This window comes from Pteropus medius, unplaced genomic scaffold (assembly GCF_902729225.1).
Source record: "Pteropus medius unplaced genomic scaffold, Ma_sr-lr_union100, whole genome shotgun sequence".
NCBI lineage: Eukaryota > Metazoa > Chordata > Mammalia > Chiroptera > Pteropodidae > Pteropus > Pteropus medius.
Window position 1 is genome coordinate 2822966 of NW_024343732.1, and position 55101 is coordinate 2878066.

A 55101-nucleotide genomic window follows, 5' to 3' on the forward strand; every position below is an offset into this window, starting at 1 on the left:
TCCGAAATTTGGTGCTCTAAAACAACAATCTTCATCTATTTACTCGGGATTTCACAATTTAAGCGGGGCCCAGGGGAGCTTTCCTCAGCTGATGCCTCGCTCACAATGGCTTACAGCTGGGAGCTCGGCTGGGGTGGTGGCCAGGTTCCTCGGTCCTCCTTCCTGTGGCTGCATGGGCTTCCTCTCAGCATAGTGGCTGGTTTCAAAGAGCAAGGAAGCAAAAATTGCTAGTGTTTTAAAAGTTAAGCCCAAACCTGGCAGGATGTCATTTCTGCCCATTGTAGAGGTGACAGAGTCCAAGTACAGCTACTTATCTTATTTTTTTTAATAAAAGTGATATATATTTAGGTGTACAACATGATGTTTTTGTATATGTATATATACATAGTGAAATGATTACTATAGTTAAGCTAATTAACATATCCAGCTCCTCACGTAGTTACCATTTGTGTGGTGCAAACACCTGAAATCTACTCTCAGCAAATTTCTGGTATATGGAACAGTGTGGTTAACTCTAGTCACCATGCTGTCCATTAGATCGCTAGACTTATTCACCCTACATTACTACAACTTCGTACTCTTTAACCAACATCTCACGTCCCCCACCTCCCGGCCCCTAGTGACCATGCAGACTTCATCTTCTCAGCCAGGTGCTGTGGGATGTTTGGCACTATCTCTTAGGCTAAATATCTCTTTGTCCTAGAAGCATATATTAGCAAGCTCTTTCTCCAAGCCAGCACAAGTCCAAATAGTTAGGACATCTGGCAAAAGCACACAAAAGCTGTGAAAGTCGAGGCCAGCTGTCCCAAATGTCACTGTGTGGCTTGTTCCTTTGTGGCTAGTGCACAGGGGTTCCATGACTGGGTTTGCAGCTGAGTATGTGCGTTTTTCTGAAGTGAGGTCCATGCTTTGATTGAATTCTCTGGTGGATTTCTCATGCAGACAAGGGCACCACGATCATGATGACAGATCGAGTTGAACCCATCTCTGTAACAATGTGGCTGTGCGATGTGAACGGTTTGCCAGGCCTTTCCAGGTCTACCTCAGAGAAACCACAGTTGGTCTTGTATCCCACATACCACCTGCCGCTTAGCAAGAATCTAGTAATGCGGGAATCTAGTAATGCAGGAATCTAGTAATGCAGGAATCTAGTAATGCATGTACCTAAATTCACTTACTCTGTCGTTTTGTTTTTTAAACTTTTTCTTGTGGAACACCGTACACACAAAAGTAGACAAAACAGTATAATGATGCCCCAAGTACCCAATTTCAATAATTATCAGCTCGTCGCTAATCTAAATCACTTATGCCTCCTCTTCCTTCCTCCTTTCATATTATTTTTTCAATTTCTTTATAAAACAGCACAAGTAGTGAAAAGTGCTAGTGTCCTACCTGTGCGGCAGGGTGAGATTTCACACTGTGAGCTCACCTGGTAAAGATTCTGGTACACGATTTTGATGTGAAGAAGCTGTGGGGGCGAAGGGTGTCCCACACCAACAAGCAATTCTCAGACACCCACTGAGTGCCCTATAATTCAACTCAATTCTGACACCCCCTACCAGGAGATAGCCTCAGATCCCACAGGTTAAGGGCTCAGTCCCACAAGACTGCCCCCACTTCAGATGCCACTCACAAGTCCAGGTTGTTGCCTGTGCTTCTGAGTGACTGGCTGCAAATCAGAAGTTTCTACAATCCCCTCCTTGGGTTTCATGAATTTACTAGAGTGGCTCTCAGAATGCAAGAAACCAGCTTACTAGATTGCCCGCTCATTATAAAAAACATTAAAGAATGCAAATCAACAGCCAGATGAAGAGACACACAGTGCAAGTTCCAAAACAAAGGAGCTTCTGTCCCTGTGGAGTTTGGGGCCTGGCACTATGGCATACAGTAGTCCCAACGTGAAAGCTTCTCCAACAGTCTTCTTTTGGGTTTCTTGGAGGTTTCATTACATAGGAATGATTGATGAACCCATTGGCCATTGGTGATGGATTCAACCTCCATTGCTACCTCTCTCCCCTCCTGGAAATCAGGGGTGAGACTGAAAGGTCCAACCTTCTATTCATGATTGGTGCCCTTGATAATCATCTCTATCCTTAGGTTCTTTCAAAAAGTTGTCTTATTAACAGAAACTCAGTTGTGGTGGAAATGGGCTTATTGTGACTAACAAGAAACTCATTTCACATTTATGATCCTAGAAACTGAGGACAAGAAACCAAACATTATAACCAAAAATGCTCCCATTGCTCTCATCACTCAGGAAATCCCCAGGGTTTTGGGTGCCATGAGCCAGAAAGCACAGATGAAGACCAAATATATATAAGAACTATATTTTGGTCACCTGAATGAACTAACATCTTCAAATTATAACACTCTTATGTAAATCTGTACCAGCACAACTTCAGGAATATATACAAACTCTGTTCCTTCACAGCTCTGACCCAACCCAGGTATCGATGTCACAAAATTACATTTTTATGCATTGTGTGTCTAAAACCATACTCATTATTGTTTTTTAAAATACATTAGCCTCTTAAATCAAAGAGAAAATAAAAAATAGAGTTATGAACCAGTTACAATAGCATTAGCCTTTATCATTGTCCACGCACTGAGTTTTAGCAGAGATCTTATTTCTCCATAAGGCTTTGAGTCACTGAAGATCTTGTTCTTTTAGAAATGCCTCATTGCTATTGAAAAGATGCTAAATTAAGTCCAGGAAAAGCAGCTGCCCTGATTTGGAGACGTTTCTTGACTTGAGACAGTGCCAGATGACACCCAAGAGTCCCCACTTCACCTTCAGTATCCACTCAACTGGCGTACATATACTGAGGGGCTACTGTGTGCCAGTAAGTGAAGCAGACAGAGGTCTCCATTTTCATGAGCTGACAGCCTCGTCAAATAGACAGAGAAAGAAAATAAGTAAAATATACACAAAGTCAGGTGGCATCATGAAGAAAAATAGTCAGGAAGGATGTTTGAGCTAATTTCTGAAAGTGTTTAGGGAACAAGCGATGCAGAAGGCAGATTAGTCCAGGCTGAGAAAACAGCGAGTGCAAAGGCCCTGAGGCCTCTGCGAACTGCAGGCTGAGAGTCTTAGTTTGTAGTTTGGATTCTTAGTTTTGCCTTGAGTCTATATTTTGCTTTGACTTGTAATTCTTGGTTTCACTTTCCTAGGTAATTAATCTGAGCCTAGGTCACCAATCTGTTGAATTCAGCAAATTCTCTTTCAGTGATTCAGAGAGGAAACAGGTGGATTTGGGTTAAGTCAGCCCAGTGTTTACTGAATGGACCCCCCAGCGCCTGTTGCTCTATTAGCACCAGGGGGCTGTGAAATGAACTCCAGTTAATGAACTTCCTCGAAGTCCTCCCCTTCCACTTTGCCCTGCCCCATCTCATTGGGTCACAAGCTCTGACTCTGACCCTCTGTCACAGCAGCTCTTCCTGGATATCTGTCTTGGAGTCTCCTCAAAGTCAGTGTGTCACATTGAGGTCGTCCCTTGCCTCATGACTACTGCTTCCTCCTGAAGTTCCTTTCTCTTCTTGAGGGAAGCCACCAGTGGCCCCATCCTTGAGCCCCAAGGCATGGCCTCTGCCTCACCCCACCCTTTTCATGTGTCCCACCCCATGATCCCACCTCTTCAGGATTCCCGTCAATTTCTCCCTCACTCTTCAGCTTTGGGCTGCACAATGACCTTTTCCCCACTTCCTTTACAAAGCCCCTGGAGGCAGGTACAATTACACATGTGGACATGGAGCCACACAGACAGGTGTTGCTGGAAACAACAAGCAGTGTCCCGGAGCAGAGGACAAATGACGGCTTCCTAAGTGGTCAGAACACAGGTTCTTGTGGTGGCAAGCTGCAGCCCCTCCCCTTGTTCCCTGTGTTGGGGGGACCTCCGGAGCTGGTTTACTAAGAATACGCAGATTTTGACCTGCTGAATGAGGGGTCACAAGCCACCCACACTGGTTCAGCAGGTGGCTCCCTCAGCATCTGAACCGCAATGCTGGGGAAGTGAAAACTTTGGGATCCTTCTGATTGCAGGTACAGCCAATACACTCACACAAAGGAAGTAATGTCACAAGAGTTATTATTGCAGATCCCAGAAATGGGGTGGAAGGTGGCACAATGAGCCAGGGGAAGGGCAGTCCTCTGTCCTGGGTCACAAAGAGGAGATAGAGATCAGGGTAGCCCACCCTTATTATAAGGTGGTTGGGGAGGAGATCATCAGTTTTTTCCTGTGCTCAGCTCTAAGTGGTTATTGCGAAAGGTGTCCCAGGAACAGCAAAGTGAGAACTGGAGGTGGGAATCTAACTGTCCAGACTCTGGGTGTGAGCAGGGTGGTCATTCTGTAAGATGCTGAGGCAGCAACTAAACACAGCTGGCGTCTTATCACACTCCACAGGTGCTCTGTGTTTCCAAACTTGGTCTGGGTGGGCTGCCCTTCCTCTTAGTCTGTTAGGTGGATGCCTATTTTTTTATTCATTCACTCAATTCATCATGTATTTTATTCCTGCATGGTGCCAGGCCCTGGCTAAATAATCTTTCCCTTGGAGACCCAGCTCAGATGTCACCTCCTTCATGAAGCCCTTCTCGATCCCCGCCTCTCTCCCTGCCTCTTCTGGCCTTACCTGGGACCCCCAAGTGCCCCCAAATGCTGTGATCACACTTTGATTACCTCTCCATCTAGTGAGCCCTGTGAAGATATTGGGTCATATGCAGAAAGGGGCTCAGAAAAATGTAATGATGTATAAATGAAAGAATTAAACACAAGCCACATGTGGGTCAAGTTCACCAAAGGTCTAATTCTTTTCTCTCCTCTCTCCCTCCTTCCAGGACCACCAGCCTGAGGGACCCTCTCTTACGGTCACCTATCTAAAATAGTAACAGTCTGGATGATTTTTATTTTCAATTTTATTTTATTTTTACACTTTGAAGATATTTTATGACTGCAGCCCTCAGTATTAAGAAACTTAATCATCACTTGAAGGGTAGGAATCCTTTTGTTGATCTGAGCCAAGACAGGACATTTTTGGGGGAGGAAATGGTTGAGACCTGGGGTCAGCTGGTCCCGGCCTTGATGCCAATGGCCACACAGCCTGAGCCTGCACTGTCTCCTGGGAACTCAGGAAATACAGCTTGCCGGCTCAGCCCAAGGAGCATTGGAAGATGTGGCAAGGGAGCCTGTCCACAGAAGGCAGAGGACCCCAGGGCTCTGAATGAAGTGCATTGGTAGGTGGGGCCTGGTGGAGCAGGGCTTTGCAGTGGGGGCCATTGGGATGCCCGGCTGCTGCTACCAACGTTTAGGCCGTACTGCTTTGAAGGCAGGGATGGCTTCTGATCTCAGAAGCTAAGCAGTGTCAGGCCTAGTGAGTGCTTGGTAGAGAGACCACCAGGGAATGCCTGCGTTGGTGGACCTGTGCCAATGAAGTGACCACGGGAAGGGTGGCGGGCGCTCCGCACAGAACTGCAGGTTGGATCTCCAGGAAGTAACCGCCAGCCCCGCGCAGGGCCACCACCAGGACGATCCCATCCTCACGAGGCGTCTCAGCGTCGGGCACCGCGGCCAGATCCGCTACAGTGACCGTTTGACGCACCGGAAAAAAACTAAGGACGGTCGGCGGGCGCCGGGTAAAGCGGCGGTAGCGATGAAGATGGCCCCGGGACGGATCTGGGTCCCCGAGCCAGCGAGGGCGCACTGCCAGCTCGTGTGGGCCGGGGTCGTCGCGGTCCCCATCGGGAGGAAGACGGGGAGGCCCGGGGACGCCCTCCGCGGCCCTCCTCGCCTCCGCCATCCCGAGCGGGTTCCCAGCTCCCCAGCCGCGAACTTTAAAAAAATTTTTCAAGTTTATCGATGACTAAGATCCACGAGGGAAAGCCGAGGAGACCGTGTCGTCCTCCCCCGCCCCCTCCCCCTTACACTCGGACAGTCCTCATTTCTAGGAGGGACTCGGAAAAGCTGGGAACGCAAACTCCGAAAACCGGCGCACACAAAGGAAAGCGTCGGGACCCGGACACCCTCTCCGTCTCCCCGGGGGCCTCGGACGGTTCCCGCGGGCGGATCCACCCGCCAGACAGCCCGACCCCCGGCTTCGGAGCGCAGCGCCCGCCTGACGGCCACCACCGCGCAGACGCAGTCTCCTGCGAACGGAGGGCGCGCCGACGCCCCGGCACCCCGGGGCCGTCCTGGTCGCGCTGCAGCCGCCTGGAACTCGGCACCGCAGTCAAATCCCATCACTTGCAGATTTTGCCAAAGCTCGGGAGGGAAGAAACTATAAAAGCGGACGCCATACGGCGCCCGAAAACCCGCGCGTCCCTTGGCCTGGGGCGTCCGGCGCAGCTCCTGAGCGTCCGCCTGGGAGCTATCGATTCCGCTCGGCGCGACCCGGCAGCGAAAAAGAACTGGGAAAAAATTTCAAGAGGTCGTTGGGACCATCATTCTCCTCCTGGGATGGCTCCTGGGAAGGGAACAGCCTCCCCACGTGGCTGTCAGGCCCGCACTTGCGAGCTGGGGAGGGGACGGGAAAACGTCCAGAAGACGTTGGCCAGACGTGGCGCCTGGCCAGGCTCCTCGGAGAGGCACCAGCGGTTCCCAGGTTCCTGAGCAGACTTGGAAAATTAAGCGAAGACTAGATCCAGCGGGGACTGTACAACTGAAACCATGAAAGTACTGGTAGGAAACAAAAATGAATTTATTTGTTTTATAATGTCAGAGCAGATGTCTTTAAGCATTAGAAAAATCCCAGAAGCCATCAAGAAAACGATTGATAAACTTGACCATATTAAGTTGAAAGAACATTGATCTTTACATATAACACAGGCAAAGTCAAATGACAACAAACAGGTATGGGGAACATTTTTGCAAATATATGTGTAATAAGATATTGATATTGTTTAGTATAACAAAGTTGGGGGAAATAGTCATTAAGAGGGAAAAGGTAAAAAAAAGAATTCTGGTACATTCACACAATACAATGCTATTAATTTAGATTTATTTATATACTTAATTTTACTAATATTTGTCTCTACAGCACCTAGTCTTTCTAGGTGGTCTCCCATCCAATTACTAACCAGGCCCAATCCTGCTTAGCTTCCAAAATCAAGATGGGGCGGTAGACCGTGGACCATGGCTCCACTGGGGTGGGAAGCCAGGACTTCCTGCATGTATAGCAGACATGCTGACCGCTACACTATGGAACCGTGACCCAGATTTATTTATATTTTCATATAAGGTAGATCTATAGGTATTGACATGGAAAGTTGCTGATGGTAAATGAAAACAGCAAGTTGTAGAACTACCAGTGGTAAAAAAAAAAAAAGTATTTATCTTTTAAAAACACTTATATGAAAAGGCAAAGGAATTAGAATAGCTAAAGCAAAGTTTGAAAAACAGAATCAAGTCTTCTCTATATCTTGGTGTCAGGAGCCAGAAAGGGGAGTGTCTTTAGGACAAAGATGGGCCACACCTTCTGCTTTCCCAAGGAAAGACATTCCCTTCCCACAGCAGGGGCCAGCCAAAGGGACAACTTATCCTTCCCTCCTGGACCCATAATACACACTTGATGTGCACTCAAGGACACAAGACTGACTGAGGCCTCAGGCTCACTGGCATGGTCATGGCCGCTGCTGTCACAAAACAGAGGAGCACTCACCAAATCTGGGAGCCAGGAAGAAAGGACACACACACACACACACACACACACACACACACACTCCACCCTGGGGGCGAATTGGTGCTCCTGCCAGCGCTGGCAATGGTGAGAGCAGGAAAGAGACCTTCGTTGCCACTTCTTGGGTCCCCTGGGCTGAGATCTTCAGCTGGTTCAGACAGATTCCGGTTGTTTCATAGTTGTTACTGTGGGGAAGTGAGAGCTTGGAGCTTCTTAGTCTGTCATGTTGCTCACCAACACCCTACATTAAATTCTTTCTGCTATTCTGCTTCTCGGTACACAGTCAAAATTAAGAAAATGATGCTCTGCATACATTGAATTCAGTTTTCATGTTTGAATCAAAGTTAATAAAGGAGAGAAACTGAATTGTTGAGATCAAGTTTGGTGAAGGGAATCTTATTTATTTTTTTGAAGCTATCAAATTGTTCAAGTATAGGCTATAAAAACCTTAATATATTTAAAGTTATGAAAGTAAATAAATGATTCCTCGTTGCTCTCTCTTGTCCAGCCTCCCTTTCCCCACTTAAAGGCTGCACTGCCTTTACCCCAGCACCTGTATCACTGGGCTCGTCTGATGAAACATCTGCTTCCCACTGGTCTAGAAACTTCTGCTCTCACTCATCTCTATTGCCTGTGTTCACCATACTCCTAAGGCTGTTGCAGCTGCTAACATGATGAGGGAAATATTTCTCCACCCAGCCCATAGGTTGGAAAACAAACAAACAAACAAACAAATAAACAAACAAGCAAACAAACTTCTCCCATCTCTTCGGTGAAGACACAGCCTTAATGGAGGCTAGAACAAATGAGTGTAAATGTTGAGCTGCCATGTGCTTAACAGAATGGCAAACACGACTGGTACTAATATTTCCTGGGTGCACTTGGAAGATGCAAGTAGGCTAAAGGGAGAAATCTGACCTTCTGTCAAAGATGGATCTATTTAGGAGTGAGAGCAAATCTCTTCTTACCCGTTGTTTCATTGTCAGGGACTCAGCTACCTCTGTGTCTTCATCCAGAGACAGTCTGAAAGAGAAAGTGACCATGAAAACGCAGTCTTTTATACACTGCCAGATACACCAATCACGAGTCCCCAGACATTCACCTGGGAGTGACCACCTCCTAGCCCAACACTCACGCATGCACAGAGTGATCTAAAACAAACAGAGGAGCCCCCTCCTTTCCTGGGGTCTAAAGTAAGAAGGCTTTGACTACTCCGCACATAGGGAAAACAATATTATCATTTTATAGATAACAAAATGGCAATCATAATCTTTTATATTTTAATAAGACCCATCCAGAGTTTTTATTTAATTAATATAGAATTCCTAGGATTAACGCCAAATCCCAGGAAACCTTCACAATGGTTGGTTTGGGAGTCTTGTCTCCACTGCATGAGCACCACTCTCTAATTTCTCATTTAATGCTTCTTGGTTAAATGCACAAGCATTTATTCTCCAACACGCCCCCAGCCCTTAAGAACCTCCTACCTTCCCTGCTGAGCCCTGTCTCCACTCAGGATATGATGCAGGACAGGGCAAATCCCCCCGAATGGGCCTGCACCAAGAGAGAGTTCTTGGCTGAGCTCAAGAAAGAGTTCGAATTCGTGCCAGAGTCAGAGTCAAAAGGAGAGTTTATTAGAGAAGAGGTAATGCTCCAAAGACAGAGTGTGGTCTCTTCTCAGAGGCGGAGAGTGAGAGAGTCTGAGAGAGACTCAGAGGGAAACAGAGAGACAGAGACAGACAGTGAGAGGAGCAGAGAAAAAAACACTGAGAGGGACCGTGAGTTTTCGGGGAATTCAGTTTATATATCATTCTTAGTTATTATGAATTACAGTTTAAAGACTTTGTTTACCCATTTTCTTTTGATTGTATGGGCATACAGTAAGGAAGGATAAGAGTATGTAACAAGAAAGGGTAAGAGTATGTAGTGTGAAAGGTCTGCTGGCAATTCCCAGCCTTTAATCCACAGGTTCCCCATAGTTTTAGCCATAGGGAATGAACGATTTTATTTTGTGTAGGGAGCGACTTAAAGACTTTGTTTTCCTGTTTTCCTTCATGGTGTGGGGAAATGGGTTGTAGCAATCCCAACAAAAATCTTCCTTTGTGCCTCAGGTGTCCTCCTGGCCTGGCTGCAGGGCTGATCAGCATATTGCAGTCTTTGAATATAGCTTGATTTAACATTTTAGTTCTCTTGCCTCCTCCCTACATTAGATACGGTTGTCCTTTGTCCACCTGGCTCCTCTATATTTGGGTTTCAGACAACCCATTAAAGGTCTTGGACATGAGGCCAGGCTACTTTTGGAATCAAGATTTTTCTCAGAAAGTATCACTGATCAAGAATCAGGTTGTTCTAGATTCAGTGGTCTTTTGTCCCTGGGTGCCATCTTGAGTGTCATGTCACATGTTGGAGGGAAAGTGCACAGATTGATAATCTATTCTGGTCACATCTGAGTAACAAGGAAGGGTACGAGAAAGATCAGATCTCTCAGGCATTTCTCATCTAAAGCCAGCATCTTAGAACAGTGAATAAAACAAAGGTACACTCAGAACTGAAAGAATTAAATAAGTGCTTTGGGAACACACACGCTGGAATAAAACATATAGGAATTAAATAGTATTGTTATTTCAAAAGAAAGCATTTGGAACAAAATGTCTTATCAATAATAGGGTCTGTAGGTTGCAAATTCAGAGATTAATAATTGGATAAGAATCCAGAGTAACTTCTGTGAATTTTAGACTTTCTAAGTGGCCTGATCCTAACATCATGGAAAAGCTGTCTCATCAGGTGTCATCTGCTTCAATTTCAGAGAAATCTATAGAACAATATTTCTAATAGACATTATTGCAAAAATCCTCCACAAAATACTAGCAAATCAAATTCAAAAGTGCATTAAAGTGTTCTTACACCATGAACAAGTTGTATTTATCCCTGACATTGAAATATGATTTAAATACACAAATTAATCAATATGATAAACCACATGAACAGACTGAAGGATAAAAATTCTTTGACAGTTTTATTATAATATGTCTTGGAGAAAATCTGTTCAAGTTTATTTTGTTTTGTGATCTATGGTCTTTTTGTCCTTGTATATGCAAATCTTTCCCCTGTTTTAGGAAATCCTCAGCCATTTTTTCTTGAAGTGAGCTTTCTCCCCCCTTCTATTTTTCTTCTCATTCTGGAATTCCAATAATTTGCAGATTGGTTCTGTTGATGTTATACCATAAATCACAGTCTTTCTCTACTCATTTTCAATTTTTTTCTGTTTTTTTTTTCCAGACAGGACAATTTTTAAATTTCTGTCTTACAGTTCACAGACTCTTCCTTCTGCTGGATCCATTCAGTTATTGATACTCTCTATTGCATTTTTTTTTTTTTTTTTTCCATTTCATTCATTGTATTCTTCAGCTATAGAATTTCTGTTTGGTTCTTTTAATTATTTCCTTTTGCCTGTTAAACTTTTCATTTTGTTTGTGTATTGTTTCTGATTCAGATGAGTTGTATTTCTGTGTTTTCTTGAAAACAAAGAGGCAGTCCAGGAAAAACAAAGGGAACAAGAAAGGTGATAAAGTGACATTACATTAGGAGACTCAGAAGGAAAGAGTAATGTAATACTGTAATATCATAATGTAATAATGGAAATTATGATCTGACATAACCAAAAATTACAGAGTAAATATTTAGCATAATGAGAGTACAAAAGTAGGAAAGCTAAATATTCATTTATAAAAACATGAACTCAACAGGCAATGTCTAAAGTAAATAAATCAAGAGGCAGCTGTTAAATACTGTTTATCAAAATGACGTATAATGATTAATATAAGAAAACACAGCCAAAAAGGGGAGTCAGAGAAAGAGTGAAACTGTAGATTATGTTTTTTTTGTGTGTGTGTTATTTAATTACACTTGATTTTTTAAAACATATTCCATAGGATTTTTATTTTAAAATTTAAAATCTATAATTTTCTTTATTAAAAAGAAATTTCACAATCCTCTTTCTCAGAGAGAAAATGAAAAAGTATTATATGATCACCAGCAGGTGACGCTATTTCCTGTGTTCGTGTGAAATTTTTCTTAAATCCTGCAGCCTCTGCCTTTTCCTCACTCATCTGATTACATTAAATCGTATAACATTTTCCTCACAAGAAATGAGAAGCTCAAACTGATTCATCTTTACTGAGAAAATTGTTTCTATAGATTTTAGACAACTACAAATATTTTTACAGTGAATACACTAAACCGAAATGATCAAATCATCTCATATGGTAAATTTATCCTGATATTTTTCTTTTGCTAAGCAAAGATGAATTCACTAAGTAAGCTCTTGTCTTTTTCATGACTATTTGCTTTCAAAGAAAAACAGCAATTTTTCAGAGTCAGCTTATTTACCTCCTTAACCTGAGAGTTCATTAAAAAATGTCACATTTTGAAAGTACGAATGTTATTCGTTATGGTAATATAATTTGAAATATAAATAGGTACTGATTACAAAAAGTAAGATTAGCGACTGAATTGATTTACCTAATTCCACCTCCACTGGCTCTTCATGACACTACAAAGTAGTTCTTGAAGCACCAGAAAAGATTTATTTATTGAGCAGTAGTTCGCAAATTCTACTCACATACAATTGCCTTATCAATGCCCTCTCCTGTATGGCACCTAAATTTTGCTCACTCTCTCACCCCGCCCTCTCCTCATGCTTTCTCTTCAATCTTGGCATTCATTTCTCCTCCTCTCACCTGTCAACCTGTCACCCACCCACTACCTGACAGCTTTCTCTTAGTGTCTCCTTTGTACCCACACACATCGCTTTCTTTGCCTCACCCACTTTTTCCTTCACTTAGGAGTGTTTTTCTCACATTTTGGCTTTCTGCTGGCACTTTGCTCATGTTTGTAGTTCTAGTCCACTTTTATTCTCCATTGATAATGATGTGACTTGGTTTTTCTCTATGGGTAAAGGTCAGGGCCAAAATCAAGGTTCAGGTCAGGGTCTTCTCTATTTCTTTCTCTTTGTCATCCCTCTGAGTCATCCCTCTGCACTCTCTCTTCTGTCATGGATTCAGTAATATCTCAACTGCCTCTGAAAGATAGATAACCTGTGTGGAGTACTGTGAAAACAGTTAAAGGCTATGCAAATAAAAAAGTCACCACAATGTTTACAATAAGCATTTGGTGAGTATAGAAACCAAAGGAAACCAAAACTGTTTTTTTTTTTTATATTGAATGATTTGGTAATGGTCAAAGGCAGAGGTATTTTTGCCTCAGTTTTAAAATGAGACGTTTAAATGATGGGACTCAGGCTGAAAATGAATGAGCTGGGATCGGAATTACAATGAGCAGAGAGGTATGGGACATGTAACCTCACCATCATCTCCACTTCTCACAAATGAGGCTCTTTATTCTCAGTTTCTCAGGACTCAGTACCTCTATTTGTGAAATGACAATATACATGTCTGAAGTCATGACCCCTGGACCAGGAAAGATCTTGATTGCTTGTTTATTTTTAAGATCTGTAATTTTAACATACAACTCTCACAATTCCCTTAAACTGGCAGCCAGTAAAGAGTTTCTAGAAAGAAAGAGATTTGATAAAATATTACCCAGTGATTCACAGGTTATTGTATGAAAATAATAAGGGCATCTCTTGTACCAGTAGAGGAAATTGGGGGGATTTGGCTCTATGAGGTGGCGATAAGAGAGGGCACTTTGTATTTGCCTAGACAACGATTCTGTCATTGACTAGGATCTGCACATAAAACTTACATGCTGCCAGAAGTGGGTCTGGTTCATAGAATTATTTGGTGCTTGGGTGGGATTACTAAATCGATCTCTTAACATATATACGTATTTATTCAAAAAAACGTGTATTCCTACTATGTGCAGGTACTTTTCTCACTTCTGATAATTTCTTGAGACATAAAAAAAGACAGTATGGATTTGCTTTCCATGGGAGTAGGGACAAAAGAGAGGGATTCTAGAAACTGGCATTGAGCAAGAGCCTTAATAAATGGAAATGGGAATAGAGGGACAGTCTGGGGTTTCTACCATGAACATCTGATGCAGCACACGTTTATCATACCAGCCAGCTCTGCTCAGCCAGTATTTCTTTCTTTTTGTTTCTTTTGCTCAACAAAATTAAATGCATTTGAAAAAAACTTGTCTTGGTAATAGCAGTATTATATATTATGTGGGTTGAAACAAAGGTGACATGAAATCTTTCATTCAACATGTTTATTGAGCATCTACTATGTGTGAGGTGTTGTTCTGTATGCCAGGGATGCAGCAGAATGACTCAGCAGGAGCTTATATTCTGGTGAAGGGAGATAACCAATTAATCAATCAATCAACAAATAAGCTAAAAAATTGGAAAAATTTTAGTGGTGAGTGCAGATATCTAATGGCTGGGCACTTATGTTAGTTTAGGTGATGAAGTGGACATGTTAGGCTGAGATCTGATGACAGAATGATAATCATAATGTGATTGGAGGCAACTGCAATCCAGTCGTACTGTAGTGATGGTATAAATATTCCAAAGCACAACAGAGCCTGGAACCCAGGCTGCCCTCTGCATCTGGAGCCAGTTCATGGAAGGCGAGAGTGGTAGCAGACATTGGCAGGGAAGTCAGTGTAAACAAATTGTGTGAGATGTAGCGTTTTTGATGTTTGTGCGCGTGCAGGCAAAACCAAGTATATCATAAATATTCCTTAGTTGACCTCAAGGTAACACACATCCCAATTTCAGAGTTATTAAAACATTAAAAAAAAAAGTTGTGCCTTCAAATCAATAAAATGCAGAGCTTTAGATGTGTAGAAAGTTCTATGTAAACAGAATGTTTTAAAGCGTTTTAATGGAACTCTGAGCTATCTTTGTTCAACCTTTTGTGAACTGAACTATCACTCCCATGTTTTCATTTCTTGTAAATCTAGATGCCTAGAATTGAGTGCATTCTATAACGAGAATGTTCGTTTAGTCTGGTGAATAGATTATTTTAAGAGCAACTAGAGCATCTAAAAAACCAAGTCTAAATTTTTAAAACTGAAATTAAAATAAATTAAATTAAATGCTCAGAAAAGCTTCTTATCAAGCTCACTTTATGGTGCAAAAGTAATTCCTTATCAGTGACTCAATTGATGTGCCAATTTTCTGTTGCTCAAGATATGATGTGTTCCGTATTAGGTGAAGTAATAAAGTTATTTATTTAAAAATAGATGTAGATTAGGATGACTGGTCTGGAACAAGGAGCAAGACTTTGTCAGCAAGAAGCTTTGGCATCTGACTGCTCTGTCCATTTCTTTCCAATTTCACTCCCAGCCCAGAAGCCGTAGAGGAAAAAGAGTATGCCACAAGTCAGGAGAAGCAAAGAAGTTTCTAGATGACTTACAATGAATTTGAGAGAGTGAGAAAGTTGAAAGTATAGTAATGAGCTCGTATCATTTTTTTTTTCTAGTTACCCTGGTATTTAATTCTTTGTCAACAACACTAAGCTGGGTATAGTTTTGTTTTGTTAATACGCTATAACACTAAAACATAATTGCTGATAGAAAGCACTACACATTTAAGCGTAACATGAACTTAGAGGCTAGAAGTAACCTTGTAGTCTAGTTTGGAACATAGAAGGAGGCCCATAAGGTAGATAGGAATTCGATAAGCAGCTTAGGAATTCTTGAGTTCATGAGTTTAAGTTTGCTTCACTGGCAGAGGTGAAGCTCTAGGAGCAGTGGAGCGAGTCTGTGCTGGAGGTCAAGGTCAGAGTTCTGCCCTTGCTGTGCAGACTTGGTTCCTTTGAGAGGTTCCTTTGAGCCCTCTCTCCTCTGAGCCTCAGATCTAACTCTGTAGGATTTTTATATTTTATTTTATTTTACCTGTTATTTTATATTTTACTTTGTTAATTTAAGCACCCCTCACATATCACCTTGGCCTATCCCTGTTTTCAGCCACAGCTTTCCAGAAAATTCTGTGCAAGCTGAATCTCATTCTACACAGCTAGTCTTTCAAGTCAAGAAGCTTATGTCTTTCTGTGAGGTCTTCACCTCTTGTTAGCACTGCCTGGACGTGCAGGGGCATTAAGGTCCCCTTAACTAAGGAGAGGATGAGCTGGGCTGAGCCGTCAGGTAGATGCTGCCATCTTGTAGTTTTGATGGATAATTCTAGGTGGCATTTTGCCTACCTCTCAGGAGATCACAGGGGAATGGAGCCCCCACTGCTCCCAAGAGCAGCCTCTTATCAGGAACCCTTATAGTTGACTTTTCCTCTTTCTTTCCCTTCTTATTCTCCACTCCCTTAGTCCCATTTCTCAAAATTACATCTTGTATTAGAGTTCTACTGCTGTATAGCACATCACCACAAACAAATGACCACATTTTCTGCAGATAATAAGTGCGTCACCTATTTCGTAGCTCAGAGAGCCGGCCAGACTGCCTGGGTTTTCGTCTCACATCTCACGAGGCCGAAATGTCAGACTGGTCATGTATCTGGATTTTAGAGAAGGTTTTCTAATTGACTTGTCATTTTAATGACGAGAAACTTGTAAGAGAATTAAGTATTAAAATAAAACAACTTCTCAAGCCTCCTTAAGAATGTCTGAGCTATTCGAATCTAACTAAAACTGATAGTTCCTTGCCTTGTGATCTTCTGATTTTATAATACATCCCGCTTCGTATTTTCTATTCTTCCAATGTAGGCAATTTATTGCATATATCTCATTTGCTCTTCACTAGAAGCCTGAGAGACTTTCTTACCCTAATTTTATAAACAGACCCTGGGGCTCAGATAATTTTAGCAAATTTCTCAAGGCCACATAGCTAGTCATGGCAGAAACGGGATGAAAATCTAGGTCTGTCTGATGCCAGATGCCTACTCCTTCCACTTGACCGTGCCAGCCTCCACGATGGAGCAAATAAACAGGAAATCTGAGGGAAGGAGATTTCGTGCAGCCCCAGACAGAGCCACAATTGGTTGAGTTGGAGAAAATATTGATGTCCGACACAGATTGGCTTTATAGAAATTGAAGCACATAGTACTGATCCTACATCATAGTCCTGATTTTTTTCCCATAGGCTTCTTCCTTCTAGAAAATTTAACAAACTTTAGAGAGCTCAAACACAGACTTGTAAGAGTTTCTAGGGTTTCATTACAACAAAACAATTTATCAAGCATCAATTTATTGATGTTTAGAATAAAATAACTTTAGAATAAAAATAACTTATCATCTTCATACCTATGAACAAATATTTTATCAGGCACTCTTACAATATTTTTCCTGATATTTCTGTTTCAAGAAAATTGTACATGCTGATTCTTTCTAAAAAAATTTAGAAAGTGTTACCCATAGAAAAGTCAAAACAAAATCTTTGGAATTTTACTGACTTCTATAATGGCATGAGAACCTTAGCTAGCAGGGCACTCGTTTTTGAAAAAGTACTTCTTTAAAAAGCAAAAAACAGATTCAATTTCAAAATTAATAGTTGCTTTGGAAATTGTTTCTACTTATAAGCTTTTATTTTCTATTATAAAGCTAAGAATTATCCTATCAAAGATCAAAGTTGTCCTTGAGGAAAGTGGGTTGTTTTCTAAACCTCAAATAAATTTAAAAATAGAGAGAGAGAGAGAGAGAGAGAGAGAGAGAGAGAGAGAGAGAGAGAGAGAGAGAGAAGGAGGAGGTTGGAAAGAAGAAAATTCTTGTTTATGAATAAAGTGGATGATGAATGAGTTACTTTAAAATTTGTGGTTTTAATTTTGTCATTATTTTTATTTTGAGGATGGGACAATGATAAATATATGCAGTGCTTCCAGATGCAAAATATTATGGTAGAATGGAACATCTTGATTGATTATCCTCATTTATCCTCACAGAGAAGAAGGACATGAATGATGCGTGTGCAGTGCTGGTGCCATCTGAGATCTGACTTTAAGTTGCCTGGTGACTGTTTCAGGGTCTTGAGGTGCAGGAGTTGGAGTGTTCAGCCAAAGAATGAAGCGGAAAACAGCACAGGGAGCACAAGTCTACGTCTCCAATTTTTCTTCAGCTTAGACACTTCTTGAGTAACTTCTTTTCTCCTCCAGGCTCCCTTACATCCAGGCAAATCCATTGCACATGAACTGGGGTTGGTCCATCTCTAGCGCCTGCTGCTTTCAGTGCCTTTCCTCCTCCCTCACATTGCTCGGAAGCTCTCCTTTGTGGCCCCGACCTCTGCCAGTGTGCCTTAGCTGCCTCTATGTTTCCCAAATGAATATGTTTTAAATGTACTTGGTCAAGATAATAAAGACTTAAGTATTCAGTTTTTCAGGAGTTGCAATAAACTCAATGTTTGTGTCTCCACCCGATTCACATGTTGAAATCCAACCCCCCAATATGGTGGTATTAGAAGGTGGAGCCCTTCAAAGGTAACTAGGTCACGAGGGTGGTGCCTCCCTGAATGGGATTAATGTCCTTATACAAGGGACCCCAGAGAGCTTCCTCACCCTCTTTCTACCATGTGAACACACAGTGAGCAGGTGGCCATCTTGGAACCAGGAAGTAGATGTCTAGTGAGGACTAGACATCGAATCTACTAACACTTTGATCTCGGACTTCCCAGCCCCCAGTAACAGGAGAAATAAGTGTCTGTTGTTTAAGCTGTACAGTCTATGGTATTCTGTCATAGCAGTCTGAACTGACCAAGACAGGAGTGTTTGGAAAGAAGCCCACGCTAAGAGAGCCACTCAAAATGAAAAAGAGTGCACTGCTCATGAGAAATCAGGAGTGAAGGAAGGTGAGAGAGAGTGTCTGTCAGATTCAAGGGAGCTCCCTGCACCTTTTATAGTCACAATCTTTGACATCAGTTGGAAGAAAGGGTCAGGGCAGGATCTTCCCAACATCCTTCATTTTGATCACTTAAGGACTTCCTACTGTGCCCCCAATCCATGCAGCCAGATTTCTTTTATCCCTATCACTCATCTCTTTTCTTCCTAGTTGCTTTCCCCCCTCTGTTGACTGTACTGCATAATTTTATTCTACTTGTAAGCATTTCATGCCCTACTTTTCTCTTCAGTTTCAGCGCCCTCTCTCTTACAAGGAGCAGCTTGGTGACTGGAAGAGTCATGGTGACCAGCACTCACTAGGGAAGGGCCTTGGGGAAAGATGGTTACCTACGCCTCCATTTTTGTGATGTTCTTTAGGACTCCTTAGCACTAATATTGTGGAGTTCAGCATTTGGTTTATTTTATAGCTGTCTATTCCCTTTCATTTCAAGATTTCTAGTTAATTTAACGAGTTGAAATATTCTAAAACATTACTATTCAAAGAGTGGCCCATTGTTAGTCAGCATGGGTATCGCCAAGGAGCTTGTTCAAAATCTCAGGCCAAAAAAAACAAAACAAACGAAAACCCTCTCAAAATCTCAGGCCCGCCCCAGACACGCTGAATCAGAATCTGGATTTCAATGAGGTCCCCAAATGGTTTATATGCACATTGAAGTTTACAAGCACTTATCGAAAAATTGAGTTGAAAGTTTGGGAGCACAGTTCCTGGCAGTCCGAGGAAACAAATTTTGTCTGGGCAGTATGATGGAGGGTGTCCAGCAGATTCAAGGAAAACCATTTTTTTTTTAATGGTTACAGTTTTTACCATTGATATGAGTGACCTCAGAACTTCCTTCTGGAACAACACCCGGAATGGCACCACTGTGCAAGGTCCAGGAGCAAAGAGCCAAATATATCTCCTGGAAAACCAGTGACAAATGAACTCAAAGAAAAGTGGTCCTAGTTCTTCCTGTCTCTTGGAGATTTTATCCTCTTACAAGTGTCCTCCGTCCTTTTCCTGGCCTCCCATTTCTCAGCTTCATCACTCTAAGCAGAAATGTTGCTGGGAGAAGCCCTCTCCTCTGCTTCCTTTCTGACTTCTTTGAATCTAACATTCTTCACAGTTTTCCCTGAAACAATATTCACTAAACGAGATGATTATCAAAAGCTAGTAAAAACAGCCAAGATTTCTAGCTTAGAATCATACTCGGAACTGGCTCCTCTTTTGATACCAAAAGAACACTACTCTCCAATGATCTGTTGGGTCCTCTCTAAAGACCACATGGCATGTGCTGCTGGAGATGCAGCTGCCATTGCTAATGCTGGAGGTGAAGGTGAGAGATTGAATTTGGTTAATAATAGAGCAATGAATTCTAGATTTTACATGATCTCAAGTACCTCACAGCCTCATCTCTCCTCTTCACAATACAAGAGAGAACCAGAAGTTAATTTTTAAAGTACTCTGAGCTGCAAAGATAAACATTATATAAGTTTGTGTATTTTATACCTAGTGTCTCATAATTTATGTACCCTTGCTTGACACTTTATTCTAATAAGCTTATATATCTGATTTTCAAGCCACAATAAATTGAAAGTAGATAAATATTGCTGTAGATAAATGCTCTGTGATAGCTATTGGGGATGGAGGATGCAGTAAAATGCAGAACCTCTCCCCCCGCCGCCACACACACACAGCCCAGAAGTAGCACGAAACTATTTTATGTAGGAGCAAAAATCAATCCTTGCATTTGTCCTTTAGCCCTGAAAGCATAACTGTATTACAACTCAGTGCTCCAATTAATAGTCTTGCAAAAAATGTGAAATCGTCAGTAACCTGAAAAATAAAGACAGTGAAGCATCAATTACAGTTTAACTATAAAAATTGTAACCATAGCATAAATGGAACTTAGACGAATCCTCATTAAAAATAGTTAAAATAAAAATTTGTGGTGCTATTTAAAGATTCTGCTAGATAGAACTTTATAGCACCTTATATTTTGCATAATCTTTAAAGTTTTTCAAGAGGTTCTGATATACATTATTTTCTCTTATCTAAATGTGATTAACAAAAACTTGAGATGAATTTGAGTAAACAAGTGAAGAAAGAAACTTTATGAAAGCAGAACGATTTCTATGACTCTGAAATTACAGATAAAATGTTTTGGAGATATGGCAAAAGGAACAAGTATTTGTAGAATCATACTTTTCAGGCTAGAAGAAGCTTAGCAATTACTTGGTCCAACTGCCCATAAAATACTCAAGACCTTTCTATGACGTCTCTCATAAGTGATTCTTCAGCCAGGATTTAAACATGTTAAGGGATGGAGGAGTAATTACCTCTATTTCCACTTCTTTCACCTTTAAGTAACTCACTTAGAACATTCCTTTTTATACTTAGTCATAATCTACTTCCTTGTAGCCTCGGTCAATAATCTCTAGCTGTGTTTTGATTTTCTTTAGTAGGGAAAAGATTCAGAAGTAGAAACAAAGAGAGGTGAGGGTGCTCTCTTTAAAGACCCATGATGTGAAAGAGAAATTGGACTTGTGTTCTAAGGTCAATTGTGATCTTTGAGTAGAAGTTACAGAATGGCAAAAAGAATATTTACGCAATTATTACTATCCACCAATGTTATAAACTGCTTTGAGAAGTACTGAGTTTCCCACTGACGGAAACATATTAATTGAGGCCTGATGACTAATTGTCAAGACACTATAGAAAATGCTTCTATATTACATTGGAGATTGTGTTTTACAATATCTAATTTAGTTTTATTCACTACATTGTTGTGATTTCTGGGTTACAACTCAATGCTCAACAATTAATAATAATAATGACAACAACAATAATAATAATAATCACTAACATTTATGCTCATAATGTGCCAGGCATTGTGCTATACAGTTTATATATATTATCTTATATCTTTTAACAACCCCAGGAAATAAGTGGTATTATTAATATTTCCATTGATCAATGAGAAAACCAAAGCTCACAAAGATTGAGAATACTGTCTTTAAACTATAGGGACTGAGAAAAGATCAGTGGTTGCCAGGGGTTAGCATTGAGGGAGGTGTTGATTACAAAAGGGCACACAGGACATTTTTAGGGGTGATGAACTTGTTCTGTGTTGTGATGGTGGTTACATGGCTGAATGCATTTATCAAAACTCATAGAACTATACACTAAAAAGGGTAAATTATACAATGTAAATTATATCTCAATAAATGTGACTTTTAAAATCATGCTTTTGATCAGCTAATTATGCTTTTCTTAGAATTGAGATACTTATAAGTTTGGATTCTGAGGTTATTTGCTCATTGCTTGAGGCCTGTAATTTGGGTAAGGTGCCACATTTACAACTGTGATGCTCGGCCTAGGCCCAAAGTTTATGTGGATAGTATCTCATAAGGATATCTGTGTTACAATAATTTCTTTTCACATTGTATTGGTCACTGTATTTATCTCTGTAATTCATTCTTTTATTCATGGTTTCCAAACTTGCTTTACTCTGATTAACTCAAAACAGAAACATTTTCTTTATCTCTATAATTATCATTATCTCTACAATTCTAGTATCATTCACAGTACTTGATTCAGGCACGAGGAGTCTTTTCCTCAATAAATAACACTAGGAAAACTGAGATTTGGATTCAGCATAAAGGAACAGAGATGGACCGGGTGTCCCCTAGAATAAGGGTACCTTATATCAGAGGACAAAGTATTTCTAAAATCAACTTTAAATGAATTTATCAAAGTTCCCAAATAAAAATTGCTCAACGATTTCTCCAAAAGCATGAAAAAAGTTGACTTCCAGATTTATAAATACAGAATATTATGGGAGATAAGAGGAGAAAGCCCTGATTTGCTTCTTCTCCCACTCAGCTTTCCTTCTGGGACCGCTTTTCTTTTGTGAACATGGAGATTCCTACTGAGGGCAGCTTGAGGGCAGGATTTTGAGGCAACACATGAATGAAGCCACTATGAGTAATTCATTGTATATGGAAAGAATATGTTTTATAATTTTCATGTCTAAAGACATTTCTCATATCATTGGTTTCATTGCAACTGAAAATTGTTACAAGTGAAAATCACCTAAAATGATGTGTGTTCTTTTCTTAGTAGTTATAAGAAAAAATGGGTAAGGGGTTAAATCCACCTAAGTTGTAACTCTTTTGGAAAGCAAATAGAATAATTCCTATTTTCTTCACATATATTTCAGATGCTCAGGTCAGAGCTGTGCACACCATCCTAGTTTCTGAACTTTTTCGAGCCAAGGTGCCGATAGACTTATCCTTAGCCATGAATGCAGGATGCTGAAATTCCCACAGCATCAATTCCCCTAAGAGACAGCATGATTAGATACATACTCAAGGCTTGGGGTTCTGTTGGAATTGAGGTTGGCAGCTCTCTGCAGCAAAAGGGGTTCAGATTACTGCCAGGTAGGCAGTGTAATGGAGAAAAGTCAGGTGGGAGCTCCAAGGCTCTCTTCCCACCTAAGTTCATGACCTTAAACAAGTCAGAATGTGCTGGGCTTTTGTTTCTCTCCTGTAGCACTAGAGGTAAGCGAATGCGTACATAGATTTCAAAAAAATACCTGCTATCATATCAACAGCTGATGTGTTAAATATTTTAAACGAAATTCTAATCTGATATTAGGAGTATCTGGAAAATTCATAGTTTCCAATATCTGTATAAATTTTGAAATGCCAAGTCATTGTGAAAATGTTATACAGCTTTCCAGTGTCTGGCCAGTCAGGACAAACAAAAACCCATGAGAATTGAGTAAGATAAAGACATTTTAAAATAATAAAATCTTGCCCCATAGATCTTGTGTCACTATGAAAACTGAGAAATATCAAAAGAACAATTTCTTATAGTTGCTCAATAGTATTAGAAAAGGTTAAATAAAAGAGACAAATTGCCCAATATGTACTCTTTCTTCAAAACATAAAACAAAATTAACAGTCACGTAAAGCGACTATACAAAACCAGGAAGTCCTTGTACAGAAGAGTAAAGAAGTAAATGTCTACTGGAGTAAAATACTATAAAACATGAAAATATACAAATTCAATTCTATAAAAGACAAGGAAATCAGAGAATAGCCTAGCCTAGTGCATAGTAAGATGTGATAGCACAGACTTAATTCACACTATGAGTAGTGACAGCACAGAATCATAAGGATAAACTTACCTAACAATTTATTTAGCATTATTAATAATATGATATTCTCTATAGTGTTCTACAATTCTAAAAAAGTGTTCACACACATCGTCTTATTTGAGACTCAGCAAACTGAGGTAAATAGAGTATCTTTATCCCATTTAGACGACTGTCCCTACCTCCCGCCCTAGATGCCTATGGAAATAGTCCATATAAATCAATAAGCAAATCCTATAGGTCATGTACCCTTATGTGCATTGCGAGGCCAGCTGGTGGCCACTATTTCTACTTCAGTTCCTGGACCTGAAAGAAGTAACGCACAATCTCCAAGTCAAAAACTGTGTCACTCGCAGATAGCTAGAGGTAAATGGGAAAACCCATCTACCAGGTCCTCAGAAAGCTGCACTTCCAAGCATGGGACATAGCAGAGTCTGACCATTTAGAGGCTGTTTGCATTTATGTGACATATTGGTAATGATTATAGACCCACCAATGGTTGTGGTAAGAACTGCATCTATTCATTCAATGGACACTTATTGAGGCCAAAGTGACATCACCAAGATGGCAGCATAAGAGACTCAAGCCTCTGTCTCCCTTCAAAGATCAAGAGTTAGATATCTATTAACAAAAACAGCTCTGGGAGAGCTCTGGAGTTTATTTAAGAAACTTCAGCAACATAGTGGAATAAAAGATCTGAAGATAACTGCACGAGAAAAGAAGGAAGACAGCTTTATTTTCCCTGCATCGTCTTGTCCCCCAAACTGGCACTGTTCATTGCCAAGAGGAAACTTCCCAGACGAAAAGAATTCTCTTCACCAGGAAAGGAAGAGTGGGGAGAGTGACTAGCTTCCCTAGCCTTCTGCGGCACCACATGAAAGTCCCACTTCGATTTTACCCTACCCAGATCGGCAAAACTGAGATGTATAGAAATGGCAAGAACAATGAAGAAAAGCAGGGGCAACTGATAGTGGCCATGCATGGAAGTAATTGAGATTCACGATAACCTGCTCTACAGAAAAACCGCACTGGGTTTAGTTGAGATGAAAATATGGGCATTACAAAACTCGCTGAAAATTGGGGCATGCTGAAATGAAGACAAACTGGTTTTTATTTTTTTTCCAACACGTCACGTTCTCACAGCATTCACCACACACAATCAGACCTTTACAAATTAGTGTAGAAATCTGCAAAGAAGAAAGAAGAATAGAAGAGGAAGATCTTGCGGGTAGGACGTAAAGGCGGAAGCAGTACAACCAGAAGCTAACCCAGATCGAAGGCTGGAATGCCGGCTTCCTTCCATCACAGGGGAACTGCTACACTTCCGGATTCCAGGCCAGACCTTGAATGTGAAGCTACTGTTTTACTTGGCTGGTCACAGCATCAGGTAACTCTATAGTTCCTCCACAGCCTGCTATGATACAGCGAAAAAAGTAATAGGATAAGAATTAGCACAACACGGTCGTTACCTAGGCAAGTATGTGTCACATTTGGGCCTCATTGCCAGATCTGTAAAATGAGAAAGTTGGAGCAGGCAATTCAAGAGCCCCTCCCTCACCCGGCCATATAAGTTATGGTTTCATCAGGATGGCATAATTCAATCACCATAGACTGTTGTAATGAATAAATTTCTCCATTTTCTAATGGTGCAAACTTGGACTAGTTACTAAACTTTTCTGAGTTTCTTTAGTTTCTTCAGAGGTAAAATGTGGATAATGGTTCCTGTCAGAGTGTTGAAAGGATTAAATGAGGTAACGCATATTGTGCACCAGCATCGCACTCGTAGCATGATGGAGGATTGTTGCCTTCCCCTCACTGCGGTTCTTTGGTGGATGTCCCACAAGAGTCCTAATTCAGGTCCTATCAGGACTGGCACAGGGGGCATGGCACAGAGAAGCCACTGTGAGAGAAGATCCGGCTGCCCAGCAGGACCTCGAGCAAGTTCTAAGCATCAGTGAGCTTCACTTTCTTCTCACTTAAGATGAAGGTATGACTTCTTGTCTTGTCTCTCCTAAGGCTGCTGTGAGGGCAAAGAGGACCAAGGTGGAATGCTTTCTGAACTCTGACCTACTATCCAAATGTCAGTGTGAGAAAAGAACAGGGATGGGAATCTGCACCGACAAATGACTTCTTGCTCACTCCTGCACAGCGACTATGCAGCTCTCCTAGGTTTTCATTCGTTCCTCGGGTGGTGTTGAAACAAACTCAGGGTTCATGTGTCCTCTAATCCTCTTAAGAATTTGGATATAGAGCTTTAATGCTCAGCACGTGAGAATTCTAAGAGGGGACATTCTCTCACAGTGTTAATTGTAGGGGAAATTTACATCGATGCTGTTTTTCTTCTGTCTAGGCAAGTAGAATAGTTAAGTACGATATATTTATATCATGTCTTTAGCAGGCTGTGTCTCTATGTACAGAAATTTTAAATGGTTATTACATTATAGAAAGTAGAGGTACATATTCATACCCGTAGTATCAAAACCTAAAGATTATTTTACATTATTTTGTTTCTCTGCTCTCTTGCTTTTCTGAAAGACTAATTGGCTATGCTTCAAACATGGAAAGTGTATTCTAAGAAAACACATGGAAAGACTCCCAAGTTTGTCCCATCATAATCTCCAGACCTTAATTCTACCCATTGTTAATTTTTCTCACCCTTCTCAACTCTGTGGCTTCCTGGCAATGTGCTGATGTGTTTTCCATGCATGAGCCTTGGGAAAAGTTACTCACTACTGCTAAACAACAGATAACAAAAAAGTGTAAAAGAAGGCATCACGCGTACTTTCTATCATTAGTTCCAACTTTTAAAAATTTCTTTTAAGTACCAAGAAGGCACTTTGCAGTTAGGCAGTGAGATTATAAACAGATGATCAAAAGGCTTTTGAACCTTCAAAAAGAATGGCTGTCTCCTCATGTGTGTTTTCAGTCATATAGGGCAGGAAAATAGGCACCTGGTAAAGCATTTGGATCTCTGGGGTGGCATAAAAAGGATTACTCATAAAAATAAACCTAGAGCTCAGTCAGAATTTATTTACCTGATTGTCTTCTGGTTATTTTTAAACTTCCTCCAGATTTTCTTCCTCATCTATCTATCTATCTATCTATTCTATCTTTCTGTCTGTCTGTCGTCTGTTCATCATCCTCTTCTTCTATCTATCTATCTATCTATCTATTTATCTATCATCATCTATCATCATCATCATCATCATCATCATCATCATCATCATCATCTGTCATCTATCTATCTTTCTATTTATCTATGTCTCAGTGGCAATTATGAAATGGTGATGTAAATAGTGGCAAAGTATATAAAGAAAACATAGTATCCAGAATTAGTCACGTAAAATTTAAGATGTATGTTGACATGTCTGTGTTATGAAATGAATCACCATCAAATAGCAGGATTCTTCTATCGGGTTCATAGACAGCACTACATGTCTAGAATAAAAACTGAAAAAAAATTACCAAGCTATTAGTAGGTTTTCCAATAGCCATATGTTATGTAGATAACTGATCTGAATAACTTCTTTATACTCTTGGTGTAATGAGATGCTACACGACTGAAGAACTCCTTTAACTCCCAACTGCAAAACCAAAACAATACCGTAAAAATAATGTCTCTGCTTACTGATACCTGGGCAGTCAAATATATTATTATACAAGAGCAAGTACTCTTTCTTTCTTTCTATAGCATGTCTTTCCAAAACATGAGCTGATCCCCACTGAGACATAGCAAATTATAGAGACCTCATAAGATCATCCACCCAACCACTGTCTTAAGTCAACACATGATAGGACATCAACAGATTTTTAGACACATACACAAAAATTCAACCATTAAAAGAAATCAACCTAAATTTGTAGCATTTGGGAAAATGAATTCTATTCGATTAAATCTCCAAGGGCAAACATTTTCACAATGAATTATTTCAAAACAGAATGATTCCTTAGGCACAGCAAAAACAGTGACCAAATATAAGTGCTTTTTGAAAAATTCAAAGAATAGAAAACCAAAACCTAAACCCAAAACGACCACCAAAAAACGTTACTGCTTCTCTAAACAAATCAGCAAATCTATATTCTGCCGTGTCCTCTTTCTACCCTACTGCGTGACAAGGTCCGGAGATGGGGACAGAGGCTTCAAGGAATGTATCGTCAAGAACGAGGACGTGGCATGTGTTTAGGGATAATTGGTTTCTTAGAAATGATCCTATTAATAGGGGGAATTTGGGTAGCACAAATTCTAGTAAGTGTAAACGCTATACAAATGGATTTCCTCAAAATTGGCTCTGAGGAAAACACAGTAAATTCCCTGCGTATGGAATCAGCTCTAGTCACCCTGACGTGTCCAGAATGCGTAAACCCTTTATTTGAACAATTATTAAGGGAAATTCCTTTTGACGCGCCTCTTAAAGATATTATGAATAAATTATAACAAGCTGAATTACTAGAACCAGTTTATACTCCTGTTCCCACGCAGTTAGTAGAAAAATTTTTAAGGATAAGAAATTTACTCATAAGCCTGTGCCTACTATAGAAGGGCCTCCTTTTGTGGCCTAGTGGATAAATAGAAAACTCTGGTATCCACCTAGGGGGGTAATAGTATGAAAAGATTACCTGATCTTCCTTTGCCTTATTCAGAAGCTTATAATAAAGATAGTATACATGTAGTGAATAAAGATAGAATTCATGTGCCTTATAGTAGTTTAAGTTTCATAGAAAGGCTGGCTAGGTCAGATCTCCTTGGTGCTTAAAAACAAAGGAACAGAAACTTAGCTTATGAAAGCAGCTTTGTAAAACTGATTTTTATAAATATTTTCCTCATTACTGCACCAAGGAAACTTTTGAACAGCTATGAGAAAGGTTCAGCTTGAACTTTAGATATAGCATAAATCAAATAGCATTTAAAAGATTTCTTCAGGCAGAAAGAACAATGTCTGCCCACAAGCCAATGCTTGCTGTTATGAATACATCTATCTATCACCTTTACTTAAATCAAACTGTATCTTACGTAATAGATATAAGAATTAAAAGTTTAGATTGTTCCATCAGGTAGTTCTGTTCTAATGATTGAGAGAATAATGTACTAGTTAATCATGAACATTAATAATAATATACTCTATAAGATTTTCTGCTTCGCCTAACCACAGAAATTTAACTCCCTGCTACCTTAACCACAAAGTATAATCAAATGCCAAAATAAAAAGTATAAAAGTTGTACTCAAATCACAATAAAACGGAACAGTGTCACACCGCCTCTGAGCTGTGTAGTCGACTGTCTCCCGCGCCGACGCCTTGCCCACCTTCGGGGCCCTCTGGATCCTGTCGTGGCTGGACCGCGGCAATATTCAGTGCAAACTTTGCTTTATAAAAAACAACAACAACAACAACAACAACAACAAGAAAACTTGAGACTACATTATTTCCATTTAATACAGATATTCTTCTTTTAAAATGAAGAAAAACATTAAAAGAGAAATAATTAATGTCTTCTTCAAATATGTTCTATCTCTTGTTTAAGATGATTGAAATGTTTAGTTTTAGAAGGTATATAAGTGCCCAACAAGAATCTACAAAATAGAGAAATAAAATACTAGATTTGGGAATAGAGTGTAAGTCCTGCTCTCTAGGAAAAATCTCCCAGCTGCGTTCTCCTGGGTGAGGTCATTCGAGGAATTTAGGGTTTGGATTTTTTGTATTTACTGGTTAGTTTGCAAGGGAAAGCAACGAGGGGGAGGAGAAGCAATGTTGGGACATGTCGAGCCACCGTCTCCATGCCTACAATGTCCTGGTAAGGGATCAGTCCAGGGAATGCCACCTCTCACCTAGGTCCAGACCACTGGCCATTAGAAGTTGAGCTGCCAAAAAAAAAAAGAAAAGTCAAGCCATTCAGTGGAACGGCTGCCAAATCCTTCTGAAGTCCTCACATTCTCAAATACCATCCAAGCAGAAGCCTTCAGAACATCGTAAAGTGAATCTAAACAGGAAGCTAAGACATCAATCGGGCCTGTCTCCTGACTGGCTTCTAAGAGGACACGAAAGTATCGGAGTGCAGAGACAGCTCTCCTATAAGCCTTCAGGCTCCAGGAAATTCACAAGCACAGAAATCACTTCATTTATGGACCAGGGGGGAAGGGGTAGACGCCGAACACACACAGTGCATTTTCTCTCACGTTTTCACTGGTAAATTCCCACAGAGAGAAGTGGCCCTGGGTTCCAAGGCCACTTCCTGGTGCACTTCTTAGAACTGTGACTTTTCAAAGGGTAAAATTCTGAGCATCAGGAAAAGCTCTTACGTTGCCATAGTACAAACTGAGCCAGAACAATTATAAGTGGAATTCACTTTCTGCTCAGACATCAGCATGGTTTCAGAAACACCATCAATTTGAGTAGGCAAGATGAGCAACTTCTTTCTTGTTATTATTTTCCATTATCAGCTTTGAAAGTTTACTTCTGGTGAGCAATATAACATTTCAAAATACCATTATGTCAAACCTGAGAAGGAAGCAACGTCTAGAAGCTACAAGTAATCCCTAAACCCCAACATGTGTATAGCCCTCTTCATTTCACAAAGTCCTGTAAAAATCAACCCATTTGATTTCAAAAGATCCCAAGAGGGAGGCAGAGCAGATATTATCATCTCATTTCTACAGATGAAGAAACTGAAAAGCTCAGCCTGGTTAGGTAAATTACTAACCCCCACCCCACACTATAAACAGAAAAACAAACACTTGAACCTTACCTTCTCAGCAGCATAGAGGAGAACTGATTCACCATACCTCGTTTTATTGAACAAAAAATAAATAATAATAATAATTAAATATTTTTTCTTGATATCTAATAATTTTCCTTTTAGTTCTCATAAACCACTACTAATTTCAGAGTATACCTATATATGGGCAAATTATAATCTTTTTCTTTAATTCTCATATAATATTGTACAGAAATACTATTGCCAACAAATATTTATTGAGGGCTTGTAATGTGCTCAGTGATGGGATGGCAAGTGGTTAAGACAATAAGCTGAACATTTTTACTTACATAACCTTGAATACTCATATATATCAAACTATGTAGAGTATTCGATACATTTATACGCATCAAAATATCCAGGTAAACTATATCGGTGACTACATTTTTTACTTTCATCTAGATATTTTGGCAGCTTATCACAGAAAGAACAAAGACCAAAGGTGGGCACGGGGAAGAGGAGGAGCTGTTCTGAATCCTCTGTTCGTGTACTGGGGACATTGTACTCATGGAAAGTTCTGGGCTTCCAGACAAGAGACAGATGATAGTACAGGATTCATCCCAAGAAATGTCTTTAGGAGGTTCATTTAGTCCCTCAACCTCTGAAACAGGTAAATGTAAATATGGACTCTTACCGAGAGGACGAGTAGACTCAATCATCTTAAAAAAAGAAACTAAAATGAGGAAAGCTGTTAATGGTGAGAAATCATTTAGGAGACTGAGGGACTTTGTAAGTAAAAAATTTAAAAATAATATAAATGGGCCTTGAAAATGCCCCCACCTAAACAAGGCGACAATCCAAGCGGAAATTCGGGGTCTTACCTCGTTGCTGTGACCAGCTCCAGGCTTGGCTTTTTGGGATGACAGGCATTTTCCTTTGTTATGTCCACATAGGTTCTCAAGGTCTGGCAACTTTTGACTAAAGGATAAACTTAATCACTCTGCCTCCGCCCCAACACACACACGCACACACCACAATACACCTGATCTGTGTAAGTAAGAGAAAAATAGGAAAACTGCAGTGACAATTTACATTTGGAGAAGGGCATTGTAAGAAACATGGTTGCACCCCCTATGCACGGCATCACCGTGTACTGTTTGCAGGGCCTGCAAGGCACCCGCCCCGCCAACAGAGGGAGCTCCTCGGTCAGCCAGTCTGATGGCCGCCTCTTCAGCTCTTGTGGAAGAGTGCTCTTTCTTGTTTCTTAACAGCTTTGCTGAGATATAACTCATACACCATACAATTCACACATTTAAAATGCACACTTCAGTAGTTTTGAGTACATTCACGGATACGTGTAACCGTCACCATAGCCAATTTTAGAACATATTCATTTACCTCAAAAAGAAACCTTATGCCTGGTGAAAAAAGAGAAGGAGATAAGTACAAATTAGTAGGTACAAAATGGTCAGGAGGATGTAAAGTACAGCGTAAGGAATAATATTGTAATAGCTATGCGTGGTGTCAGATGAAAACTAGATTTATTTGGTATAACTTCATAAGTTACATAAATGTCTAATCACCATGTTGTATACCTGAAACTAATATACTATTGTATGTCAACTGTAACTGAAAAAGAAAAAAATTATTTAAAAAAACCAAACGCTGTGGCCTTTAGCTGAGACCTCCCTTAGTCTCCCTTTTTGATGCAGGTGACTTTTGAGGGATCTCTCTTATCCATTGTTCTTCTTAGACACATCTGAGGTAGATATTGGAAATGATTCTCTTCCGGGAGTCTGCCGCCAGTTTGACTGTTCACGTCCCATTGCTGCCAGTGAGGGGACTTAAGGATTACCTTAGGTTCTGAGCAATAGAGTAAGTTGTTGGCAATAAAATTCCCTGTCTCGTCTTTAACTCTACTTGCATTTGGAAGCAGTTATCCATTTAGAGATCTTTTCAAGACCTGTTTTATTTCACGTTAATTAAAAAAATTTAAAAAATGTGTTTCTGAGCTGTATTAGGTATTCCATTGGTCTATGTTACTGTTTTTATGCCAATGCCATGCTGTTTGAGTACTATAGCTTTGTAATGTAATTTGAAATCAGGAAGTGTATTTATTCCAATTTCGTTCTTTCTCAGGATTGCTTTGGCTTTTGGGTTCTTTTGTTGTTATATATGAATTTTAGGATTGTTTTTCTATATCTGTGAAATATGCCATTTGGATTTTGATAGTGATTGCATTTAATTTGTATATTGTTTTGGATTGTATGGCCATTTGATCAATATTAATGCCTCCAATCCATGAATACAAGATATCTTTTCATTTATTTATGTCTTCTTCTATTTCTTTCATCAATGTTTTATTATCATCAGTGTACAGGCTTTTTATATCTATGGCTAAATTTATTTCAAAATATTTTATTGTTTTTGATGCTATTGTAAATGGGGTAATTTTCTCGATTTCCTTTTCAGATAGATCATTGTTGGTGTAAAGAAATGCAACTGATTTTGGTATGTTGATTTTGTATTCTGCAACTTTACAGCATTACTTATTAGTTTTAACAGCTTTCTTTAAATGAACTCTTTCAAGTATTCTACACATAGGATTACATTATTTGAAAACATATTTTTACTTCTTCCTTTCTGATTTGGGTGCCTTTTATTTCTTCTTCCTATTTGACTGCTCTTGTTAGTGCTTCCAGTAGTATGTTGATAGAAATGGCGAGAATGAGCACCCTTGCCTTATACCAGATCTTATAGGAAAAGCATTAAGCTTTTCCCCATTGATTAAGATGTTAGCAGTGTACTTTCCATAAATGGTTTTTATTGTGTTGAGAGAAATTCTCCTATACCTATTTTGTTGAGAATGTTTACCACATATGGAGGCTGAACTTTGTCACAAGCTATTTCTGCCTCTCTTGAAATGATCATGTGCTTTTCAATCTGTTAATGTGGTCTATCACACTGATCGAATTGCATATGTGCAACCAACCTTGCATCACAGATATAAATCCCATTTGGTCATGGCATATACTTTTTTTTTTTGATGTGTTGTTGATTTTGGTTTGCTAATATTGAGGAGTTTTGCATCTGTGTTCATCAGAGATATTGGCCTATTCTTTTTCTCGTGGTGTCCTTGTCTGGCTTTGGATCAGGGTAACATTGGCCTCAAAGAGTGAATGTGGACATGTTACATCCTCTTTAATTTTTTAGAAGAGTTCTTTGTGGACCCAGGGGATAGCAAATGTCAGTCTCATCAGCTCTCTGAGCTAGGTGAGTTAGGACCCAGTCCCTCAGGTGGCAGCTGTAAAAGTTGGGACACAAGATATGTGGATCACCTCTTTTTAGGGAGAAGCTGGAGGTTTGATTTTATCACTGGAGTGAGCAGGGAGGAGAAGGTGCAAGAAGTGCCTACACTCCCATTCAGGCTCTTGGAGGACTACTAATTGTCTGCCCTATCAGCTCTTAGATGCAGGCTAGTTATAAACCTAATCCTTGGGCAATAGGTGGGAAAATTGGCATGTGATAAGCCAACCTCTTTCAGGGAGAAGCTGAGAGCTGGATTTTATTGCCTGCTTACTCTACACTGAGCTTGGGAGGCTGAGGGTGGTGCTCGTGCTCCCATTTAAAACCACTTCTTCTATTTCATTGATCCTGGGGCACGAGTGAATGCCAGGGCCTGTCAACTTCCAGGTGTAGATGAGCCAGAAGCCAGTCCCTTAGAGGGCAACCATAAATGTTGGGGCATCAAATGTATGGTCCAAACTTCATTCCTTAGGGAGATGTGGGGAGTTGGAGGTTCCCTCCTGATTGTAATGTGCTGTGGCAGAGTAGGGTTTGCAGCAAGAGTGAATCTGTCTTTCCCACTGATTTCAATGTGGGTATTTTCTCAGTCACCTAGTAAGAGGAATCTCTTAACTAGTTTCTGGATTTCTCTCAGAGCAAATTGATTCACGTGTAAGCTATTCATTTGGTGCATCTGTGAAAGGGTAAGTCGAAAGCTTCCTATTTTACCTCCTTGTTCATATCCCCAATTAAAAAAAAAAAAGAAACAATAACAAGCTTACAGAAAATCAATGATAGAAATATCACAGAAATGAATCTAGATCTCATTGCAGGTGACATACCATTTAAAATTTTCCCCAATACTTAATTAATCACTTAATTAGGGTTGTGGCTGTCAGCTTCTCCACTATAAACTTATTCTTTTCCTTTTATAAGTAATGTATGTTTTGTGGGAAGTTATTTTAAAACTTTGTAAATATTTTTTCCTCATCAAACTTAATTTATTCATTTATTTATATTAGTTTGGACTCGTGATTCTCATTTTATTTACTGGCTTGTAATCTGATCTTTAGTAATTTACTTTGATACTCAAATTATCCCAGGCTTGGCCAGTGGGATCCCCTTCAAGCCAGTCTTCATGTCCTCTTAACTTATCTCTCTCATTCTTTAAGCACTTTCTTACCTTCTGGTACAAGAAATTATTCTAGGCTAATCTTGTACTCTCTCTGCTGCAGCCCTAAATTAATCACCCCTTTCTCCAAGGAGCCCCCATTCCTTTTAGAAGCCATAGTCTGGGCACTGGGTACACAAATTGCTATTGTGATATCATTACTCCTGGATCCTCTCAGGGAAGAGAACTAGGAAATATATGTATATAAATATATATACACATCCATGCACATATTTTACTTATATCTATTTTCATATCTATCAATACTTATTGAAAGCCATGAGTTCGCATTGATATTGCCAATGCCCATTCGACACCACGGGGTTTATTTTAGTTTTCTTTTTCTAAACTTATACTGCCATTAATACGTATTTACTTATATAATCAATCCCCTGTGCATAACTAATATTCCCATTACCACCATTGTTCCTGTGCAGAAGCTACATCCTACACCAGGCCACTCTGTTAGTGCCACCTTTCTGTGAATGCCCTCGTCATCCTACCCATGCTCTAACAGTTACTGCTTATGAACAACCCCCCGTCACTCTGCTCACTCCCCAATACCCTGCACCAGGCCACTCTTCTGTGTGGACATTCCTCACCCTGCTTGGGCTTCAAACCTCTAGTCCAGGCTTCCTTTCTTTAGGGACTACCTCCTCACCCCGCCCGAGGCTGCTATACATCCTACTACCTCATACCTACCTTGCTCCTACTCACTTGGTCTTTGGGAAAATTTAGTTCTTGAATATAGATTACATCCTTGGGATTTTTGTTGCAGTGGTCCTCAGCCCCTTGCCCATTCTCTTAAGTTTATTTTCATCTCGTCTTCCATCCAAAACTACGAGATCCATTTTAATTTGTCCCTTGCCCCAGAATATACTTCAGTATATTTCTCTTTACAATAAGAGATACCCATTATCATAATAGGGTGAGTTTCTTGCTCCTTCTTGGACTCATTCTTATCTGTTACTTTTAACACAGCCTCCATTTTTGCTGCCACCAAAATTTAGACAAATATTCTAGCAATAAGGAATATCCATGTTTGATTGCTGACGCCATGCAAAAAATACCTCTCTTGGCAAAGCTGTATATTCATATTATCTATCTATCTATCTATCTATCTATCTATCTATCTATCTATCTATCTATCATCGATCTATCTATCTATCTATTATCTATCTATCTATCTATCTATCTATCTATCTATCTATCATCATCTGTCTATCTCTCCTTTTAAATATCCTGGCTTCAACTGTAGCTTGTCTTTATTGCAGAAATTTGCCGAAGATTGTAATGAATAGCAAATATGCCCAGACATTTTTTTTTTCTACCATGTCTCCCAAGACTTCAGACTTGGTAGAAACAGATTTCGAGTACAAAGATACATAGGCAATAGTTTAAACAACTACTTTTCTCCCACCATGATGGGAATTGCCAACTTTCCATCCCAGGGAAATAGTCACTCTCCTCCCCAATACATAGACTCAGCATGGTCTACATTTGAGATTCTATTATATGCACCTCTGCACCTCTAAGACCAATTTATGAATTAGTCAGGACTCTTTGGAATCCTCAAACTATCTTCAACAGCAAAAAAATGGAGTTGATTGACTCACGAAATTGAAATATCCAAGGCCAAATTCCAGGGATGAAGAATGAGGCCAGGACTGGCATTCTTGCTATCTATTGGTTTGGTTTCCTCTATGTTGGCTTCTTTCAGGAAGGCTTTTCTCTTTCTCAACCATTGAGACTTGATAATCATTGGCTTAATTTGGGTCAGGTGCCCAGCCCTGAAAATAACACTGTGAAGAGATTAAATATACTAATTGACTAGACATGAGAACCATATCCAGTCCTAGACCCAGAAGTAAGGATTAATCCTGCTCCCCAATTATGAGCCAATATTGGGATAGTGGTGAAAATTTGGGATGCTTTCACCAGAAGTAGGGAATCTGGTTGGTAATAAACAAACAAACAAACAAACAAACAAACAAATAAATAACTTTAATGCAGAGATTGGTCTGTAAAAAAGGAGCAAGAACACTAACAATAATAATATAATAATTGAATCTGATGCTATATTTAAGAAGTACAGACCTAACTACTTATACTGCTTCCAGAGGTGGATGCTACTTAGCATTGTTACCAGGTATCGGGTATTCTCACTTCTCACTTCTTACCTCAACTGATGTAAGAGAAAACAGATCCCTTCGTGTAGGTATTTCTTACTGAACTTCTACTAATTAAGTTTATATAACTAAAACAGAAAAAAAAACAAACCTCAAAATGTGATTTTACCCATCTGTGCCCATATGTTATTCTTTTACTGCTTCTGCTACATGGTCCCTTTACACAACATTAAAGATTCAGACCTCCACCTTACTTAAATATCTATTTCTGACCCTCATTACACCTCTTTCTTCTGCTTCTGTAGAATGATACAGTCAAACTTCTTGTAAAGGTTCTTTACTTCAGTTGAATCTGTACCTAATTTGGAGAACACTTATTGATCTTGACTATCATCCAACAGGAAAGTTGCCCTCTTAGAGATTAAAGATACTGAGTGAAAAAATATCCTTCTAAATCCAGCTATTTAGGTGTTAGATGTTTCTTCATCTCATATAAAATGCAGAGGACTTCTCTCATGAGTCAATAAATAGATTTAATAATTTATCACAAACAATGCCTTTTAATAACCCTCTCATTATTAAAAGAAACAGGCTAGAAAAGTGACTCAAGTCTCAAAAATTTTGCACTATTTCTGCTGGTAGTTGAAATTTAGCAAATAAGAAACTTTGAACATAACATTTTCTTAGCTCTTTCTTACTAAGTGAATATAAAACTATTAATTTCTGTGGCTATGGAGACAGACTTATAAATGAATCCCCTGTTGATTTAGCTTGGCTTCCCTATGAGATGATGCTTGAGACAAAGGCTTATGTGGTATTTTTTTTTTTTAAATTGGGAGGTGGCAGTGCAAATCCAGGGAAATAAAAATGAGGGGGAAAAGAGGAAGTGAGGCAGGAAAGGAGGAAAAGCAAATACAAGAGATACATTATAGAAATGGCCAAATTGTTCGTTTGCTCTTGAAGGATATCTCCTTAGAATAATATAAAACTACCACAACCAGAAATAGTCAGTCCACAGTGGGAGGAAAAATGAACAAGTTATCTGCAAGTTTTTTTCCATTTTCTCTGTCATTGGTCAAAGTTTTCCCAACTGCCCATGAGGTCCTCCACATTCTGGGTTGGGTTAAACTGGTCCCTCCAAGCATCTACTGTGATTTCCAACCACCCTATGGTTCCAGTCCAACCAGAGCACAAATATGGTGAGCTCTCCTTTTCAGTAGTTTTATTATCACAGTAATAACATGAGCCATTTCAAGGACTACACTGTTCAGAAAAAAAATAAATAAATAAAAGAAGGTAAATGAGCGAAGCTAGAGACACAGAGGTGGGGAAGATATAGATGAAGACAAATGGATCTGGAGTGGCACATAAGTCAGGTCCAGAACATTTAACGATATTTCCACACTTAAAATGTAAATTCCACCCCTCTGTCTAAGGGTCTATCAGCACTTGCTTTCGTCTTTTCATTTATTCATTTATTTATGCCATCTTTCTTTCTTGCTTGCCTTCTTGCTTTCTTGCTTTCATTTTGTTATTTATCCATATTTCCATTTAGTCCGACCAGTAGCTTGATAAGCAATTATAGTGGTTTCCATTCCCAGTCCCTTCCAGCTTGACACTTTGCTAAGTAAAAGATTTCTTCAAAGTTGAAGTACATTTCTAGTCACTTGCAGATGGTCAATAAATACTCTTTTTCGAAGTCACATATTGAGTACAAAAACATCTGACTATATGCTTCCTTCGTATTCATTCTATGTATAAGCTCAATGGGGAAAAATGAACACAAAACTATCTAATTGTGTGAGGACAACTGTCACATCCTTTATTTGAAAGAAACAATTGTTTCAACTATTATCTAGGATGAATAGTAATGAGCCCTATCAAGTTCATTATGATTAAGAAAAAATGTTTATGGTAAAACAGAAACAAAAGAATTCTAAGAAATTAACTAGAAAAATAATGGAGTACTGTTATCTTCCAGAAATCTATTATTTAAGTAGATATAAAGGAAGAATGAAAAGATAAGAGACAAATTTTAAAATACCATCATTAAATGGAATTTAACATGTTATCTAAAACTTGAGCAATTTGCAGTTTGAAGTTCCTTTTTGTATGATTTAATCGTACCTTTTCTTCATAGCAAGTACCTCAAGCGGAGAGTTTAGTTCAAAGTCAGCAAGTCCACTTGCAAAGGGCCAGACGATAAATATTTTAGGCATTGCAGGTCACATACAGTCTATATTACATGTCTTTGTTTGTTTCCTTACAACCACACAAAATTTAAAAAATCATCTTTAACTCACTGAGTTGTACAATAACAGATGTGGGTTAGATTTGGCCCTTGAACCATAGTTTGCCAAACCGTAGTTTAGCCCACTAACATTTAACATAATATACTTAGGGTTATGTCTTCTATCTGGATATGTTTTCCATTTGACTCATCTGTTTGTCCTTTCTTTCTTTCTTTCTTTCTTTCTTTCTTTCTTTCTTTCTTTCTTTCTTTTCAACAACAACTTTCTTTCTTTCTTTCTTTCTTTCTTTCTTTCTTTCTTTCTTTCTTTCTTTCTTTTCTTTCTTTCTTTCTTTCTTTCTTTCTTTCTTTTCTCTCTCTCTCTCTCTCTCTCTCTCTCTCTCTCTCTCTCTCTCTCTCTCTCTCTCTCTCTCTCTCCCTCTCTCTCTCTCTCTCTCTCTCTCCCTCTCTCTCTCTTATTATTGCTTTTTGAGGATAATGTATTCTTCCCCCTGCCCCTCGGTCTGCATTTAAGGTTTTCTCTTTGCTTTTAGTTTTAGCAATTTGACTACATCGTGCCCACATGTGGTTTTCTTTATATTAAGCTGCCACAGAGTTCTCAAACTTCGTGAATCTGTGGTATTTTAAAATGTAGGTTTTCTTATTCAGATACGTGAGGCCAGTGGATAAAGGGATGATCGCCATTGAAAGGACAGTCTGTTACTGATAGTTTCCAAGAGAAAGGGACATGCCATGCCCTGCAGGAATCACACAGGCAAACACCAGTGTGGGTCAGGAGGCAGATAGACTGAGGGGAAAACATAGACGAGAGCCTTTATTGTGATTTCTGTGGGCAGGAAAGGCCAGGCAGGGTAAGCAGGCTTAGGACGGGCTAGGGAGAATAATTTCAGTGGGCTTTATCTCAAAGAGATATCTGCATTCTTAGGAACGCATCATTATTCACAGTAGCCAAGAAAGGGAAACAACCTAAGTGTCCATTGATAGATGAATGGATAAAGAAATTGTTACTTGTATATATAATGGAATATTATCCAGTCTTAAGAAAGAAGGAGATCCTGCCATTTGCAACAACATGGATGAACTCGTAGGACATTATGTTAAGTGAAATAAGCCAGACACAGAAAGAAAATATACCGCATATCTGAAATCTAAAAAATGTTAAACTCTTAAAAGCAAAGAGCAAAATGGTGGTTGCTGGGGATTGGAGGATGGGGATATGGGGAGCTTTTGGTCAAAGGTACAAAGTTTCCGTTATACAGGATGAATAAGTTCTGGAGATCTAATGTACAGCATGGTACAATTAATAATACTGTATTGTGTACTCGAAGTTTGCTAAGAAAATAGATCATTAGTACTTTCACCCCCCCACACACAATAGCAACTATGTAAGTTGACAAATATAGTAATTAGCTTGTTTGTGGGTAATCATTTCACAACATATATGTACATCGAAATATCACATTGTACACCTTAAATACATACAATTTTTATTTGTCAATTTACCTCAATAAAGTTAGAAATAATAATAATAATGTTTGTCATTATTATTTTTTTAAATTTAAAAGCCATAGTTAGCTCACCAGGCTGTACAAACACATAGATTTTTATAATCTGATCTGTTGTTTTCACTTCTTTTCTCTCTGTGCTTCAGCTTTGGTATTTTCTATTGTTCTGTGTTCAATTTGTGCTGCAAAATTTACCCAATGAGTTCTTTATTTTATATATTGTATTTTAAGTTCTAAAATGTACATTTGATTATTTTTTATAGTTCATAGTCCTCTGTTAAAACGCTCCATCTTATCATGAATGCTGTACACCGTCTCCCACTGTTCTCTTTGACATCATTATGATAAGTATTTTAAAATCCTTATCTGCTAATGCCAACATCTGGATCATCTTTGAGTTTTTATTTTTATTACATGTTTTTATTTCTTGCTCGTTGGTCACATTTTGCTGCCTATTGGGATTCTCACAGGTTGTTATTATGTACAGGACATTGTCACCAGAGAGCCATAGAAACTGAGGATAAAGTTAAGCACCCCCGAGCGGCTTCCCCTTTCCTCTGTTAAACAGATCCCAATAAAGAATTGAGTCTAGTTTGGGTTGGGTACATTTTTAGTTAGACGCAGTCTCCTCTGGTTTGCACATGATCTTTAGACATTGTTCTTTCAAGTTCTCAGTTGAGAGTCTGGAGGATTTTTGTCTTCTCAGGTCTTATACACTGCCAGGAGATTCTGTTCTGTCCTTTGGAAGTTTGGCGTAGCTCTTTAGAGTCCTTCGCAGGCAGCTTCAAAAATCTAGCAGATGTCTTGATGGGGAGGCTAGCCACATGCGTAATGCAAGACCCCTCTCTCTAGTACTGGAACAAGACGAGAAATCGTCTTCTAAGTACTAGTAGACCATGGAGGATTTTACTCTGCCCTTCCAGCTCAGTCTTTTCCTGGAGCATGGCACACCCCTCCACACTTGACTGAGAAACTGATAGATCTCTTCATGCATATGCAAGATGCAATGGCCCACCTACCGGTCAGCTAATAGATGCTTGGAGGTCGATTCAAAGTTCCAAAATACATTCAGGAATGTGAGCAGTCTTTTGTCAGCTGGCCCCCAGCTCTTCACAGGCTAACTGTTCTGTCTCTTTCTCCCACTGTCCAGGCCCACTGTAATTTAATTTAGAACATGTTAGAATTTTTTTCTTGTCAGCACCATGACACTTCAGAAAATAGTGCTCGCTTCCCAAGTTCCCCAGCCTCCTGTGCCACTCCAGTACCTCTTCAATGTCTCATTTGGAGAAGAGGCCGTGAGTTTGAGATTCTAGTTTGCCACACAAGCGCACACAGCCACCGAAAGTTCTGTTGGCCTCTATTTCCACCAGGAAAGTCCTTGACAAAGATTCTCTCCACCAAACCAATCAAGTTCCTCTGACCTCTTTTTCAAGTAGGACCCATCCTTGGGCATGTTCTCTAGCAGGGATCCCCAACCCTTGGGCCACAGACTGCTACTGGTCCATGGCCTGTTAAGAACCGGGCCGCACAGTAGGAGGTGAGTGCCTGGCGAGGGAGCAAGTGAAGCTTCATCTGTATTTGCAGCTGCTCCCCAGCACTAGCATCACCGCCTCAGCTCCACCTCAGATCATCAGGCATTAGATTCTCATAGGAGCACCAGTCCTTGATGCCAAAATGGTTGGGGACCGCCGTTCTAGAGCACGATTTGGGTAAGAATCCTGCTAAATCAGTTTAGCCAGAATCCCCCACCCTCAATATCTGATCACCCAGATATACAATCAGGTTCCTTATTCTCCACCATCTCTCAGGTGATATCTGATCACCTGGCCAGCCTTCAGCAAGGATCTTATTAGGTCAGTTTATGTTGCCACTTAGTAATTTTTTATTCACAGACCCTCACTCTGCTCCTTAACTATAAATCCTACATTTCCTCATCATATTCTGACATATCCCCCTACTGCAAAACCCCACTGCTCTAGTTCCTACACTTACCATGATAGTCCTCCTGAATAAAATCTGCCTTACCTTTCTTTAACAAGTGTCTGAATAATCTTAACAGCTTATTGCCTACACCAACCCCAGTTTTTCAGCCCTCAGCAAAGAAATTGTCTGACAATAACCTAAGACGGGCTTTCTCCTCTCTGGAATTTCAGTTCTTCTAGTCCTTTTTGCTATCACAGTTGTCTAATGTCTTTGAAAATATGATTTTTATTTATTTACTTAAAAATTTTTTATAATGGTGACATTGGTTAACAAAATCCGGTAAGTTTCAGGTGTACAATTCAACAGTAAGGCATATGTATATATTGTGTTGTGTGTTCACCGCCCACAGTGAAAATATGATTTTTAAATTTAAATTCTTTTTCTTAGTGTTGCAGTAGGAGAGATGACCCGCTGCTACTTACTACATCTTACCTGCGAGCAGAAACCATAAAGTAATTTAAAATTATTTTTGCAATTTAATAAACTGTAAAAGTCCGCGAGGACAAGGACAATGACTATCCTGCATAAAGATACATCCATAGCCTTTAGCAGTTTCTGAAAACTCTCGCAGACCTCTTATTTCCAGTCAAGGAACACAGGTGAGAGCTAGACAAATGAACAGATTGCGTGTGGTGGTTTAGACTCAAGACCATGCATTCTCAAAGGGAGTAATATCACTCCTAAGGGGGCAATATTTGCCTTTTAGGGGGTAAAAAACTCAGATATTAGGGTGATGCATGGTCCTCTAAAGGGCCAATGTACATAGACAGAAAGACAGTATATTTGTGCTATTAAAATGTCATGGGGACAGCAGAAGGAAAGAAATAATCAAAATCAGAGCATAATTAAATGAAATTAAAAACAAAAAAACAATAGAAAAAAATAAATGCAACAAAGAGCTGCTTCTTTGAGAAGATTAATAAAATCGACAAACCCATGGCTAGACTCACTGAAGAAAAAAGAGAAAGGACACAAATAAACAAAATCAGGTAGGAAAGAGGGGAAATGATGACAGACACCACAGAAATACAAAGGATCATACAAGAATACTGTGAAAAAGTATGTAACACCAAATTTAACAACCTAGAAGAAATGGACCAGTACTTAGAAAGATACAACCTTCCTAGATTAAATCAAGAAGAACTGGGAAATCTAAATAGACCTATTAGCAGTATGGAAATTGAAATAATCATCAAAAACCTACCAAAAAGTAAAAGATTGGACCAGATGGCTTTACCAGTGAATTCTACCAAACATTCAAAGAAGATTTAATAATACCTATTCTCCTCAAACTCTTGAAAAAAATCAAAGAGGAGACAATACTTCTCAACTCACTTTATGAGGTCAGTATTATCCTGATACCAAAACCTGGTAAAGATAACACAAAAAAAGAAAACTACAGACCAATATCTCTCATGAACACAGCTGCAAAAATCCTAAAGTAGATACTAGTGAACCGAATGCAGCAACATATTAAAAAAATTATACACCACAATCAAGCAGGCTTCATCCCAGAGGCACAGGGATGGTTCAACATATGCCAATCGATTAATGTGATATACCACATAAACAAATTAAAAAATAAGAATCATATGATCATATCAATAGATGCAGAAGAAGCCTTTGACAAGATACAGCATCCATTTATGATCGAAACACTTAACAAAATCGTTATAGAAGGAAAGTAACATAACAATGGCCATATATAACAAACCCTGAGCCAACATTATATCTAATGCTGAAAAACTAAAAACCTTCCAAGTTCAGGAACAAGGCAAGTCTGTCTACTATCGCCGCTGTTATTCAATATAACACTTGAGGTCCTAGCGAGTGCAATCAGGCAAGATAAAGACATAAAAGGCATCCAAATAGGAAACAAAGAAGTCAAACTGTCACTATTTGTGGATGACATGAATCTCTCTATATAAAACCCTAAAGACTCAATGAGAACACTACTAGAAACAATAAGCAAATACAGTAAAGTTTCTGAATACAAAATCAATGTTCAAAAATTCATAATGTTTCTATACTCTAACGAAGTGTCAGAAAAAGAAGTGGAAAAAATAATTCCTTTTGCAATTGCAACAAAAAGAATAAAACGCCTAGGAATAAATCTAACGAAACATGTGAAGGACCTATACAATGAAAGCTATGAGACCTTGTTAAAAGAAATCGAAGAAGATACAAAGAAATGAGATATTCCGTGTTCTTAGATTGGAAGAATCAACATAGTTAAAATGACCATATTACCTAAAGCATTATACAGATTTAATGCAATCCCCATCAAAATCCGATCGGCATTTTTTAAAGAAATAGAACAAAAAATCATCAGATGTGTATGGAAGCACAAAAGACCCCAAGTTGCCAAAGCCATCCTAAGTAAAAAGAATGAGGTTGGAGACATCACTCTGCCCAACTTCAAATTATACTACAAAACAACAGTAATCAAAACGGCATGGTAGTGGCAGAAAAACAGACACACAGACCAGTGGAACAGAGTCGAGAGTCCAGAAGTAAATCCACATTTACAAGGGCAAATAATTTTTAACAAAAAAGCCAAAAACATACAGTGGAGAAAGGAAAGCGTCTTCAATAAATGGTGCTGGGAAAACTGGAAAGCCATCCTCAAAAGAATGAAACTAGATTGTTGTCTATCACCACACATCAAAATTAATTCAAAATGGATTAAGGATCTGAATATAAGACCTGAAACAATAAAATGCATAGAAGAAAACATAGGAACTAAACTCCAGGACCTTGGAATTAAAGAGGATTTTATGAATTTGACCTCAAAGGCAAGGGAAGTACAAGCTAAAATAAATGAATGGTACTACATCAAACTAAAAAGCTTCTGCTCAGCAAAAGAAATCGTCAACAAGGTAAAGAGACAACCATCTGAATGGGAAAATATATTTGCAAGCAAAGCCTCCAATAAGGGCCTAATATCCAAAATATACAAAGAACTCATACAACTCAATAACAACAACAACAAAAGATCCAATCAAAAAATGAGGAGAGGACCTGAACAGACACTTCTCCCTAGAGAACACAAATGGCCAACAAATATTTGAAAAGATGCTCAACATCACTAGCTATTAGGGAAATACAAATCAAAACCATCATGAGATACCATCTCACACCTGTTAGAATAGCTATAATATGATTCCATAATATGATCCGGCAATCCCTCTACTGGATATTTACTCCAAAAACTTGAAAACTCATATCCGAAAAGATATTTGCACACTGATGTTCATAGCAGCATTATTCACAGTGGCCAGGACATGGAAGCCACCAAAGTGTCCTACGATAGATGACTGGCTAAAGAAGCTGTGGTACATATATACAATGGAATATTACTCAGCTATAAGAAGGGATGAAATACTGCCATTTGTGACAACATGGATGGACCTCGAGATAATCATGCTATGTGAAATAAGCCAGATAGAAAAAGTTGAAAATCACATGATATCACTTATTTGTGGAGATATAAACCTAAAAGCAACAAATGAACAGGACAAACAAACAGAGACTCATGGACACGGACAATAGACTAGTGGTTACCAGAGGGTAGTGGGGAGGGGAGACTAGACAGGTAAACGGGGTCAAATATGTGGTGACAGAAAGAAATTTTAACTATGGGAGGCGAACACACAGTGTAAACATATGTGTGCCTTACTGTTAAAGTGTACAGCTGAAACTTATTGGTTTTCATTAACCAATGTCACCATTAAAAAATTAATTAATTAATTAAAAATTACAAAAAATGTCTTGGCTAGGGGACCTTAGGGGAAAAAACTAAGGAATCCTAAAAAAGAAAAAAAAAAGATAATGAAAAAAAGGTTGAGAAGTGCTGCTCTAGACTACATTCCTAAACTTCCAGGTGACTTTGAGAATATCACATACTAACTGAGAGTTCAGCATATTGGTTTATTTTTTTGTTGTTATGGGGGAAGGGGCGGAGAAAACAGACATCAGCATAAGGAGGGTGATTTTCCAGTTAACACATTATTATTCAGAAACAAAGAAGAGTCTCAAGACAGGGGCCATGAATTGAATTATATTTATTTTTGCATGACTCTCACATTTTAAATGGATGTATAGTGAATAAAGAAATGAATGAAAAATAAATAAGGATATGATTAATAAGGGAACATGCATTTGCATTTATGTCTTCGGTAGGGTTTGTCAGAATTCAAATAGTTAAAATTAAATTGTTACAGAAAAGTAATAATTTATCTTTTAAAAAATACAAAATCATTCAAGATAATTAGGTAATTTCTGTATCTATTATTACATATTTTATTCTCCTATTTAATTACAAGTATATTCATAATACTCAGGTATGCTAATAGTCAAGAATGTAAAGCAGTTGATTGTAATCTTAGTTATGTAAGTAGTGCTATTTCCATGTAGGAGCTAAATGTTCTTTCCATTCTCACTCCTCAGTTTTGAGATTGAAATTGAGGCATTGTGTTATTCCTGAGACTGTTCCTTGGAAATTTAGTGCAAATAATAGTTAAGTGACAATGAGCAAATTCTTGTTAGACAAGAAATCCAGCTTTATGCTGATCAGAGGCCAAGAAATACAGTTTGAAAAAGCAACACGGCACATGGGTTTATGTTATTAAACACTTAATTAAATATTCATCCACGAGGTAGATGTGCAGTACATAGAACTACAAATTAGAGTTGTTGTCCTCGAAAAGGTTATAATCTGAATTGAGCCACATGATTAATACACAAAAACGAGACAATATAAAACAGTATGCAGCTAATCCTGATATCAAATGAAATAGTTTATCATGCTTGAAGAATTCTGAGGGCTGGAAATGTGAACGAAGTTTTCATGAAGAAGGTAAGAATGATCTAAGTAGGTCTATAGAACAATAGAAACCGTGAATTGATGTGCAATATGCTGAAGACAACAAAAAAATGGTCACGCTAGGGCTTTAGTCAGTGCCTTGAGTGCTACCTGGGATCTGTAGATAGTGCTAATAATAGCTACCGCTTATTGACTACTTTGCCCTGGGGCATAAAATCCTTGGGGACACTAAACAATGGGATGATTCAAAATATTGTTATCTGTTGTTGAGAAAATAAGTATTCTGGATAAATTATTTTTCAAGTTCTTTGTTTTCTTTTAAATAAAAGTAGGAGGACATAATTCAGTTGTAAGCAAATGCTTCTTAAAAGTCATTTTTAATGATAGATTAGTATGTAGATTTCACGTGTAACTCCAAAGGAATTCTAAGAAAAGAATGACATTAGTTTACAAAAATTTCTATCTATTTATTTACATGAAAAAGAATTCCTAATGCTTGTATATATAAAATTTAAAATAAGAATCAAACTGAAAATGAACTCTGAATCAGTCTAGCAATAACTAACATTTAACCCATATATATGTAAATTAAAATTTAAAACATCCATTTATTCATTAAAAATGTTTTTCCAATAACTTTTCTTTACCTTTTACTACTTATTTTTATTTATTTATTTATTTTTACGCCTACAGCACTCAGTCTTCCTAGGTGGTCTCCCATCCCAGGACTAACCAGGCCCGACCCTACTTAGCTTCCGAGATCAGATGGGATCAGGCATGTTCAGGGTGGCATGGCCGTGGACCATTTTACTATTTATTAACACTTGTTATATATTTGATTACTTGTGTAATTATAGTTATATCTCAATTCAAAATAATTTTTAACTCTAAAATCTTATTCTCATTAGAAATTAAGAGTAACTTAATCTCAAAATATAGATCTTGTTACAAAGTAATATGAAAAGTGATCAATCAAATCTCCATATAAATGCCTTTTAAGTCTTTAGCTGACTGAGCTGAGATTTCAAACAACCCAGAGGATAGATGATAGTTGGTAGGCATAAAAGAGCTGTGCAAAACAGACCCATAGATGACCCAGACATTGAAACTAACAAAGATTTTTAAATGACTATGAAAAATATGTTTAAAAATCTACGGAGAAAGATGGATGTATGTGGAAAGAGTAAGGAGTATCAGAGAGATAGAATCACTGTAATAAAGCACTAAATAAATATTTTAGATTAGAAAAATACAGTCTCTTAGAGAAAAAAATTGATTGGGTAGGATTCATAAAAGATATTTAAAGAAGAAAGAATAAGTGAATTTGAAAATAGAAAACCCAGAAATGTTTTTTAAGATGTTAAAACATCATAATATACAGAAAATTAAAAATATATATGATTCAGACAACTACTTAACATTTCACTCCAAAATAGAAGAATATTCATTTTTCTAAGTGCACATGGAATATTCTACAAGACAGACCACGTGCTAGACCATAAAACAAGCTTCTGTAAATTTAAAAAGATTTACATCATACGAAGTATGTTCTCTGACCACAATTGGATAAAATTAGAAATAAATAATGTATGTAAATTAGAGGGACTCAGAATGAACAAACAATGTTAAAAGAAAGAACAAAGTTAGAGGACTCATATTTCCCTATCTCGAATTTATTACAAAACCAAAGCAAACAACATAATGTGGTATAGGCAAAAGGGTAGCAATATAACCAATGGAATAGAATCCAGAATCCAGAAGTAAATCTTCACATTTATGGACGATTGATTTTTGACAAGGTTGAAGGGATAAAATAGTCTTTTCAACAGATGGTGCTGGGACACTGGATATCCACAGGCAAAAGAATAACTGTGGACCTCTATATCCCAGCACACATAAAAATGAACTCAAAATGGATCACAGATCTAAACGTAAAAAGTAAAACTAAAAGGAAACAGGGGTTCATCATGACCTTGGAGTGGGCAATATCATATTCTTATATATGATACCAAAAGCATAGACTATAAAAGAAAAAATACATAAATTGGACTTCATCAACATATAAAAAATTTTGTGCTTCAAAGGACACCATTAAGAATGTGTGGAGAGGCAATTCATAGAATTGGAAAAGAATTTGCAAGTATGCATTGATAAGGGATTTGTATCTAAGATAAATGAAAATCTCTTACAATTCAATAATAAAAGACAAATAACCCAACTAAAATATGAGCAATAGGTCTGAATATACATTTCTTCAAAGATGTACAAATAAAGATGCTCAATATCAGAAGCTATTAAGTAAATGTAAATCAAAACCATGAGATCCTACTTCACACCAACTAAGATATCTATAATCAGAAAGACAGATAATAAATAGTGTTGGTGGCGGGGGAGGGGGGAGAAATTGGAACCCTCATACACTACTGGTAGAAATGTAAAAATGATGCAGCTGCTTTGGAAAATAGGCTGGTAATTCCTTAAATGATTAAATATCCACACAAAAACTCGTATCCACAAATTTTTATAGCAACACTATTCAAAATAGCTAAAAAGGGGGAAGAACTAAAATGCTCATCAACTGATAAATGGATAAATAAATGTGGGACATCCATACAATGAAATATTATTGGTAGTAAAAGGAATGAGGTGCCGACACATGATTCGACATAATCACAAAAGACCACATATTATATGATTCCATTCATATGAAATATTGAGAATAGGCAAATATATAGAAACAGAAAGTAGATTAGTGGTTACCTAGGGCTGGGGATCTTGGGGAAAATTGGGATTGGCTGGTTATAGGTTTGGGGCTTGTTTTTGAGGTGATGAAGATCGATTGTGGTGATGGTTGTAGAACTCTGTGAATATGTTAAAAGCCACTGAATTGTACACTTGGATAAGTGAATTGTATGATATCTGAGTTATATCCCAATAAAGCTTTTTAAAAAAAAAGATAGATGGATGGGGTTGGTTGCAGGTTGCAGAATGTTACTGAAATAGGTTCAAAGAGGCAATGAGACGCGAGTCATTGGGAGGTGGTGGGCAGGGCTGCATTATGAGTAGATATGACTGATGCAGAAGAGGTAGCAAGAATTTATGTGTGAAGTAACTACAAGGTTAATTCTTAATACATAAGCATTAGCAATGGTTGTAGGTGGCCACATGAATGATTTTAATGGGGAAGGAGAGAGTGATTGCAGGAATATCCTGATCATTTCCATCACTGGGAATCTATTTTGGTCTTAAGGAGTACGGCCTATCAGGAAACTCTGCTTTCTCAAGGTTAACATCAAGTATTCTCAACCTCAGCACTATTGAAATTTGGGGCTAGAGAATCCTTTGTTATGTGGGGTTGTAGTAGGATGCTTAGCGGCACCTTTGGCTTCTACCTACTAGATGGCAATAGCAATCCCCACCTCCTCCCACATGACAACCAAAAATATCTCCGGACACCGCCTGCAGGCCAAAATCACAAACACTGATTTATATGTAGGTTTTTATAGGGCAGGAATAAATGGTTTGCTGGTAAATATTTGACAGCTAGCTCTCTTGGGGAAAGGCCCTAGTTTGTACTGTTTGCCAATGGATGATGTAAATACTCCCTCGGTGACTTATTTCGAGCTACAAATGCCATCAGCCTGCTTGCAAAACTCCTAAAGATTTAACAATCAGCTTCAGCAAACTGATATAAGTCAGCTTCAGCACATCGCAGAGAGGGATTTACAGTGCTTGAGTGAACAGAGCATTCCGTCTCAGCAGTATCTCTGAGACTGCTGATGTCCAAGTGATCCCTGGGGCCAGGGTCCTAGCAACCAGGAATAGGCCCAGAGCTCCACCTTTTGTGGTCTCTGGGTCATTGTGGACCTTGCTGCCTATTCTCAATCTTCTTCTCTATCAAGTTCTAAGGAGGTTTGCTTTCCATGGAACTCCTCAGAGAAACTGCTTGAGTTGAAGTCTGAGATGGAACCGCCTTTCTCATTCAGGCAGGACTAAGCTAACGAGATGTCCATTTTCTCCTGTCTAGTCAATCAGACAAATTGGGTTCAAGGCCCCTAGAGAAAGCCCTTGTCTAGGCAAGCAGACAAATTGGGTTCAAGGTCCTGGCAGATTTGTGCCCCTCTTACATTGCTATTACGTAATAAGTCAACTGGGTTGAACTTCTGTAGCTTGAAATGGTCCAAAGGGTGCATCTAGGGTAAGGCACATGCAGTAGGCTGGAGATGGCTGTGTAGAATTTTGGACAAGGGTCAATCAAATCCCCGTGTAGTGAGAGGAAACACAGTGACTGACATCAGAATTAATTAGAAGTAATTAGAAGTAATTCTGAAAATCAGTTGGTGTGCTGCTTTTCCTGGAGGAGTGGGGGGTTTCTTTGAGAATTAGGCCAGGTGCAGGCAAATTCTCAGTTCTGAGTATAATGCCTTAGCCTTTACAACAGTGAAGTCTGCTCATATGTGACATATTGTATTATTATTAGACTGTTTAAATATCTTGAATGAAAGGTATTAGAATTGGTACTGGACAACATGTAAACAAGTTTTTAATAAAATAGCACCATGTTACCAATGATGACAACAAAATTATAAAAATGACAATTAGTTTTACACTAAAATACCAATTCAAGTAAGAGAAAAAAAATCACCTGTAAAACGATTTCAGTTGCTATAACGTAACGAAGTCACATATAAAAGTAAAAGCACCACCATATAATCACAGATGTTTAGGATAATGCAACTCAGATCTGGATCCTTCTGATTTGGTTCTGACTTCCGGCATTTACCTTTACTTCCTTTGTGAATAATGCTTCATTGTCATGTTCATTCATACATAAACTTCTTTAAGAGTTCAAAAATTTCAGTTTATCCTTTTAATTTTGGCTCTCTTGTTTAACTATTTTGCCAAGGAAAGTAGAAAATAAATTTTGAGATAAATGTAAATATCTTACAGTATATACTGATTTTCACCTTTCAAACTTTTTCCTTCCTTCCTTCCTTCCTTCCTTCCTTCCTTCCTTCTTCCTTCCTTCCTTCCTTCCTTCCTTCCTTCCTCTATCCAATCAGTTGTTCACATAGATGTTTGAGTACCTACTCTGGTATCCAGCTCTATGTTTGGTGTTAAGGAGACAGAGACTATGAATGGATTTCATCTCAATTTTGTGAGGCCACAATCTCATGCAATAGACAGAAAATACTATTACATTATAATAATCAATAAATGAACACTAATTCGCAACAGAGGGAGGTGGTGACAAACTCTCAAAGGGAAATCTGGGAAACTATGAAGAAAAAAGTACTTAACATCTGGTGGTTCCTCAAAGACTTAAACGTATTTACCACATGACCCAGCAATTCTATTCCTCCATGGATACCCAAGAGAATTAAAAACATATTGTCCATGCAAAAACCTGTACACAATTGTTCATAGCAGCATTATTCATAGTAGCCTAAAAGTGGGAACAACTCAGATATACATCAAGTGATAAATAGATAAATAAAATGTGTTACATTCATACAATGAAATATTATTTGGCAATAAAAAGAAATGTACTGAATTATGCTTCAACATGGATGAACCTTGAAAACATTACGCTAAGTGAAAAAAGCCAGTCAGAAAAATCACATATGAAATGTGTCTAATAGATAAGTCAATAGAGATGGAAGTAGCCCAGGGCTGAGGCTGGGAGTGGGAGGTGAGGGAAGTGACCGCTAAAGGGTACGGAGCTTCTTTGGGTGTCATTAAAGTGTTCTAAAATTGGTCATGTTTATACAACTCTCTGAACATACTAAGAAGAATTTAATTGTATACCTTAAATGGATGTTTTGTGTGATGTGTTATATTTTAATAAAGCTGTTTTATATTAAATTAGTCATATATGTAAAACCTGCTAGATAATAAGGGCTGTATGAGAGTTAACTATTATTATTATTTGAAGTGAAAATTAAAACAAGAGACCATTTTTCACTTTCCAGGTTGGTAGAGATTAAACAATTCAATAACACACAATAATGGCCAGATTATACACAATCACTCAGCTCTTATACACTGTAGGTAGAAATGTAAATTCGTGCAGCTTCATTAGAGGACCTAGTGGATTTCCATACTAAAATAATAAATATTTATTCTTTTTGACTCAGTATCTCAGAGAAATTGTCTGTGTTCATTATAACATGGTTTATATTACCAAAAGACCTAAATAACTATTAATAGGTGTCTGGTTTAATAAACAATGGCATAACCATTGAAAGGAATCTTACATGGCCATAAAAAGAAAGAAAAAAAAGGGTCCTTCATCATCAGTTCATCTCCAAGGCGCAATAGAAGGTGAAAAAATAAACTGTAAAACAGGAATTATAGTTTGCTCACATTAGTGTAAAAAAATAAGTTGTGAATGTGTGGATGAATATACACACAAGCACATGTTTACAAACACGTTTATGCTTGTAAATGCATAGACTTTTCTAGAAGGATATATAAGAAAGGGAGCTAGCTGCTTCTGGAGAGAGACTAAAGCTTTGGAAGTCTGCAATCAGTGAAAGACTTTTGTTTGCACACACTTTTGTACTGCTTGAAATTTTGTTTTTTGTGGTTTTATTTTGGTCAAGAGTAAGAGTATATAACTTTTTTAAAGAAAGAGTCAATTAAAAGGACAAAACAAAATATGTGAGGCCAGCAGAAAGCTCCAGTCCAATGAAGTTGCCTTCCATTTCCCTAACCTGATACATTTGGTCTGAATAGATTAGATTATGGCAAAGAGTGTGTGTGTGTGTGTGTGTGTGTGTGTGTGTGTGTATGGCTGTGTGTGCATATGTGTATTCAAGTTTCATAATTACTTAATCTAGTGAAAATTTAAAATAAAAAAGTATCCTACTTTCTCCCCGTTTAGTGCTGGATCATCGTTTACTCAGTGTTATTAATTCACCCAACAACTATTGACTAAGAACGTCCTAACATCCCAGCACAGTTGGATGCTGTGGGAAGTACCACAAAGGTGAGAAGAGCAATACCTTCCTTCATGGTTACATATAACTTAACGAAAGGAACAAGAAAAACTCTAATAACAATACAAGAGCTTAATGATGACTCAAGTCAATTGTTTCAAGTCTCTTAAAATGGCTTTTACAGATGTTGCAGTGTCACCAGGAAATCAGCAGGGGGCACTTCAAACATGTCTGTGCTGAGTGAGGCTCAGCTCTTTGTCAGTCTAGGGCTTCGATTTGTCTGAAGTTTATCTTAGAATGTGATGCCCTCAGCAAAAAACATTTCTGGTCTTGCATATTCAAGTAATTAACTAGATCTCACAGAAAGTCTCCTTTGATTTCCTACAAGGACTTAAGTTTTTATGTTTTGGGTTTGTTTTAAATGGGTAAAAAGCTACTTATAAATAAACATGGACTATAAAGTAGGTTATTTGTGAGATATTCTTTTTAGTTTTATGACTTGTCTTCTGGGAAAGGCCTACATCCTTCGTCCCCTTGGCCTACTGCAGCTCCTCTGTGACAGCATCTGTCCCTCTGGTATGTTCTGATGTGTCCCTCTCACGATAATGCCTTGTTCCAGGACAGGTCACTGCAATACAGTGACATTAAAAGAAGGCATTCACTCTTTTTTTTTTTTTTTAAATCCTTTATTTCTCTTAACTTTATTTAGACAAATC

General features: G+C 38.7%; 1 protein-coding gene and 1 pseudogene across 1 annotated transcript; one reads left to right on the forward strand and one right to left on the reverse strand.

The window, feature by feature from the left end:
• Positions 1-4910: 4910 nt before the first annotated feature.
• Positions 4911-54545, forward strand: LOC120606607 (uncharacterized). The gene is made up of 2 exons (XM_039868003.1): positions 4911-6668; positions 54331-54545. Exon 1 carries the CDS (start codon positions 5850-5852, stop codon positions 6597-6599), a length of 750 nt encoding a protein of 249 aa, XP_039723937.1. The 5' UTR covers positions 4911-5849; the 3' UTR covers positions 6600-6668; positions 54331-54545.
• On the reverse strand, positions 48129-48247 carry LOC120606675 (uncharacterized; annotated as a pseudogene).
• Positions 54546-55101: the final 556 nt, after the last annotated feature.

Bases quoted from the DNA above. Each gene is read 5' to 3' on its own strand.
- LOC120606607 (XM_039868003.1), top strand. From the start codon at position 5,850: ATGACTAAGATCCACGAGGGAAAGCCGAGGAGACCGTGTCGTCCTCCC.